The sequence below is a fragment of the Galeopterus variegatus genome, unplaced genomic scaffold (assembly GCF_000696425.1).
Source record: "Galeopterus variegatus unplaced genomic scaffold, G_variegatus-3.0.2 Scaffold253, whole genome shotgun sequence".
Lineage (NCBI taxonomy): Eukaryota > Metazoa > Chordata > Mammalia > Dermoptera > Cynocephalidae > Galeopterus > Galeopterus variegatus.
The window spans coordinates 385,048-441,971 of record NW_007726364.1 but is presented as its reverse complement, the minus strand read 5'-3'; the positions used below and the strand labels follow the sequence as shown (position 1 = coordinate 441,971).

The window sequence follows — 56,924 nt, the reverse complement described above, 5'->3', positions numbered from 1 at the left end:
TGGCGGAGCCAGCGCGAGGTGCCCGCCGCCTACGCCGGCCCGGCCCCGCCCCCGCCGCGCGCCGACCGCTTCGCCTTCCGCCTGCCGGCGCCACCCATTGGGGGCGCCCTGCTCTTCGCCTTGCGCTACCGTGTGACGGGTCACGAGTTCTGGGACAACAACTGCGGCCGTGACTATGCTCTACGTGGGCCCGAGCATCCGGGCAGTGGCGGAGCCCCGGAGCCCCAGGGCTGGATCCACTTTATCTGAGACGAGTGTCTGCGGCCGACGGCGGAAAACAGCAAAGGCACCCGGGGCCGGGGGGCACCCGATGTGGCAGGGAGAAAGGGGAGATGCCAGGATTGGCGAGGCGCCGTCCAAGAGAGTCCTCTGCTGGAGGGCGAGCGCGGTGGGAGCACTCAAAGGGGCGTGGGGGTGGGCGGAATGTAGAAAGCTCTGCTGTGAGTGCAAAGAACCCGAGGCAGAGGAGAAAGGCTGGAAGGGGCGCCGAAGGGATTAGAAGAAGAGCCCAAGAATGGGGATGATGGTGGCGTTCTCCTCAGTGAGTGGACACTGGGAGAAAGGCCCGTCAGGCCTAGGCAGTCGAAGGTTAAGGAACGTCTTCGGGATTGAGGAGGTATTTTTATAGCCCACCCCAGTTGAAGTCATTTGGATTGCTGGCTCTTTCCCTTTTCTTAACCCGCCATTGCCGTCTCAGGTCCCCCAGTCCTGCCCATCCTAGCTTTAACTCAACCGTAATTGCCTTGCTTAATCCCAGGAACTTGGCCATTGCTCCCTGGTCCCTAGCATTATGACAGGATTTCCTTGTCACCTCTGACAGTTCCTGGCTTCAGTGGCCACGGACTGGCTTGGGAGTGAGGACAGGTAGCAGTCAGATTCTTCCTCCAGCCTCCAGGCAGCCTGCGATGACAATGAAGGCAAAAGCAACTCCAAGCCTGTCCTTGTGGCCAAATAATGAGGTGTCTAAGGGATTGGTACACTCAGGGGCTTCCAGAAAAATGCCAGCCTCACCTTTCTGGGGTGCCTTCCATTAACCTCTGAGCACTTTATGGACTGTGTTTGTCAAGGGACAGTGAATCATGAGAATAACTATTCTAATTTACTCTTTATGCCTCAGAAGAAAAGGAAGTCACTAGCTGTATAACTTTGGGCATGTTACTTCACCTCTTTGGGCCACTGTTTCCTCCGTGGGAAACTGGATTTGAGTTAGATGATCTCTTAAGGCTCCTTCTTGTTTGACATTTTATGATTTGTGCATGGCAGAGTAGATTAGAAGCTACATTCTCCAACCTAGTGCTGTAGTTCAGAATGCACAGCACCCTAAGCATCTGACTGGGGCTGAGGATGGATCCTCTAGCTTTTGGCACAGATGTTCCAGAGCCCAGGAAGCATCCCACAACTAGCCTGTAGCCTCAGGGTATTCTAGAGCCTCTTCCAAACCACAGCTCATCCTCTGCCCATTGCTTTTTGCTCTTGCCCCCACAGACTTCCAGCCTGCATACTCTGAGACAACTTTGGGGAGGTGCATCTCTGTTGGGGAAAATGATGCTTGGAAGTCCCAAAGATGAAAGGAGACAGTTTGGGGGCTCTCTTGAGGATAAAAGATTATGGGTATAAGGAATGGAAAACATACCAAATCAAGAATCAAAGCAACTTGGAAAAAAAAATTTTTTTTTCTTTCCATGTCCCTGTCCCACCTCATCACTTTTTTTTTTTATCATATAGGGTATTTACCTTCATTTTCTCTATTTCCATTTGCCTCTCTCTTCATCTTTGTTGATTTCTGCTATTCCTTCTCCCTCTAGAAGGGGTGGAGAACCTACTTCCTTTTCTCCAAGACCATGGTTGATCCACCTTCCTCCCTCAGGCTCCTGGACAGTCTTCTAGAAGGGAGAAGAGATGAAAGAAGCAGTTCCTGATGCTACAGATAAACAAGGAGCTCCCAGGTAACTAGCTTCCCATGCCCTTTTCTGTTATGATTTCTCAAAGAAAAATTTCTGGATCCCCATCTTCCTTATCACTAAGTGAAGGGAGTGGAGTGTGCACATGTGCCCACGCATGCATTCAGAATAGATTATGGGGCTTGTTACCATGCCCCTCCTGTCCACACCCTTAATCCTTTGAATAAGGACAGCTGAAAGAGAGGAACCCCAGGTTGTTCCTCAAGCAAATGCCCAATTAAACATCATCCTTATGTTGTGAAGAAAACAGAAAGAATTTCATGCGTCTTGTGGATCACCTTCAGGTCAGAGTTCCAGCAAAGTGAAGAGAGAAACTGTACTGGAAGCCACCAAGCAATGCACTGTTTAGTCATCAGTGAGGAGCCCAGAGGAGGATAATAGGGAGACTGGGTGGGGGCCGTTGTGTAACAATCTCTTACCTAATATGTATGCATTATTGTTGTTATGTGTATTAACAATAGTAATAGTTCACATTTACTTAACACTTATCTGCTAAAATGTGTTTTGCATGCATGCTCAAAACAACCCTATGAGTTGAGCATTATCGTTATCCCTGTTTTAGAGATGAGGAAATGGGCTCAGAGAAGCTCAGTAATTTGTTCAAGATCACACAGCTAGTAAATAGCAAAGTTAGGATTGTGAACCCAGGAAATCACCAGAGCCCCTGTGCATAATCATGATGTTACATTTTTTTCTTTTAAAAACAAAATAAAAAACCTTGCTATATATCAGCTCTTATTAGGAAAAGACCTGTTTCTGATTGTGCTCTGCCTTCCCATCCTCCCAGTCTCCTGAACTGACTTAGAAGGTAAAGCACCAAGGGCCCCAAGCTTCATCTGCTCCTCCTAGGAGCTTGCTGCTGTGTTCTGTGCCAATGTCCCAGCTCTGCAGGATCAGCAAGTGACCACCCCATCTGCCTGCTAGAGAACTTGGGCTCCTATTTAAACTCTAGCCTTTCCATTGGTATTCTCTCCTGGCCCTAGTCAACCCTCCACATCTGTTGGTGTGTCCCTTCCCTCCTCTTCCCCCCAGTAGCCCTGAACTGCCAAACTCCCTAATGTCTCCACTAGAAGGGTCCCTGACTAGGACAACTACTGGATGGTCTGTGCTCAGACCTTTTCTTGGGAACCCTGGTATTACTGAGCGAGTAAATGTAAATTTGGGGCAGGGGACCAAGGATAATCCTGTTCCCTGAACTCTTTCTCTGTAAGAAGTACCAAGGCTCACCCACACCCCGTTCCCAGCTTTAGAGAACAAGTGAGTCTTCTGGTTCTTCCCATATTGAGCTGCCCCAGGGCCTGGGGGTAAGCTGATTGTTTCCTCCATTCTTGCCCCAAGGCTGGACCTGGGCTGAGCTTCCTTCTTGAACACACAAATAACGGGTTTCTCCCTCTTTGAACCTGAACTTATACAAGTATTAGTGCCACCAAGCCTTGTAAAATAGGGAAGAAACTAATATTTCTTGAATGGCTTCTGTTTGCCTGGTCCTTTTGAGATTCTCTGCAGGGTTTCCCTGGCCTGTTGGGTTTGGTGTGCACTCCCCTTCCAGCACATGAACACTGAGATTCTCCCTACCATCTGCAAATCAACCAAGATTAGGCAGTATGTCCTTTCCTTCCTGCACTACTCTTTCCAGAACTTTCATCCATATTTCTTCCAGCCCCAGTAAGCAAAGCAGAGTACACCTAGATAGAGCTGCAACCACTGGTTCCTTCCAGATGGTTCAGTCTGATCTGGCATGGGAAACACTAGGAGTTCAGCAGAATCTTCAGGGGTCCTGTTATGTGTTATGCATTAGGTATTGTGGTGGAGACTTTCCTCTACAGGCTGATGACTGTATGAACAGGAGCAATAAAATGTCAGCCACGGACTAGGAAGTGCTGTAAGAGAATATGCTGCCATGGTCAGGGGCTTGGGTCCTTGAGGCAACCCAGCAGGAACACTGTTGCCCTTTCCTCTTATCCAGACCTCAGAGGTCTTCCTATACCTTCCTATCCCATAGCCTTCCTTTAGTTCCTTTGTTTCTGTTTATGAATATAATTAATTATTTCTCTTCATGATAAGCCCTAACTTCTCAACTTTCCAATGTAACTCCCACATTTCCTTGCTTCTAACCTCTGTGTTTTTCTGGAGCTCCTCTCGATCCTTGCAGTTTGCAGGTCATAGAATCAGAGACCTGAAAGGGCTTGTCTTTAGAGGTCTTTGGGTCCAGACTCCTCCACACATAACACAGGTCCAGAGATGCAAAGTGACTCCAGCAGGGTCAGAGAATTTGTTAGTGCAGCTCAAGATGGGGCTTAATCCCCACCATCCTGATCACATCCCTTTCCCAGGCAAAGAAACAGGTCTCTCTATACAAGTAGACCCATGATTTTTCACGGCAAGGGATAACATCAGAAATGTTTCATTTTCTGCTACTAGTTTCCATTTCCTTCTCATCCAGGCATAAAGGAAAACAGAAGGGACTGATAGTTTTCTCTGTGTCCGCAGCCTTGACCTTTGTTTGGGTGATGTTGCTAAAGAGCAGTGACATTGCTAAAAAGACGAATAATCCACCTATAGAATAGCAAACCACTGTTCTCACCAGGCCCTCCCAGAGCCTCCCCAAACCATTCATGGTGCAGCCCTGTGCACTGGGCCCCCAAACCCACTAGTACTGTGCCTCACTTCGAATTCTTCATGCAGCTGTATTCCCTTCTAGATATAAAACCTCATATTTGAAATAAAGTTGAAATATGAAAAGAATATCACAAGATATCTAGAAGTATTCTTTGCTTTGGGTTGAGGGTGGCAAGAGACCCAGAGGCAAGATTCTCTCCTTGACCCCCCATTTCTTGGTCATCTCACTTTTTAGTCCTGTTCCCTTACTGCTGGAATCCTCCGGCTATGCAAGAGTTGGATGGGAAGGAGATGAGTTGAGCAGCTCTGGTATAAGACACCACAACATGATCCTGCCGCCATTTTTGGTAGTGGGAAAGTTACCAGGGCACTGCACTTGCTGCTGGTGCAGTTAAAGGGCACAGCTTGAGAAAAGCCCTGTGTTTCTTCTTGGGTGGGAGACTCTTCTTAAGGTGGCCACCTGACCTACATTCTGCTCCTTGAACACTGAAGGGAAAAGCAAATGCCTTTCCTTATCAAGGGTAACCCTAAAGCAAAGGATGAGATATATGATATAGAGGAAAAGCTAGGACCTCTGTCTAATCCAGAATGGAGTGATAGCAATAATAAAGGGAAAGAGTCTTTGAAAAAGATCAGGTTCTAGGGCTAGTTGGTTAACTCAGTTGGTTAGAGCACGGTTATAACACCAAGATCAAGGTTTGGATCCCCATACCGGCCAGTTGCCAAAAGAAAAAGATCAAGTTCTAAAAGGTTTGACTCCCACATCACCTGAATAATGAAAGAATCCAATTACCTGGAAAGTAATGAAACAACGTTCCTGATAGGGAAGCCCTATCCTGAGAATAATCAGATGCCTACTCATTACATCATAATGGCCAAGGTATGATGTCACTACAGAGCACCCACTCTTCGGTATGTGTTGTAAGTGAAGCCAGATATACTGAAGGGTAGAATCAGCATGAGGAGCAGACCCTCAAAGAGAGGTAAGTGGGGGCTTTCCAGGAGTTCTCCTCATGGCTTATTGCTTGAGGTCTCTGTGGCCCTAGCCTCTTTCCAGACTTTTCACATCTTAGTTTTGTCTTAACTTTCTTCTGTAAATACCTTCAATACTTTTACTATCCCAAATCCTTGATACTTGCAGTTCTGACTAGTCACCTCTCCAGCTCCCTCCAGCTCTGATATTTCTTAGGAGACAGGGCACAGAATGCTAGAACAGCGTTCCCCTCAATGGGGCAGAAACTCACCGTATCCATTTGGTTAGACCTAGGAGTAGATCCAGGTTTTTGGGTGCCTGAAGCATACAACTTTTGGAGCCCCTTTTAAGAAAAATACAAAATTACAAATACAGGGCTGTCAATTGGTTAGAGCATGGCCTTGTAACATCAAGGTTAAGGGTTTGGTTCCCCTCACCAGCCAGCTGCCAAAAAACACAAAATTACAAAATTAGGCAAAAGTGAATATTTTTTATTTTTATTTATTATTTATATTTTTTGCTTTTGTTGTGTATGTTTGTTTATTTTTTTGTTACTGAAGGTTGGGAGCAGCCCAGACGCCTCTCCAGACACTAAAGGTTAAACTCAGATTAGCAGTTAAAGACCTAAGAAATTGCTCAGCTGTAGGAAAATTCAGTACTTCGTGCGGGGAGGGGGGAGGGTAGCAAACGCGGGCATGAGCCAGAGCCCCCGGGGTGCGCAAGAGGAGGCAACGCTGAGAAACTGCTCCCGAAGGAAGGCCAGAAGGAAGGCCAGGCTGAGAGTTTAGCAGCTCATCCTAATGTGGGTAAAGCATGACCTGGGGTGTCAAGGGGTGGGGGTGGGGAGACACATTTACATGAGCACTTATCTGGGTCGTGTAATACATTTACACCAGAACACTCCCAAGAACGGGTCCCTTGTGTGAACATGGCTGAGAAATTTGAGGCAGCCAAGAGATGCCTTCGAAGCAGTTTCAGAGACTGGGAATTCCAAAGTCCAGGGAACACATTTGGTGAAGGCTTTGGTGGTTGTGACAATGATGGCAGGGTATCACATTATGAAATGGCAGAGCAGAGACAAAAGTGAATATTTTTTAGAATGAGAAAAGATACCAACAAATTACAGTTTTTAAAAAGCTGATGAAAAATTCCTGACAAACTATGTTTTTTTCCTACAGTATTTTTGGCTGCATGTTCTTTGATAGCCTTTTCACATCATGATTACATAATATTTTCTGTAAAGAGTAAGAAAGATGATCTAGCATGATTGACCAGTTTTTATTCTCTATAATTTAGAAAAATTTCACCTTCACACCTAGTAAGTGGTGATATCACATACATTTTTAAGATTTTTGTCAAACTTGGAAAAACCTCTCAAATTTCTTTCATATATGTAGTAGAAGATTTTGGGGTGTTTCAAATTTACAATGATTAATGTCATATACCATTTGAACTGACGATGTTAGGGATATTTCCTGAAGTTACGTACTGTATATTAGTTTGCTAGGACTGCCTTAAAATAGCACAGACTGGGTGGCTTAAAGAACATACATTTATTTTCCCAGTTCTGTAGGCTAGAAGTCCAAGATCAAGGTGTCAGCAGAATTGATTCCATTCTGCGGCTTCTGTCCTTGGCTTGTACATAGCCCTCTTCATATGTCTTTACCTGGTCTTTCCTCTGTGTGTACGCATGTCTGTGTCCAGTCATATTGTATTAGAATCCACCCTAAAGACCTCATTTTATCTTAATTTCCTCTTTAAAGACATTATTTCCAAATACAGTTACATTTTGAGGTATTGGGGGGGTGAGGACTTAACGTGAATTTTGGTGGGACACAGTTTAGTCCGTAACACTACATTAATATCTACATGGGGATAATATAATTACAGATGTAACTGCAAATTACATAAGTACACTTACTAAACCCAAGCTAAATGTATCCCCAACTCAACTTCTTCAGCCAATTCCAAAGTGTTCATGGTCTCTCTATTGCCACGTGACAAAAGGGAAAACGTGATGGAGGGGAGGTCAGAAAGGAAACAGACATCAATCTTAATCAATTACAGTTTAAATATTTTTTCCCAAAGTTTTACAAAAATCTGCGACCACGTTAAAATGTTGCTGGGGCTTCTCCAGGGCCTTGCAAGACTTCTGTGCAAGCGAGGGCCCTGAAACTTCAGATTCTTTAGCTGTAGGGTAAATGTACCTGTAGTAGTCCTGTGACTATCTGAGCCACGCAAAGGGAGCGAACATTCTCACCAAAGATAGAGCATTAACATCTCTACGTTGAGGATGACATTAGTCCCCATTTTTCAGCACTAGTCCCTGGAAAAGCTGGGAAGGTTATTGTCCTGCTAAAGGTGGGGCACTCCTTTCTATTGTCAGCCTGGAGCTCTTCCTCTCCTCCACTTCCCCACCCAAGTCCACTCCATCGTCTAAAGACATAATATGGGGTGAAACCGTATAGGTGGAGGAGGCTTCATTTGCACTCTGGAATTGGGACAGGGAAGTTTCCTCTCCCTTCCTTGGATTTCCCCCCTCTCTTAAATCTGTCTTTGAGTCTACCCCCTACTCCTGACCCTTAGGAGAGTCTTTCTGAGACAAGAAATGTGACTGAGTGGTTCACCTTTTATAATTCCAAGCCCATGATCAGTGATGCCCAGAATGACTCACTAAACGCTCCATAGTCAAATGCTTACTTCTCATTAACAGTTCCTGCCTGGTTTTCCAGCCAAACAAGCATCAATTCTTCCAAGTCAATCCAGTCTCATTAGCTGTTTGGATTATGAGGGAATGATTTCTGTTCTGGTAACTGAGGGCTGCTGCTGTCTAAAATATTTCACCTTTCCCCTCCTCCATTACATACAAACCAATGAGGCATTGTAATAATAGTCATGATTTAGAGAAGGTTTGTGCTCAAACCTTGTGGGATCAGAAATTTGTAACCTTAAAGATAAGTATATATGTCTTTTTTTGTATACCTCTGTGAGGTTTTCGCCAGATATTAGTTTGAAGGTTGTGGGACTGGCTCTTAGGAGTTGAGATTGTTACTAAATGTAATGGGGGAGGCGTGGCAGTGGCAAATACACAGCCAGCGACAGAAAGTAGGACTCAGCCCTGAAGAAAAGACTTTTTTTTTTTTTTTTTGCGACTGGTTAGTATGGGGATCTAAAGCCGTGACTTTGGTGTTATAAGGCTGCACTCTAACCAACTGAGCTAACTGGCCAGCCTAAAGTAGGGATATTTATGATGTCTGGAAACCCTGAAAGATCTCTAGACCTTAGAGTGGAGCAATAAAGAATGAAAAGTGGAGTTATGGTGGTTGGTTTCCTGGACTATATAAGGAGAGGGGAGCCATGAGGTACAAGACAGGGCAAAGTCTGAAACTGTTTTATAAATTATAGTAGCTATGTAAGCTATTAATTAATATTAATATTAATTAATATTATTAGGCAAGAAGAGACTTTTTCAAAGACCAACACGAGAAGAGTCACTTTAGAAAGTATTGTTCCCAAGTTTTAGTCAGAAGATGGGAAATCCTAAGTATACACATTTTGGCCCAGACCTTCGTACTGTGTGGGATACTGCTTTGGTGGGAAGCCCCATTTTATTGTCATCCCTTTCTTGACAGCGAAAACCAAGGTCCCCAAATACGACGCAGAGCTCCAGATCCTCTTTACTAGGGCAGGGAGGGGAGCCTAAGGGTCTGGCAGGTCCCAACAAGGTGAACGCTTCAGCACTTAGTCTTTGGGAACACCTGTCTGGTGCCAATTTGACCCGCGAAGAGGCTCCTACGATCCCGTCGACCGGGTGGCAAGTTCTCGAGCTCTGCATCTCGATAGCAAGTTCCCGGTTGCCTTAGGCGCTTCGTTACAGCTGACGCTGCGGGCGGCGGTTGGGCTGTCGGCGGGGGAAGGCGCGGCTCGTGTGTAAGGCTGGGGAGGGGAGGCTGATAAGGTCTTCCTGGTGGGTTTCCCTCAGGAGGAAAGAGATGGAGAGTTACTGGCGGTCCAGACGCTTCAGCAAAGTGCTCTGTCTCTTCCTGGGGAATTTCGGGACCCCGTGTGCTCCAGAGGCCGGGCGCCGATAGTTCGAGAGGGGGAAGGTACCATTCACGGCACCCTGGCCTCGGGGGACATCTTCTCGGTCCCACGCAGCCAATAGCTGACCCCGTCTGAGGCCCACGCAGCCAATAGCCGACTTCAGCCAGACTCACGCAGCCAATGGCTGGCCCCGTGCGTTCCGCCGGTGCCCGCCTGCCTGCGTCCACCAATCAGGACTCGGGCCACCTTGGCACGGCCCCTGGGCACCGCCCCGCCTCCAACTCGCTGGGGCAGGGCTGCGCTAGCCCGGCGCGCTCTCTGGGGCGGGGGGAGCAGTGCTGGTCCCGGCCCCCCGCGCGGGTGGGCTCGGAACAGGCCGCACCGGCAGCAACCCCACTCCCACCCGGAGGCCCCCTGCCCTCTCTCCCCCTTGCCCCCCGGCCCATGGTGCGAGGCTGGGAGCCGCCGCCCGGGCCGGACTGCGGTGAGTGATCCCCAGCCCCCTGGACTTCCCTTCCCAGCCTGTGGACGATCTCCGACCTCTGGAGCCCCATCCCCGCGCTGGGGGGAGGAGAATTCTAGGTTCGAAGTGTCCCGGTTCCCTCTCCTTTCTCCTCCGGACTTTTCGGTTCCCTGTTGTAAATGGGGGAGGGTGAGTGGCTGTGTAGGGAGGAGAGGAAGGCTGGGTTGGGACACCCTTGGCGAGGGGAGGATTGAGATTCGCCTGCCTCCTGGGGTTCATCCCCCTAAGTGCAGCAACTTTTTGTTCTCTGACCCAGTTCGGAGTCTTCTAGACTGCCTGTGAAACTGGGGGATAGGAGAAACATTTCCTACCCAGGCCTTCCCCCATCCCCATGACTACCTCCCGACGACCTCAACACACGTACAGAACCTGGCCTTACTTCTGAAGCGGTGGCCTTTGGGAACGAAAGTTTTAAAAGAAACCGACCCTTCTGACTCCCATACCCAGCCATACTCAGAAAACCAACCAGGAAACTGAGAACCTGAGTCCTCAGAGGTTCCTGGTGTTGCGTCCTAATCTAAGACTTCTAAACTGAAAGAAGACTCAAGCTGAGACCTGTCCGGTAATGTGGGCCGAGATCAGATCTTTTTTTATCATGTGAACTTCCTTCTCACCCTGTATTAGGAGCCCTTTTAAATTATGATTAGGACAGGTAGACGGCACTAATTGAAAATGCCAAAGTTGAGAATTTTAAAAATAATGCGTATATATCTTAAACATGATAATTAAAAGTACATTAATTTCACCAGTCTTTTGGTGTAGTGCTGAGACTTTTTGTGTGTAAATCTGTTGATTGTGGAGTTCCCAATTGTCTTTCTGGAATTAACTACACGAGGGAGTCTCAAAAGTGGCTGCACCTTGAGAACTTTTTATTTTTTATTTTTTTAAAAGATGACCGGTAAGAGGATCTTAACCCTTGGCTTGGTGTTGTCTGCACCACACTCAGCCAGTGAGCAAACCGGCCATCCCTATATAGGATCCGAACCCGTGGCCTTGGTGTTATTAGCACCGCACTCTACCGAGTGAGCCACAGGCCGGCCTGAGAACTTTTTAAAACTAGGGATGCCTGGGCCCCAGTCCAGACTAATTAAATCAAAATGGCGAGGAAGGTGGCCTGGTTTTTAAGTTTCCCAGGTAATTCTAGTGTGCATTCTGGATGAAAGCCACTCAAACACTTTCATCATCGATGATTTCTAGTTTTGATTTCTTTAAAGTGAGAATTTAGACACTTAGAAGCAATCTGAGTACAGGTTTTTTTTTTGAGATTTTTAGTTCCACCCCCAATCTTTTACAGTTGCTTTGCCAACTCCCAACTCAATTTTTAAAATGTATATTCTTCTTTGTATTATGTCTCCCAAAGCATGAGTTAATTTTTATAGGCACAATTTTTAATGTAGTAATTTTTCATAAGTTTATGTGACGTTTAATTACATTATACAGATGCAGAAAAACATAAACATATTTATGGACATAAACAGCTTTGGAATCACACAAAACTGCCCCCCCCCCCCACATAACAACTGAATAAAGCAGATGATCTTGGCACACTAGAGAGCAGTCTAACCTCTAGTATCCAGTGCACTGTGGGTATTGGTCATATAATCCAGTAGGTCAGTTAAGCCAGGCTCCTGGCCCAGTTGAGCACCTCTTCCCCCTTCCACACTCTCCACCTAATATGAATACCCTTTCTCTTCTAGGCTTATTCAAATTCTTTTGAGTCTTCCATCCACTTTTTCTGTTCATTCACATCAAGGTGTTCATCCTTAAGTGACTACCACCACTGCCTTTATTAAGTTGGGAGAACGTAAGGCAGAGGTTCTTAACCTGGCTTCTTGGCAGTCATTGAACCCCCTGAGTTCACTGTGTAAGTGTGAATATTTATTTTGGTAGAAGTAGTAGTCATAACTTTCTGAGGGTCCGTAATTTTTATCTGATTCTCAAAGAGGTTTATGATCCAAAAAGTTAAGAAGCATGTAAGTGGAATATCACTAGAAGTCCTTAAGGACCTTAAAACTGTATCACCAAAACACATTTCAGGCAGTACTTCAGATCTCTGAATAAAGATTTAGGAAATTCAACAGGATCAAATCTAGTCTCCCACTTTAACTGTCTCCTACTTTAATTATAAGCCCAGCTTCAAGCCCAAAGATCTAATCTTTTTCTTAGGACTAGGTGAACACTGAAGTTTAAGGTAGTTCATTCTTCTCTGCCATCTGCCCAGAGATCCAGAAAGCCCAAGGGGATAGGAGGGTGTTATACTCAACTATATTTTCTTATTTTTTTTTTCTTTTTGGTGGCTGGCCGATCTGTGGATTCAAACCATTGACATTGGTGTTATAACACCACACTTAACCAACCGCCTGAGCTAACTGTCCAGCCCTGACTATATTTGCTATTAGTGACTTTAACAGTAGGTAAGGGGGGGGGGGGAGTAGAAGTAGGGCGTATCTGGCATATTTAATAAGGATACACATTTAGTGATTATTCAGAATAGATTCTTTATACCACCACCACCACCTCCACCCTAGGAGTACTTATTTCTCCAGCTTTGATTCCCTTCTTTTTCTACTTACTCCAAAATGTTGACATAAGAACATAAGACATTGTAGTGTCTTCATTATGGTTTTGATTTCTATAGGGTCTGGCCTAATTGTTATAATTCTCATGAGCCACTCTCTGTTTGTAGTTTCTTCTTAGTTCAAAGCCAGATTCTTCCAGGATGTACCAGCTATATAGCTGTGTCTTGATTTAAGCCACCGTTTTGTTTCAGGAAGACTTCCATAACCTGTGATTTATGTAAGTGAAAACAGGATGTATATAGTACACTAAATATGTTATTTGCATTACTGCATGTTATAGTGAACTATCAAGCTGATGCTATGAGAATCTGAGGGCTGGCCCATGGCTCACTTGGGAGAGTGTGGTGCTGATGCTATGAGAATCTGAAGGATATCAAACCACATGAATGAAAGCAGAATCCTTCCTTGTGGGCATATGTTTGCCTGCCTCACATTCCCATCTGGCAGTCTTCATCCTTACACTGGACTACTTTATTCCTTATGCTACATTTTCCTCATATCTAAAGTGCTATTGTGTCTTTACAGAACAGGATACAAATGAGGTTAAGTGGATGTCAAGTGTTTCCATCAATAAAGTATTCTCCAGCTTGGATTTGGTGGTGTTCCTGGTGGGCCACAATTTCTAAATGGTGGTTTAGCACCTGGCCATGCAAACACTGCTTCACAGGCTACTCAGCTGTGTCTGGGATGAACATGGGAGGGGAAAGTAGAGCTACCACATTGGCAATTCACATGGCAACCAAAAAGGATCCAAATTATGGATGCAATTCTCCTAAAGCAGTGGTTTTCGTACTTTGTTAAAGCAGCAAAATCCGTTCTGAAATTGTATCCAAACCCCAAAATATAAAAAAGTATAAAATCATAGATACCCTGGTTTCCTCTACTGCTAGCTAGAGTTAGGGCTCTGCAAAAACAGGTTGAAAACAGTGATTTTAAGTGATTCAGTCTTTGCACCAGTTCCCACATTGTCTAGGAGGAGCATTACCTTATATCAGTCAGAATCACCCAGTGAAGCTGAAGTAATGATTTCAAAACTGCTTTTTATTGAGCCTTTACTTTATTCCAGGCATAATGTCAAGTGCATTTTTTCTTGCCAGGTAGGTGCTTTTTTTTTGATGGGAAACTAACACTTAGAGAGGTTAAATAACTTGCCCAAGAGCAAGCAACATTCTAGAATGTGGCAGAGCTGCAATTAATCTCAAATCTGCCTCACCCACAGACTTCCATCTCTGATAGCTGCTTTATGTCCTGCCTGTGCATAACGCCTAACATAACTATGCATACATAACAGTAGGTGCTTTGTAAAAATATGAACTGTACATACACTCAGCACTGTCTCCATTTTTTATACATGAGGAAACTGAGGCTTATAGAAGTTCAGTAACTTTTGCCCAAGATCACGTAGCTGGTAAGTGGCAGAACTGGGATTTGAACTCCCAGGTTGGCCTTACTAATCCATATTTCTACCCACCATGCCATACTGCCTCTTCAAGCTGTATTGCTCTTAAGATCATCTGCATGGCCTTCAGTTTGTTAGATTTGCTTGTTAAAAGGAAATGGTGACGTGCATTAAAATGCTTCTGAATTTTTAAAATCATGTAAAATCCCTGATATTACATTGCTCTGACTTAATGGACTTGAGATTTCTTTTTTTTTTTTTCTTTTAAAAAGATGACCGGTAAGGGGATCTCAACCTTTGGCTTGGTGTTGTTGGCACCATGCTCAGCCAGTGAGCCAACCGGCCATCCCTATGTAGGATCCAAACCCGTGGCCTTGGTGTTATCAGCACCGCACTCTCCCGAGTGAGCCACGGGCTGGCCCTGAGATTTATTTCCTTAATTTATCATATAGCATTTTCATAGGAATCCTGTCCTATCCTTAACAGATCAGAATATTTATTAACACAGATGCGATTCCCATAAGAGTCAAGGGTGACAGATGTGTTAAAGGGTCTCTAATGTCCACACAGGGAGCTGAGTTAAAATTGTCAACAGAATATTCTGGGAAATGAATTGAGCAGGTATTTGAGGAATGAAGCACAGTCAGGGGCTATCTCTACAGGCCCCCCACACTTCTAACCCCAGGACCAGTGGTGCTGCTGGGTAGCTTGCCGGAGCTGGTTACCATTTATAATGAGCCAGTTCACCTGGTCTTGAGGAGAAAGCTGGACTGAAAAGATAAGAGCAGGAGGCCTTCCACTGTGTGGAGGGGGCTATTAATGTCTGAGGGAGCTCTCTGGGCTCCCTGGAGAGAGGCTGAGCTGTTGGAAGAGAGACAAAGGCTGGGGGAGGGGATAACCTTTGTTCTAAGGCTGACTTGGAGGAGGAAATGGTTCCTCTCTCCACTTTCACATGATCCAAACCCAGGGGGAGAGAGCCTCATTTATCCCAGATCACTGACCTATATCTCTCAACCTACCGAGAGATGGAAAAAATAAAGATATCAGGTTTGGGCTTAGGGCTTGAAGATACTGTCATTTACCTCCCCCCAACACTCTGCCACCAAGAAGGGAAAGAAAAAAAGAAGGCTGGGCAGAGGACAGTGGTGTCCTACCTTCCACATTCATCAGTTGTATTTCCAACCTATCTCCATATTCTAGACGAAATATAAATTGTTAGGAGCTAAACAGTAACAGTTCTGAGATAACTGCTCCTCTTGTTTTTGTGGTTGAGTCTTCATTTTGTGACTCTTTAATAAGCTTAGAGAGAGAGAGTTGGGGGATAGCTTCCAAAAGCAAGCTTGAATTGGAAAGACAAAGGCTATATAAGGAAGAGTTTTCCTACTGTTTTTTTTTTTTTTTTTGGAGAGGGGGGACAGCTGGTCGATAAGGGGATCCAAACCCTTGACTTTGGTGGTGCTTTAACCAACTGAGCTAATGAGCAGCCCAAGCCTTCCTTCTTTATCTCCAAAGACAGATTTTTGTCCTAGTGACAACGTTCACTAGTCATATAATTTGATGCAATTTAATTTCTGTGGACTTTATTCTTTTCAGAAATTATAGGCTCTGATGACTTCATAAAGTTATGAAAATTAAATGAGAAACTGTTGAAGCACTTTGAAAGCAATACAAGATACAAATAGAAAGTTGTTTTATTGTCCAACAGTTTGATAGAAATTGAGCAATGTTCCACAAAAGGAGCTCCAGTGATTGAACTGTTTCTTTTCTTATTACAGCTGTTTCTGAAGGGCACAAATCAGAAAGCACCATGCCTCCTAATAAAGAGGCCAGCAGTCTTAATAGCTCACCAGCGGGGCTCATCTGCCTCCCTCCAATCTCTGAGGAGCTACAGCTTGTGTGGACCCAAGCAGCCCAGACCAGTGAGCTAGATGGCAATGAGCACCTGCTACAAACCTTCAGCTACTTTCCCTATCCCAGCCTAGCAGACATTGCCCTTCTCTGCCTCCGTTATGGGCTGCAGATGGAGAAAGTAAAGACTTGGTTCATGGCCCAGCGCCTCCGCTGTGGCATTAGCTGGTCATCTGAAGAAATAGAAGAGACTCGAGCCCGAGTGGTCTACCATCGGGACCAACTCCATTTCAAATCCCTTCTCTCTTTTACTCATCATGCAGGGCGGCCCCCAGAGGAGGTGCCTCCTTCTCCAATGCCACCTCCAGAACAAGTTGGTCTTGGAATAGGTCCTCTGTCTCCTAACGAGCCCACTCAGATGAAAGGATTGAAGGTAGAACCTGAGGAGTCCTCTCAGTTACCACCACTGCCACCAAGTCACCAGAAAGCAAAAGAGCCCCTGATGACACCTCGCAGTGGAGCATTCTCCCACCAATCAGATTTTTGGCAAGATCTTCAAAGCAGTAGCCTCCCTAAGGAGCAGGCAGGAAGTGGTCTCAACCAGTCACATGACATAGGCACAGCTTCCTGGAACCATTCTGCAGCTGTCCACCAGCCACGTGCTCGGGATAAGCCCCCACCAGTCTCATTACTAGCCAGTAGTTGTAAGGAGGAGTCAGCATCTAGTATGACTCCTTCGTCTTCCTCTACCTCTTCTTCCTCTTCCCAGGTACTGGCTAATGGAGCTACTGCCACCTCTAAACACCCCCAGCCACTGGGCCATAACCCACAGTCACTGTCACCCAGTGAACAGGCACTACCCACACATGTGGAGCCAGCCAGGCCCCATGGGCTACGGCATAACTCAGCATCAGGCAGGGTTGGCCCCATGGAGTACCTTTCCTCAGATACGCAACGCCAGCGAAAGACCAAGCGCAAAACCAAAGAGCAGCTGGCTATCCTCAAATCCTTTTTTTTACAGTGCCAATGGGCACGGCGTGAGGATTACCATAAATTAGAACAGATCACTGGTTTACCTCGGCCTGAGATCATTCAGTGGTTTGGTGACACACGCTATGCCTTGAAGCACGGGCAACTAAAATGGTTTCGGGACAATGCAGTACCTGGTGCCCCTAGTTTCCAGGACCCAGCAATTCCCACACCACCACCACCATCAACCCGCTCCTTGAATGAATGGGCTGAGATACAATCTCTGCCAAACCCCCCACCCCCACCAGATATACAACCCTTGGAGAGGTACTGGGCAACCCACCAACAGCTACGGGAAACTGATATCCCTCAACTGAGTAAGGCTTCAAGGCTTAGCACCCAGCAGGTACTGCACTGGTTTGACTCTCGATTACCTGAGCCAGCTGAAGTAGTAGTTTGTCTAGATGAAGAAGAGGAAGAGGAGGAGGAAGAACTGCCAGAAGATGAGGAAGAAGAGGAGGAGGAGGAAGATGATGATGATGATGATGATGTGATCATACAGGACTGAGTGGGGGGCTATGGTAGGGGAGGTCTGTTTCTAAAAGATAAACCAACTTAGTAACTTTAAACAAAAAAACCCATTTTTAAAATTACCTTGTGACAAAGAACTAAAAAGCTTTGTATTCTTCAGGGTGGGTGACGAGGGGATGTAGTGAGGGTGGACCAGGGAAGATGACCATAGGACATGAAGGTTGGGATCAGACTGACAGAAATCCAGGTCCCTCACTTCAATGTAGAGAGTGCTAAGGATCTGGGCAAACTAAGGGCTGAGAAACAGCTCTTGCTCTCCTCATGTCTACTGTTCTTTTCCCTTAGTGTACTATAGAGGTGCCAGATGTTGGCACCACATCTATAGGAAGACTGGGAAGGAGTAGTAAAGAATTCTGATTCAACTGATGATTCCAGTGCATCCCCAATCCCACCGTTTTCCCTGGAATATAAGGCAGCCTTGCACCCCTTCTTTTCTCTCTGAGCATGAGTCTGAGTATAATGCAGCTAAGACTCTGTATGTCCCAGTTTTGTCACAAATACTTCCTCGTACCAGGTTGATTTTATGTGTTTCACCTGCATCATTATTGAATGACAGGTAGCAGAATGTTTTCATTTCTGATACTGGGACCACTTTGCTGTGTACCATTTTATCTCTTTCCAAAATCCCCACTCTGTTCACTATCTGTCTCAGGGTAAATTTTCCCCACAGAGCTAGAGAAAAAGTTTAATAATTGGGTGGAGAACAATTTAGACTGGATATTTATTGGAGGTGGGATTTAGGGGAGACATTAAAATAGGATTATGTTACAGAGAGATGGAGGAGAGGAAATGGTTTCTTCTGATCAAAGCACAGTGGAGGCAGGTGCCAGGTTTGGTTTTACAAACCTGATACTACCTCCTGTCCAGCCTGACAGAGACTGATTTTCTATCTTTTTGGTGTTGGTTCAATTTGTGTTCAGAAAAGAGACTTTTCCCTCTCTATACGATCTGTCTTGGTCTTTAATTGAATTAAATATTGATGTTTTAGAATGGTTTTCATCAGTTGGGATCAAATATACAGCAAATAGATATCAATGGGTTAACCATCTAAAAGAGTGGAAGTCCCAAATTGCTAGAATAATAATAAAAAGGCCAAAAATAAAATCATTTCTCTCTTCTCCACTTTGCCACTTCTATGGTTTAGGGATTAATAGAGCCAAATCCATTAACATTCTGATTAAGTATACTTTTTATTATTTGTTGAAGGGGCAGGACTTATTGAAGTAAATTTAAGAAGAACAAAAACTTTATAAGGCAGTAGGTCAGCATCTATCACCAGGCAGATTGTTTCCCAGCCATAATGATAATGATTAAAATTTCTTAGGCTTCATCAGTGACAGATAAAACAATATCTGTGGTAACTCCACTTGCTACAGCACAGGCTCCTGCCCAAAAGAAAAGGTGTCTAGAAATGCCTTTAAAAATAAACACATAAAATAAACTCATAGTACTAGAAAGGGTAGTGGGATTCTAGTTCAGATATAAGATCATTCTCAGGACCTAATTTAATTCTGGCAGATGTCTGCTACGTTTATATTCTTCCACTATTTTTGCTTAAAGGCCTGCCTGCGAGTGGCCCACCCATTTAATTCCTTATTTCTACCACTTAGTAGCCAAAGTAGAATAAACGTTTGAGTGATCTCAGTGGTAGTGTTCTTTGCCCATTCCAACATTCTATATCTTGTTATAGCAGTAGAGTTCCAATAGCAATAAAAGGGCAGTTCTCTTTATTAATCTATGTACTTTACTAAGCTCAAAATCTATGTTCTCCAACGGTTATTTTGACAGAAAGGAAAATCAACATATTTAATAGTAACTAGGCATAAAGTAAACAATAGGCAAGTTGAAAAAGTGTAATAAATTAGGACAAGGAACAAGTGCTTGTTGACACTGGCAGTGGGACAATATATCCAAAGCTAAAAAATGAAATCCACAAATGAAACATAGCCGACGAGTATATTATCTCCCTCTTCCCTACCTCCAATTATGATGCCAAGAATTATTTATACAACTTTTGTTTTAAGTTGTAGGAAATGAGGGGAACTACATATGACTTCTAGGAGAGAGATAAATATCTTCCAGAAGCACTAGCCTTATATAAGACCTCACCACTTTCCTGGGAGGTAATAAAGGGTGTATAGGGTAAAGACAGACAGAATAAAGGACAGTGAAACCAGGAAAAAAAGCAGAAGTGGCCCTAGTGGGTACTGGATGCTACAGTCCATCCTTCAGCAATATGTATAAATCAGACCTTGAAGATGGGTCTATCTGGGAGTGGTCCAGGTGTCTCTCCCCCTGGCTAATCCCGTCTGCCTCTGTTGGTAGAGCGTCTGCAGCAGAGAACAGGAGGTAGATATGGGTGTTTATTCCAAAAGGGCAAGTAAAGCCCTCTCGAGCCATTATATGTTTATCAGGACAGAAACCACCACTATTGCTTCCCCATAGTTTTCTCCATTGCATAAGTAATTTTTCTAAACTAAAATTTGATACATCTAGTGTGACAAAGGCTTTGCTGCTACTCTGGAACATTTCAGTGATTTATAGTGATAATAAGGTTGGATATTTGAAAATCAAACTATTTTGGAAGGTCTAGAACACATGACAACCATGCCCAGAGAGAGTTATCAGGGAGGCAGAATTCTTATGCCTCTGGGTAGGTGGCAATTTCTTCAATAACTATTTCTGAAAACATTTTTAATAGAAATTTTCAAAAAATACAAAGAATATTATAATGAACTTATGTATCCATCACTCAACTTCAACAAATAACTCATGGCCAATCTTTTATTTCTACTCTCCCACTGTCCCTCTCTACTAATTAATACTAAGACAAAACCTAGACATCATTTAACTTCCCACCCATAAATATTTTAGTATGTATCTATAAATGATAAAGTATATTTTTAAAAACATAACCACAATATTATACCTAAAAAAAAAACAGTATTAACAATTCCTTAATATCAATGTTCAATAGATATTCAATTTTCCTCAACTGTCTCTCTTTTTTTTTTTTTAAAGCTTTTTTCAATCAAGATCCAATTAGGGGCCATATATTTGCAGATCGTTTATAAGTCTCTTAAGTCTTTTTTCACATGTGAGTTAATCTTTCCATTTGTGAGGATCTTAAGAGGGGATATTATTTCCCTAGTGTTGTCTCTTAAGGCTTAGATGCTATTTTCTTGCTGATAAAAATAAAGGGCATTTTGAAATATGGGAGCAACATATATACCCACTTTAGTATGTCCTTGGGGTTGCCAGGAGCTTAGAGTAGAAAAAAGGCCTAAATATCCTCAAAACCCAAGCCATAAAAGTGTTAACTTAAAAGGCAAAACCGGACTTTTCATTTAATAGAGCTCCTTACGAACCTATCCTCATTACCATGCCCTTTCCTCTTGTTCCTTGGATCAGTATCAGTTCCATAAATTTACAGAACATTATTCTAGCTATCTCTGAAGAAGTAAACATGGTTTTTCCTAGTTCAAGCAGTGCTTCCACCCAAAAGATAAATTCCATTGAAAATACTTTTTTTGTGGGACTACTGGGAATATCAATGTGTCCACACTTACTTCACCCTGGCCAAGACCTCTCAGTTTAAAGCCTTTGACTACCATGTACCTTAATTTTAAAACCCCAAACCAGGAAGCTAATCTGACAGTAGGATAGAATCTTTGAAATTGAGACCATCCTGGAAAATTGTGAACATATGATTACCACAGTTGAAACCCATGTCATTCTCCACTGGTTACATTCTACCACCCTAACATGAGACCAGAATGGCACATTTAGCATGTAGGCCTAACCATGTGGGTTTTATGCACAGACGAGTTAGACTAGCCAGGCCTCACCTGGAGGACTGGTAGCTGGAAACCAGGAAGACTCTCTAGACTGGTTCTGCTCTCCCACTGACCTGAAAGATAGAATAGGATGGTGAAAGATGACTTGCTTGAGCAGTTTCTCAGCAGTGTTACTTGTGGGGCAGTATAACTAGGTAGTTTTTAACAAAAGGAACACTACTAAGAAGGGAAAAGACTATTAGCTAAGCAGTTTAAGAGGAGGGTTATAAAGTTCATTCTTTTCCCGTGAGGATGGAGTGCTGATAGGGCTGAGATTTGAGTCTAACTATGAGTGGAAAGATATAGAGGAAGTATAAAGACTGAGTGAGCTATGGAAGATGGCAACCCCTTATCAAGAGGATGGGTAGCAAAGGTACCTTTACTAAAAAAACATGGGGAGCAGGAAGGATATTGTTTTTATAATCTTCAGAACTGAGCTCCCAGCATGTTCTACACAGGGATCTCAAAAAAAAAAAAAAAAAAAGCTAGTTTAATCCTACAGGTTGAACTTCTGGCTAAATGGTAGGACCAACTGGTGCAACAGGATGAGTGTTATTCAGGTAAAATCCAGAGTTTCCTTTCACTGTGAAGGAAATGGGATGACTTAATACTGAGGAGGCAAACTAGAGACAGTTCTCTTTGGGGAGCAAATACCAACTTCTTGTCACTTTAAAAATCTTCATTTTAGTATATGTATCAATGCAATGGTTGAAGCTACACTCCTTTGGGAAAGTTATTTAACTTACCAGAATTGTTGGGGGTGAGGACTCTTGTGTGGCCTGAATCCCCATTTAGGGATGGTCTGAAAGAAAAAATCCCCTGTCCAGATGAGGCAGATGAAGGTCTAAGGAGGGAAATAAAAGCATAAGCAGAGGAAAGGAAAAGATAAAAAGCATACGTAAAGGAAGGGTCTATACATTTAGGCCAGAGAGGAAAAAAATCCCCTGCTTGCAAGTGAGAATAAAATTAAATAATTTGGATGTATATTAAACACAGTGCTATTCAACCTTCTCTTTTGTTTACAAGGCAGATACAAACTTCAGTGGTACAGGCCAGTGGAGAAGTAACCCCAGGGCTGCTGGCAGAGTATCAGTGTGAACAGATCCCAAGAGAAAGGAAAGAGTGTTACTCACCTATAAGATAGGCTGTGAGTTGAAGCTGGTGAAGGGGTTTCTGGAAAGCATAAAAATGAGCCTGTGAGATAATCCATAAACTGGAGAAGAGATTCAGGTATACTGGGGGCCAGAGTAAAGCAAATGGGGATCAAAGACTTTTAGTGTATGTTAGACTTGGGAACTAATGGCAAGTGAAAAAGCTCACAAATCTCTCATAGCAATGTCTCATAAAGGTGTTTTCCTCTCCCTTTCATTAGTCTGTGAGCCAGGATCCACCATTGTCTTGATATGCTCTAATGTAATTGTCTTGGCTTCCCCTCTAAAATGGAGATTACCAGAAAGAATAGCTAAGGACAAAGATAATTAAACTGGCTAGGAGGGACACCAGCAAAAATGGTGGAGCAAAGACCTCCAAAAATTCTCTCTTTCATAAAAACAATGAGAAAAATGGCAAAAATGGTCAGAATCAACTTTTTTACAACTCAGAATTAACAAAGTGCTAGCAGCAATTTGGAGAAGGTTTATTTAAGAAAAATAGTTGAGTGTTTGTAAAAACAAAACAACAAGATTTGTGGCATTTTAACTTGCCCTATTCCCATTTCTCCTCCAGCTCCATGATAGCCTTAAAAACCAACAGGTCACAATAATGGTGAAAATCAATAGTCTGGCAGTCACTGGAAGGGATGTGAGAGGGCTGGAGCCCTTCCAAAGCCTCATTCACAGAGAACTGTCATTATTTGACCTATCTAGTGGTTCCCTGGAAGACCTATCTTGCAAGGCTGTCTTTATTTGACTTGACTCGGAACTCAAGTTCACCAGGACTTGGAGCTCAGAGTTCATCAAGTGTGGAAAAACCTTTCCACAGGAGTGTTTGTTGAAAACATTCAGAGGCACTTGTTTTAGCTGCCTGAGGAGATGAATATCACTTGGGTAGAATAATGGGCTAACAAAAAAACATAAAAGGAAAAGCTGGGGAATGAGATGTATGTGGAGGCTTTGAAAAGTTCTAACCCATTCCTGGGAATCTAGAAGGTCATAAGCATGCTCAAGACTGTACTCAGGAAAGACCTGAGAAGGTCCTACCTAAGCTCTCATACTGGGCTGACCTTGAAGCCATACTAGCAGGAAGTGAAGGCTAAGACACAGTTGTCAATTGGCTGTCAAAAATCTCAAATCAATCATCTAACCTTCCACCTTAGGTGAGTGTTGAAAGTGTGCTGCAACACACACACACAGAGTCCCTCAGCAAAGACTGAGAGACTCTTTGGTTCCAGGCATTTAAGGAAACCTTTGTCCAGTCATTAGCTGACCACTAGGCTAATAAAGTAGAAACTTCGTTGGTTCCTCGCCACCGGGGACCAACAACACAGGGCAGGAAGGGACCCCGGACCAGCCGGCGGTAACCTCTTGTGGGGCAGGCCCGATCCCCTCTGTGCTTTGGCCCCGGGGACAAAGAACCTATTGGATAAGAGCTCCCCCGCCCCTGGTACCTTATAAAAACCCCTGCTTGCTGTAATAAACAGAGTACCGGCTTTGACCGCTCTCCTGGCTCGGTGTTCTTTCTTTGTCCCCGGGGCCAAAGCACAGAGGGGATCGGGCCTGCCCCACAAGAGGTTACCGCCGGCTGGTCCGGGGTCCCTTCCTGCCCTGTGTTGTTGGTCCCCGGTGGCGAGGAACCTATTGGATAAGAGCTCCCCCGCCCCTGGTACCTTATAAAAACCCCTGCTTGCTGTAATAAACAGAGTACCGGCTTTGACCGCTCTCCTGGCTCGGTGTTCTTTCTTTGTCCCCGGGGCCAAAGCACAGAGGGGATCGGGCCTGCCCCACAAGAGGTTACCGCCGGCTGGTCCGGGGTCCCTTCCTGCCCTGTGTTGTTGGTCCCCGGTGGCGAGGAAATGGCTGAGGTACTTTCCCAAAATGGCTGGCGGCCCGGGCGTAGCCCAACAAAACTTCAGGGGCCACACATGACAAAGAATACAGACATTACAGAATTAGTTCAAAAAAGTCACTAAACAACAATTACAACAAACAGCAACAACAACAACAACTCTGGGGAGGAAGAAGAATCTGATTCCTACAGTTGCTGTGTTATATCATTTAAATGTCTAGTTTTCAACAAAAAATTATACTATATGCAAAGAAATAAGAAATTATGGCCTGTATGAAGAAAAAAGTCTTAATAGAAACTGTTCCTAAGAAAGCCCAGGCATTGGACTTTCTTTCTAAACAAAGACTTTAAATCAGCTATTTAAAATACATTCAAAGAAGTAAAGGAAACCATGTCTAAAGCACTAAAGGGAAGGATGGTATCTCAACACATAAAGAAGTCTAAAAAAGAAAAATTATATCAAAAAGGACCAAATATAAATTCTAGGGTTGAAAAGCGTAATAACTCAAATGAAAACTTCACTAGAGGGGCTCATTAGCAGATATGAGCACTCAGAAGAAAGAATAAGGAAATTTGAATGTAAGTAAATTGAGATTATTTTGAGGATGAGAAAGAAAAAAAGAATTAAGAAAAATGAACAAAGCCTCAGAGATCTTGATGGGACATTCTCAAGAATACCAATATATGTGTAGTTGAAGTTCCAGAGGAGAGAAAAGAGGCACAGGGGCAGAAAGAATACTTGAAGAAATAATGGCTAAAAACTTCCCAAATTAGATGGAAAACATTAATCTACATAACCAAGAAGCTCAACAAACTCCACGTGATACACCCAAAGAGAACTACACCTAGACACATAATAAACTGTTGAAAGACAAAGAAAAGAATCTTTTTTTTTTTTTTTTGGTGGCTGGCCGGTACAGGGATTGAACCCCTGACCTTGGGGAAAGAAAAAATCTTGAAAGCTGCAAAAGAGAAGCCACTCATTACATACAAGTGATCTCAGTAAGAATAGCATTGACTTCTCACCAGAAAACATGGAGGCCAGAGCAGAGTGAGATAACATATTTAAAGTGCCAAAAGACAGACTATCAACCAAAAATTCTATATTCAACAAAACTATCTTTCAAAAATGAAGGAGAAATCAAGACATTCCCAGATAAACAAAAACAGAGAATTTGTCACTTTTAAACGTTCCTTAGAAGAAAAACTGCAAGGATTTAGTAGTATTAAATAGGTAGTAATATTACTTACAAGAGAAGTCTTCCAGGCTGAAATGAAAGGACACTAGACAATAATTCAAATCTACATGAAGAAATAATAAAGAGCAAAAGTAAAGGTAATTACATAGGTAAAGATAAAAGTCAGTATAAATATATTTTTGTTTGTAACCTTTTTCCTCCTATCTGATTTAAAAGACAACTGCATAAAACAATAATTACAAGTTTGTGTTGATGAGCACACAATTTATAAAGATGTAATTTGTATACTTGGAACTACATAAGAGCAAAATTTTGTATACTACTAAAGTTAAGTTTGGTATTAGTCTGAACTACATTGTTATAAATTAAGATGTTAATTGTAATCACTAAGAAAATAACTAGAAAAAATAGTAAAAGAAACAACAAGAGAACTAAAATGGTACACTAGAAAATATCTAACACAAAAGAAGGCAGTAATGGAAGAACTGAGGAACAGAAAAGATGTAAAACATAGCAAAATGGCAGAAGTCCTCATCAGCAAGTACATTAAATGTAAATGGATTAAACTCTCCGATTAAAAGTCAGAAATGCAGAAATGGATTAAAAAAAAACAGGCCCAACTCTACGCTATCTACAAGAGACTCACTTTAGATTCAAAGATGCAGATAGGTTGAAAGAAGGATAGAAGATATTCCATGCAAACAATAAACAACAGAGAGCTGGAGTGGCTATACTAATACCAGACAAAACATACTGTGAGACAAAATTGGAGACTTTAATAGCCCACTTTCAATAATGGACAGAACACCTGGACAGAAGATCACCGAGGAAACAGAGGCATACCAATTGAATAACACTATATACCAACTAAACTTAACAGACTCTATAGAATACTCCAAATACTCCACCTAACAATAGGATATACATTCTTCCCAAATGCCCATGGAACATTTTCCAGGATAGACCATATGTTAGGCCATAGATTTAAAATAATTTAAATCACTGATTTAAATAAATATGTGTCTAACCACAATGAAATCAATAACAAAATCAATAACAGGAGGAAATTTGGAAAATTCACAAATATGTGAACATTAGGGCTAGCCCGTGGCTCACTTGGGAGAGTGTGGTGCTGATAACACCAAGGCCACAGGTTCGGATCCCTGTATAGTGATGGCCAGTTAGGAGAGTGTAGTGATGACAACACCAAGTCAAGGGTTAAGATCCCCTTACCGGTCATCTTTTAAAAAAAAAACAAAAAAAAAAAACCCCCAAAACAAATATGTGAACATTAAACAACACACTGCTAAATAACCAGTGGGTCAAAGAGAAAAATCACAAGGGACATTAAAATATACTTTGAGATAAATGAAAACAAAAACACAACACACCAAACTTTATAGGATTCAGTAAAATGAGTGTCAGAGTGAAATTTGACAATAAACATATATATTAAAAAACAAAATCTCAAAATCAATCATGTAAACTTCCACCTTAGGAAACCAGAGAAAGAAAAAACTAAACCCAAAACAGCCAGAAGGAAGGAAATAAGATTAAATGAGAAATAAATGAAATAGAGAATAGAAAAATAGAGAAAATCAACAAAACCAAAAGTAGGTTCTTGACCAAGAAAAAAGAGAGGAATGACTTAGATTACTAAAATTAGGAATGAAGGAAAGAAATTACTACCAACCAGAAAGGAATAAACTGGCTAGAACATCTACATTTTTCAAAGGGGAGAATGTGGAAGAATTGGAGGGAAACTGGTGAATTTAAAAAATGAAAGAGATTTGGGAATTTCATATTTGTCTTCTTGGGAAAGAAAGGGAAATCCTCTCTGATAGGTACTCTCTAAGGACTGGCTAATACCCTTGAAAATAGGAACGATAATAATTGTTTAAGGGCATATAGACAATAAATTAAGTGGACAGAACCAAAGTATTTCTTCACTGTAATATTTTTATGTTTAATACACAATGAAAAAACCAGACACACTTCAGGCTAACAATTGGCATCTTGTCAACCTTCGTTCCATTCATTCATTCATTCATTCATTCATTTAATGTTTTACTCCAAAGTTTTATTGCAAAAAAAATTAAAGTAAAGTAAAGTAAAATATACATTAAAAAAAAGAAATATAAAATATATATAAACCTTCTTTTTAGACCTAACTTATACTGCCATCTTGTGGCAATTTTTTTTGTTGTTGTTGTCATTTTCCGTGTCCAGCAACGGATTGCAACCCTCAGTGTTGCCCCCGTACCGGACCGGCAACGGGATCACAACCCTCGGTGTTGCCCCCGCGCCTCGCTCAGCCAGTGAGCGGGAACCGGTCTGTATGTGGGATCCGAACCCTCGGCGGGAGCGCAGCCGCACTTCCCAAGCTGCGCACTAGCGCAGTGCGCCACTGGGCCAGCCCTTGTGGCAATTTTCAAAATCCAAGTCAATTATTTTACTCAAAAGTTATCCTCCATCTCCTCAGAGGTTTTCAATGACTTTCTATTGCTCAAATTTTTATTTTCCCCTTATCAGTTTGAGAACAAAAATATCATTATTTGAAAACTTGTAATATATGTCTGGATACCTGGAGTCACTGTCTGGAAAGAAGACAAAGTGAAATGACACTATATTATGCATAGGAAACCAGAAATTTGCTTGTTTCTGCACAGAATATGTTGATTTCTAACACCTTTTCTTCCCTTCTCACCAGTATAATAGTCTCTGGGAGTGCTCCTTCCCTGCAGGCCTCTGCCTCCCTATGGACAAATAAGAAACCTCAATTAATACATATATGCCGCTTCTCTGGCTTCCCTATTCCCTGCTATTTCTCTATTTACACATTCAAGCATGTATGAGGGTACTTCAAAAAGTCAGTAGACAGAATTAAAACATAATACAAATCTTTCCATGGACTTTTTGAAGTACCCTTGTAATGTTCTCTCAGCATGGGCATACTAGTCTAAGAAGGATCCATACTTTACTACTTCCAAAATGAATACGATGAACAGTTAATTCAGTCCTTGAACTCTTCCACTATTTCCACCCCTATTTATTCTCTGTGTCAGCTTCTAACATCAGATTTCCATTGCCAAAAGAAAATAGGGTCTGGCATAGCATTAGATAACTGATGCCAAAGCCAATATAAATTTAAGATTCTTGACTTAAATCTCTGCTTTCACTTAGCATTAGAAACCAACAATTTGGAAAGAAGGTGAATATTACTTACTTGTCCCGAGCTACCAAAGCCAGCCACTCTGTAAGGGATAGACTCCCCTGAGGAGGACCGACTGTATAAGGTAAGATAAAAGAGAAAAAGAAAACACAAAACCTGGTGTTAAACTTTTATATAGACCGAAAGTCTTTTCAGTCCCAATCTGAGCCACAATTTAGGTATTTATTTCCTCTTCCACCTTTTGCTAACATTTTTAATGTTGACTGTGTAGGCTTTCTACTTACCTGACTACTTGGCTGCTATGCTGGGAACTGGGTCGTGGAGTTACTGAAAGGGAATAAAGTGCAGAATGAAAATTTGCCAGCAATAGTGTGCCCTACCTTGCCTAGCCAGTCCGTTGCAAGTGGTTATATGGTTGCATGTTTTCATATCATACATAAGATTAGAACAATCACATTATGGTCTTTGAGAGGAGATGATCTCCTATATGGGGAAAGGATATTTATTCATCTCACACAGATATTTGGGCAAAAAATGTCTTCTACCTGACTGTGATGGAGAAGTAATGCCCACTGGTCGAGGTGTGGTCAACCTGCAAGGGAAAAAAAAAGAAAAAAGAAAGAGGCAGCTCTAATCTCACTAAGCAGAAGTTATGTTACATTTTACAGGATCAATCAGATCATTGTTTATAGAAATAATAGCTTCCTCTCTGACCACAAATTGCTTACTCTCATGTATTACAGGGTATCACCCCAAAATATGGAAGCAAAGTTTCCATATGAGATTCCTTTGCTCTACAACTCCCTAAGTAAAACCTTCTCCTCTTCTCTATTGCCCATAATAGAAGTTTAAGTACTCCTTTCCTCCTTCCCTCAGTGCCTTACAAAGTACTCTCAACCTTACATCTGTCCATCCATTCCTACATCCCTCCATCCTCTCCTCCATCCATCCGACAAGCATTTATTTAGTGTCTCTATGTCCTGAGACTGAGATTACAAAGATAACTAGAATACACAACCTTACATCTGTCCATCCATTCCTACATCCCTCCATCCTCTCCTCCATCCATCCAACAAGCATTTATTTAGTGTCTCTATGTCCTGAGACTGAGATTACAAAGATAACTAGAATACAGTTCCTATTTTTGAGGGGCTCACAGGCTAGTGGGAGAGACCAAAAAATAATAATCAGAACAACATTTAAGCATTATAATGGGTGTATCAGAAGTATAGAAGTACAAAAGAACACTAGACTATAACTTCTATGAGTGCAGAGGCCATGTCCTTTTTAATCCACCAATGCAGGGCCAATATTAAAAATATTTAACAGTTGGCAGAGCATAAACATCACCAACTAGAAAGGACTGTTGTACACCCAGCACCTAACATAGTACCTGATAAAGAGTAGGTACTTAATGAATATTTATTTAATGAACTAAAAGAACATCTAACTCTGTCTAGCGCAGTCTTCCCAGAGGAAATGTGAGTTGAATTCTAAAGGATGAGTAGGGGCCAGCCCGGTGGCGCACTGGAGAGTGTGCCGCTTGGGAGTGTGGAGGCGCTCCCGCTGAGGGTTCGGATCCCATGTGGAGACTGGTTCCTGCTCACTGGCTGAGCGCAGTGTGGGCGCAACACCGAGGGTTGCGATCCCGTTGCCGGTCCCCAGTACGGGCGCGACACTGAGGGTTGCGATCCCGATACTGGTCAGTAAGCAAGACAAAAAAAAAAAAAAGGAAAAAAACTGTGCCCTTACTCCAAAATTTGAGTCATCTCAGGATCTTTTTGTATTGACTGCTTATCCTAATCATGGGTCACATTTTCCTGCTTCCTTGCATATGTACTAATTTTTTATTACTGTATGCTGAATGTTGTGGATGATATATTGTAGATAGTCTGGATTATATTGTCTCCCTTTCAGAAGCATAGTGTTTTGCTCTGGCCAGCAGCTACACAACTGGCGTAGGATTTCATAAGATGACAGTCAAGGGTGAGCATTATAATCAAGATTTCATTTCTCACTTCAGCACTTTTCAGTGAGTAACTCTTTCTCAGAGAAGTGAAAGATAAATTCATCAATCATTTTTAACGTCTATGAGCCCACATAGCCAGGAGTCAAGAAAGAACAGAAATTTTTAGTGGGGGGGAGGGTGCAGGGGCTAGTATGGGAGCTGATAAAACTGACCTGCTTCCTTGGTACCGACTTGGAGATTCCTGTAGATGAAAAAATGGGAATGAAGAAAGCTGCAGATCGAGGGTCTCTAATCAATGGACCTGTCTGACTAGTTAGATAACTAAACTGCAATGCCCCCTAGCTGTAGTTGCTAAGATTTCTAGCAGGAGAAAAAATAGCAGCAGTGTTTCCTCCGAAATGATTAGCTGTGAAGGAGTAAAATTCTAGTTCCTCTTCATAAGAGCACATCTGGAATTGTGTAGACTAATATATGTGGGGAAATATGGAGACTCCATTGGGAGAGAAAGGAAAATGACACGATTACAATGTGCTGGAATAGTTACAAGAGTGGGATCAATAGGAAAATAAATACACAGAACCTTCTTAGAAAGATAGAAATGTCTAGGAAATAGAGTGTGAGGGAGATGAAGGGTCCTGAGGTGTCTTGGGTCTCTTGAAGAGAAATTTTAAGTTGCAACAGATGTCTTTTCTATTAGAGAGCTTTCCAACTGGTATGTCATGATTCACTGTTCAAGAATGGGTTACAAGTATGCTAAATATTGAGCCTCTCAGACCTCCACGGTCTTCTGTGGCCTTGTTCATTTACTACAGTGTGCTTGTTGTACAAATATTATCAGTTTCTATGTGTGCCATGATGTGAAAAGGATTAGGAAACACTATTCTATAGTGAGCAAGAATGATGGGAAAAGTAGGAGAGAAAATAATACTAATGAAAATCTATTTCATTTACCTTTAGGATGGCTAGAAATCTCTTCAGTTCTTCATTTTCCTTCCTTAAGATTGACAGCTCTCTAGGCGAAAGATGAAGACAATCAGCTCCAGCAGGTCAGTAGGATAAAAAGAAATGATTATTATTATTGTTATTATCAACATCTACTTAATGCTTACTGAGAGATACAATGTATCTCTACCAGAGATCTGGTGATTCAGGGAGACAATGGCAGTGTTTTGGTGGTGAGAAAAAATGAGATGGACAAAACTAAGCAGTCATTTGCTATGATTTCAGGGGAGTTTGCATTGAATTCCATTCTCTATCCACACATAGCCATGGCCTGCTAATATCTAAAAATGTCCATTAAAGATTCCATCTTTTAGCTTACGATTTCCAAAATATGCCCTCCCAGAGGTAACATTTTAAATGTTATCTCTCATTTTTATCAGTGTGAACCAGCTATATCTGATTTCTCTGAAGAAGCAGTTTGGTTTTTGTTTGGTTTTTGGCAGATAGCCGGTTTAGGGATCCAAACCCTTGACTTTAGTGTTATAATACCATGCTCGAACCAACTGAGCTAACCGGCCAGCCCTGACGAAGCAGTTTTTGATAGAGGGAAGTAGAAGAGGAAAGCTATGAAGTGAGGAGGGCCCCTGGAGGGAAGAAAGAGAAAAACAGAGATTGAGGTGACCAAAAATTCTGATTTTCCCAAACATTAGCACACATGGAGCAATTTCAGGTTTTGCCAACCACAAGGAAACAGGAATAGTTTCCCTGAAAGAAAAAAAAGCTATCTGGGATTTGATTTGTCACTTACTTGTCCTGGCTGGCCACTGTTTGCTGAGCCTCCTGCATGGCTGCTTCTAACTTTGTAATTCTATGCTTATAAAAGGCGATGAGGAGATCTGTTTGTTTCTTCTGGAAACTCCACACCTACTAGGGAATAATAGGCCTTTGACATATACTCCCATAACTCTTCTCCCTCACTTCCGGAAACAAAGGGAAATCCATCAACTCATATTTTATTACTGCTCATTTTCTTCTGGAACATCTGGCCCAATTCATGTTGCCCTAGAACTAGAGAGTTCAGCTTCAGAGAGCCGAAGCTTTTCATTTTCAGGACACTGGTTTTCTATTTTTTTTTTTTCCTTTGGCACTAGCTTGTATAGGGATCCAAACCCTTGACCTTGATGTTATAACACTGTTAATGAGAATATTATGACATAGCAGAATGGCCCTTTAAAAATATCATCTTTCATCCTGAGCAAGATGAGTGATAACCAAAAAACCATCTCTCAAGCTTAGAACTGGTTCCAACTTGTCCACTATTAGTTTGAATACATCTTCCACATTCCTAGCTATTACAAAGCACTGGTAAACAATCTGCATTCCCTATGACACTTACAGGCTGCTTATACTGCTACAGTAACGGGTGAAGAGGCACAGAAGGAGACCACTTATTCCCGAATTTTATTTCTTGGCATAGACACATAATTTTATCTTTTGCCTCACTTTACCACTTGCTATACTGATGGGCCTATCATGGATTGCTGAGTTGGATTAAAAGTTAATATTTAGAAAGTGTTTTCGCTTTGTCAGGTTCTACTTTTGAGTACACAGCAGTTTTTATGTCTCATGTGCTTCCTCCATGCTCAGGCTAGAAACCTTTTGTCTAGGGTCCATCCCTAGATGGTGGTACTCATCTTGTAAACTTTTTGTTCTCACCTAATTTGCAAAGTGCTTTTGCAACCTTACAACAGAATTGTACTTAAGCGTTTATATAGTCTCTAGCCTCTTTCCTTTCTACTTAAAGGCAAACTAAACTAGTTCTAGACAGGTAAGACTTACTGTAGTTATTTTATTTCCCACCCCCCCAAAAAAGCTGATGTTTGTTTTTTTTTTTAACCAAAAACACCTTTGTTTTAATCTTCAAAGAAGAAATTATTTTCTTCTTTTTCCAATATAATCATAATTAACTTAGAAAAATGGGCATACCTCTTCAAAGCATTTCCCTTTAACGGGAAACTTAGTTTTACAGGGTCTAAAACATTAAAAGGTAAAAAAAAAATTTCTATTTTGTTGCCATTATAAGACAAAACAGAATCTAGCATAAGTCAAAGAATCCCGTTCACATTTCAGGTCCTGCTCCTCCAGGAACCAGCATTGTTTTATTATTTCCACTTAGCAAAATCTGATCTAATTTAGTAATCTTTCTTCCTTCAGGTGTGATTTCAAAAGTCATCAAATCCTACAAGTGTACCAACAATTTCCTTATCACTCTTCATCACAATGTGAATTCTTGACCCTCTACATTTGTCCACAAGCTCTAGTGGCAGCAGCTGTGACAGGCTGGTAGTAGTGTTAGCTGCCATGGCTATGCCAGAAGTGGCTCCAAAAAGCTGCTGTTTTTAATAAAAGTAAAACATGTTTATTTTAGAAAAAAAATTTTTTATTTTTTGTCTTTTCCGTGGCCGGTAAGGGGATTGCAACCCTCGGCTTGGTGTCACCCGTACCGCGCTCAGCCAGTGAGCGCACTGGCCAGTCCCATATAGGATCCCAACCCGCGGGGGGGCCGGCCCTATTTTAGAAAATTTGAACAGTGCAGAAGCAGAAAAAAAAAAGTGACTCAGAATTCTGGGAGTTACCTAAAATGGTGAGGGAGGAAGTTGCAAAGCAATAATTACTATAAATAGATATAATCAGGAGCCAAGACAGTATCCCAAACATCCTAATCCTATCCTTGGGTTCAGTCTGAACTGAAATCAAGTTACTGTCAAGCCAACATCAATAAAACCCAAGTTCTACCCTAAACTGGTTCTCCTCCCTTTGAGATCACCAAGGGTCATATGTGCACAGAGAACAGACCCCACTGTAGAACTTCAGGGAGCCAGACTGAACTACTAGAGGGCCTTTTGCCTGGGCCTAAGCAAACCAACTTTGCCTACTTACCCAAAAAATTGAAACCCAAATCTCGTATCTGACCAATCCAACAAGAAATACCAATCCAGAAAACATCCACCAGCAAGAAGTACAGAGGACAACAAGTGATTTTTGCCTGACACTAATGTACAAATGTTATTTCATATACATCCACTGAAAAAGATTCTAAAACCTAACTCAGTAATGCATCTCCGTATTTTAAAAAAATCCCAGTAGTTAGCAATCATTCAAATCTCTTAGCCTCATGAGAATATTGGCCTTTTTTTTTCCCCAAGGAAGGATAAATTTTGCTCACTTGCTTTTTTTTTAAAGGTGTGATTATTTTAATACAATAACACAGAGCAGATAATAATAAAAATAGTTCTGTTGATAACACTAAACACTGTCTGCATAATGCAAGTGTTAAATATTCTTTATTTTATTGGAACACTATATGGGACTATCTACTTCTAGACCCAGATTCTTTTCCTTTATCTCAACACCAGGACTAGGTAAGGATATCATGGTCTTCATGCTCTGGATTCCTAATCATTTTAGAATTGATAATGTGTCAAAAACAATAAATTTATTTTAAAGATTTTAATTGGATTTTATTCACAATTCTGTAATCAGGCAACTTCTCATTCTAAAAAACAGAATGAATGCTCTCATGAACTGAGCAGAGGAGGTTGGCTTTATAGGCAGAAAAGGGAGGAAGAAAGCAGGAACAGAGAACAAAAAGCGGATTGGTCATTTCAAAGTTACTTTTCTTGTAAAGGTTAAGGCAGAAGAGACTTCCTTCTCATGCTGGCTAAAACTGGCCTCTTTAGGAATTTGGCTATTATCTCTCTCAGACAACCAACTAGTTTTGACTTTGTGGAGTGGAACCTCAACATGAGTAACTCCATTTTGGTTTGGTCTGTTAAGCCTAGTGCAGGAGTTCAGTCCAAACCAATGAACTCCTATAAATTTTATTTAACACACATGGAATGTAATTTTTATTATATTTACTGAAGGGAGTATTTTAAAACTTCAGTTCTGAGTTAGGTCCAGTAAGAGATTGAGAAGAGTAAAGAAGAAACTGCAAGATACTGAGAAAGGTAAAGTAATGGAAGCGAAGGGGAAGCTCAGTAGGTTTACTATGATAAGACACATTCTGGTCCAATGTGGGTTAGTAAAAAAAAGGTTTTTTTTTTTTTTTTTCCTTTTTGTCTTTTTTCGTGACCAGCAACGGATTGCAACCCTCAGTGTCGCGCCCGTACCGGACCGGGACAGGCCACGGGATCGCAACCCTCGGTGTTGCTCCCGCCCCTCGCTCAGCCAGTGAGCAGCCGGTCTGCATGTGGGATCCAAACCCTCGGCGGGAGCGCCACCGCGCTTCCCAAGCGGCGCACTGTAGCAGTGCACCACCGGGCTGGCCCAAAAGGTTTTTGTTTTTAAAAATAATTTGTGCTTTGGAAAAGAATACTAGCTTGATTTTCTTATTTAATTTTTTTGTACTAAAGAATGGCTTTCCTAATTCTTATTTTTAATATTATCAGTGCCATGCTCTACTGAGTGAACTAACTGGCCAGCCCCTAATTCTTATTTTGAAGTCAGAGTTTTTATTTAGTGGAAGATTTATTTTCCCATGCAATTTTAATGTTTTGAACATTTGCAAAAAGTTGCTAAGTTTTGGAAGTTTACTTTAAAGATACTGGTAAATTCACTCTCTCCCTTTGACATTCAAAACCTATTAATTTGAGGCCGGCCCGTGGCTCACTCGGTAGAGTGCAGTGCTGATAACACCAAGGCCACGGGTTCGGATCCTACATAGGGATGGCCGGTTTGCTCACTGGCTGAGCATGGTGCTGACAACACCAGGCCAACGGTTGAGATCCCCTTACCAGTCATCTTTAAAAAAAAAACAAAAACAACCTATTAATTTGCCTAATAAATCTTTTGTGAAACTGACTCCCTCATTCCCAATATCTATAGGTCTTAGTATTTTTTTCTTGGTTGGCTGAATGGTATGGGGATCCGAACCCTTGACCTTGATACTATCAGCACCACACTCTACCACGTTAGCTAACAGGCCAGCCCCCAGGTTGTAGTATTTTTTAACTATATCTCAGGGTAATCATTTGGTTAATAAAAGGAAATTTCTCTTTAGAAGTATTCCAACTAAAAAATGAGAAATGACAGAATTAGAATATCTACATTTTGCAAATTCTAATGGATTGATGGATCTTTGCAAAGTTCGTCAAAGGCTACCATTGTACAAAATGAGAGACAGAGACCATTACATACCTTTCAGTGGAATACACTACTGCTGTAGAGTAGTCTTGCCCCACCATCCCCAAAATCAAATGATGGTGATTAAGCCAAAATCTACCTATCAATTTACAGGAAGCAGATGATTCCGTGGGTTCAATGATCAAAATCCACACTGTGAACAACTCTACAGGACAAAAGGCTATTTTCCTCAACAATAATAAAAAAAGAAATGAAAGGAAACACAAGTTTAAAAGAAACTTAGACATAAAAACCAACTAAAATGTATAGACTTTTTGAAACCCAATTCAAACAAACTTTTTAAATAATTATAAGAAAACTGGGGAGCTGTGAATGCTGACTTATTATTTGATAATATTGGGGAATTATTGTTATTTTAGCATGACATGATTATATTTAAGAAAAGAGTCCCTATCTTTTATAGATACACTCTGAAATATTTACAAATTGAAATTCGAAATAATCTGGGTGAGGTGGCAGGAAGTATAGATGAAGAAAAATTGGCCATCAGCTGATAATTGTTGAAGTGGGGTGATGAATACATGGACATTCACTATACAAAGGTACTTCAAAAAGTTCATGGAAAAATAGAATTAAAAGATAATGTGAATCTTTCCATGAACTTTTTGAAGACCCTTCATATTATATATGTCACTATACTATTTTCTCTACATTCATTCATTTATTCATTCATTCATTCATTCATTCATTTAGTGACTTAAGTTCTGGCTGGTATAGGGAACCAAACCCTTGACCTTGATGTTAACAGGGCTGTGCTCTAGCCAACTGAGCTCCCCGGCCAGCCCACTCTCTCTACTTTTAGATATTTGAAATTATCTGTGATAAAAGTTTAAAAAACTATTTTCTTAAAATTGGTTGATTTTGAGGGGTCTTTTTGGACAACACGTGGCATAAGAAATATATGTTTGGTCTTTGTTCCTGGTTCCTAGCATAGAGCTCCTAAAACCCTTAGAATTTCCTGAGTGCTAGTATATTCCTAACAGGCTGCTTTCAACTATACCTGAGTTTGTGTTAATAAGGTGAGTCATGTTGGGTTCTAGATAGCTTCAGGAGGGGGCTGGTTGCCAGAGGAACCAACCACTGATTAGAGGGCTGAAACTTTCAGCGCCTACCCTTTTCTTTCCCTCCCACATCCAGGGACGGGAGAGGTGCTGGAGATTCAGTTCAATAACTAATGGCCAATTATTCAATCAATCATGCCTACATCATGGAACCTTCATAAAACCCCCTAAACAAGAGGGTTCAGAGAGCTTCCAGGCTGGTGAACACATCAAGATGCTGAGAGGGTGGTATGCCTGGAGATGGCACAGAAGCTCTGTGCCCCTTTCCCCACACCTTGCCCCATGCATCTCTTCCATTTGGCTGTTCCTGAATCATAATCCTTTATAAAAAACTGGTAATAGTAAGTAAAGTGCTTTCCTGAATTCTGTGAGTCGTTCTAGCAAACTGTCAAAGCTCAGGGGTGGTGTCAAGGGAACTCCTGAATTTGTAGTCAGCTAAGCTGAAATGTTGGTAGCCTAGGTATCCCATATGTGACATGTGACATGGGGGCAGTCTTGTGGGACTGATCCCTTAACCTACGGGATCTGACATTAACTCCAGGAATGTCAGAATTGAATCGAATTGCTGGATACATTGGTATCAGAGAACTAGTTAGTATCAGAAAACACCTCACACAGGGGCAGAGAAGATAATATATAGTGCAAATATTATTCATCCATTCATTTAACAAATCTTTACTGAATGCTTTATGCCAGGCACAAGAACTGGAAATGCTACGATGAATAGTGTGGGTTGTTGTCCTCTTGTAGCTCATCACAGTATAGTAGAAGAGACCTTCTGACATGTGAACCAATAAACAAAACATAGTGTGATATGCAGAACAGAAGTATGCATAAAATATATAAATAATGGTTAACAGGTAACTATTAATTCAGTCTTTAGAGTATAGAAATCATAGAGGTATGAAACCATAAAAGTATGGTCTTAAAAGAACTCCAAAGAACTAAATCTGCCTAAAAGATTAGGTAATAAATAACCTGCATAATAACTTGTTTTGGTCCATGAGATGTGTTTGAGATTGGAGAGGTTAGGAAAAACCAGATTATTAAGCAAACAATGTGTCACTCTGAGGAGTCTGAAACTTAGGTGATGGGAAGCCACCAAAGGGTTTTGAAAAGGCAGTTATATGTTCAGATTTGTAATTGAAATAGATTAATGTGGTGGCTCAGTGAGAACAGAGTTGAGCAAAAAAAAAAAAAAACTAAAAATGCTTCCTTATCAAGAACAATTGGAGGACTGTTAATAAGATGTCAGAGGTACCCACTCTGGATGAGAGCCACACAGCCCACAAGGGGAGGAGTTGTGTTTTGGGTTGCACAGTTTGTGATCAAAGCATCATTACCTCTCCCACTGGCCTCAGGTTCCTCAGCCTCCTCCTCAATAGTAACGAAGAATTCAACTATACTATTTCAGAATTCCTAAATACTGACAGATTAGCTTTTTCTTTTCAGGTTAAATAATCTCAAACTAGGTAAAACTTTTCTTCAAAGGCACCATTGATTATCTCAGTTGTTCAAATGTTTAATTTAAGTGGGGGATGGAGAAGCTCTAGTGTAATGATGAGGTCAGGTCTTGACCGGATTTTGTTACAGCAGTACATATGATAATCATTTATGTATGTGTTAGCAAAAACATTTCAAAAGTCTTTTAAAAACCATTAAGTGGACCAGGGATCAGCAAACTACTGACCATGGCCAGCCGTCTGTTTTCGTAAATAAAGTTTAATTGGACCATAACTATACCTATTTGTTTACATACTGTCTATGGCTGCTTCCATGCTACAACTGCAGAGATGAGTAGCTGCGATACAGATTGTATGATGTGCATAGCCTAAAATATTTACTGGCCTGCTATGGTCTGACTGTTTGTGTCCCCCACCCCTCAATTCATATGTTGAAAGCCAATCTCAAACTTAATAGTATTAAGAGGTGGGGCCTTTAGAAGGTGATTAGTGCCCTTATAACAGAGGCTTGTGGGAGCCTGTTTTCTCCTTCTGCCACACAAGGATGCAGCAAGAAGGCACCAGCCTGGAAGCAGAGAGAAAGCCCTTACCAGACACTGAATCTGCCAATGCCTTGATCTTGGACTTCTAGCCTCCAAAACTGTAATAAATAAACTTCTCTTGTTTATAAATTACCCAGTCTAAGGTGTTTTGTTATAGCAGCCCAAATGCACTAATACAGCTGCTAAGAATGTAAAATGGTATAGCCTGGCAGTTCCTCAAAAAGTTGTTAAACATAGTTACCATTTGACCCAGCAATTCCACTCCTAGGTATATACCCAAGAGAAATGAAAAGTAAACGTATGTCCATGCAAAAACTTGTACATGAATGTTCCATAGCAGTACTATTCATAATAGCCAAAAAATGGAAACAACCCAAATGCCTGTCAACTGACAAATGGATAAATAAAATGTATATCCATCTATATAATGAAATATTATTTGGCCATAAAAAGGAATGAAGTATTAATGAAGTCCTAATACATGCTACAACATAGATGAATCTTGAAAACATTAAGCTTAGTGAAAGCACCCAGTCACAAAAGACCACACACTGCATGATTCCATATTTATGAAATGTTCTGAATAGGAAAACCAATAGGGACAGAAAGTAAATTAGTGATTGCCTATAGTTGGGGAGTGTGGGGAGCATTTGGAAAGTGCCTGCTAATGATAATGAGTACAGTGTTTCTTTTTAGGGTGATGACAATGTTCTAAAATTAGATAGCAGTGATTTCACAATTCTGTGAATACATTAAAAATCACTGAATTGCAAATACTAAAAGGATGAATTTTATGCTATGTAAAGAATATTTCAACAAAGCTGTTATTAAAAAAATAGATGGAGTATTTATACTTCCCTTTCAAAACAAAAAAAATACAAACTTCATTTTATTTATATGGACTTTATTTTTCTGTGTATTTGTGATCTTTTATAACCTTCTATGAGTTTTCCTCATTATTCTTTAAACTAACAAAGTATTTTACAGCTTTCAGAATGCTTTCATAAACATTATCTCATTGGATCTTTATAAGAAGTAGGATGACTATTTTATTTCATATTACATGTGAGGGAATATGACTGTTTCAAAGAAATGAGATCACAAGCTAGCAGGCAGATTTGGTCTTTAGATTTCTATTTCAGTTGTTTTCCCATTATTACCACTTTACCATATTTCATATACATTAAAGGAAAACCTCAATAGGGAAGATTATTCTAGTCATTCTTTCAAAAAGTACTTATTGAATCCTTCTATGTTCCTGGTACCATGTTAGGAGCCATTATATATGATGAATAAGACTGATTTGTTCCTGCCTTCACAAGAGGATGCAGACAAGTAAACAGAAAATTATAATACAATACAGTGTAATATACTGTATATGTTTATCCATGTGTATGTTTGAGGACAAGAATGTTCCACAGAGATGGAAAAGCATGTACAAAAGCCTAAAGACAACAATGAAAATAATTTACATAAATAATTAAAATAGATTCAGTCTGTCTATATTATAGTTTGGGGGTTGAGTGAGGATAAGAGGTAATGACTGAAGAGATAAGCAAGGACCAAAGCATGTCTAACCTTATGGGCCATGTTAGGCGGATGGACTTTATCCTCAGAGCAAAGGTTGTATTAAATGGTTTTAAACAGGGAAATAACATGATCATACTTATATTTAGAATGATTCTTCTGGCTTCAATATGGAGAACTGATAGGAAAATAAAGACTGGAGGCCAACTGATCTGTTAGGAAGCTACCATGGTAATCTAGACGGGAAACCATGGTGGCAAGGAGGTTGGAGACAAATTGGATAGATTCAAGATTTTTCAGAGAGACAGAACTAACATCATTTAATAACCGACTGGAAAAGCAAAGAGAAGAAATCAAGAATAACTCCTAGATTTTTAGTTTGGTCATTATTTGCCATGATAGAAACAGAAAGAACACCCCATTTTCCTCTCGGGGTGTGTGTGTGTGTGTGTGCGCGCGCACGCGCGTGTGTGTGTGTGTGTGTGTGCCACGCGTGTGTGGAGGGGGAGGAAACAACAGAGTGAAAGGATGTTAAGAATAACAAGTTCAGTTTAGGACATGTAGAATTAGTGGGGACATCAAGTTGGCAAATAGATATACGGCTCTCAAGTATGAGAGAGAGCTCATTCATTCAGCAAAGATTTGAGTGCCTCTTTTGTATCAAAACTGTGATCATTGTAAAGGATATAACAATGAACAAAATAAAGTTGGTCCCTGCTTTATGGAGGTTACAGTTTATAAAGCATACAATTAACAACAACAAAAATGCAAATTACATAGGTATTATTAAGGAAACAAAAAGGTTGCTATGACAGAGAATTAAAAGGAGACTTAATTTAGATATAGTGGTCAGAGAAGACTCCTCTGAAGTCACATTTAAGCTGAGATCTTTACTGGAAATAATAGAGTTGGAAGTCATCCACACATCAGTGCTAACTGAAGCCATGGGAGTGGATGAGATTATCTGTGGAGAGTATAAAAGGTAAGGAAAGTATCTAGGATAGAACTCTAAGAAATATAACTATTTAAGAGATGGACAAAGAAGGCTGGCTGGTTAACTCAGTTGGTTAGTGAGGTGTTATAACACCAAGGTCAAGGATTCAGATCCCCATACCAGCCAGATGCCAAAAAAAAAAAAAAAAAGAGAGAGAGAGAGAGATGGACAAAGGAAGAGGAACCCACAAAGGAAACAGACATTGGTATAGTACCCAAAGAAAGACTGTTTCAAGGAGGAGAGAGCAGACCTCAAATGCTACTGAGAGATCAAAAATCAATATTCATTGGATTTGATAACGAGGACGCCATTGAAGTACTTATCAGCAAGAGCAGTTTAGTGAGACAGCCTGAAGTCAGACTCCAGAGGGTGGTGGAGAGGCTTGGGAGGTGAAGATGTAGACTGAGTGTTGACAAACACCCATCAATGCACTCCAATGAAGTTTTCCTTTTCAAGTCTCTACACAACATGCTCTTGTAAGGGTCACCAACAATCTTCATGTTGCCAAATCCAGTTGACCTTGCTTTGCCCTCATATTACCTCATCACTCAACAATATTTAAACCAGCATATTTCTTCCTTCTAGAAACATTTTCATTTCTTGGCTTCTGTGACATAACACTCTGTTTTTACCTCTCTGATTTCTGCTGTTTGTTAACTTCTCTTCCTCTCCCTAATTGCTAGATATTGAAGGGACTCTTTCTAGGTGATCTCATTTAGTCCCAAGGTTTTAAATACTTTCTGTATCTGGATGAGTTCCATACCTATATCTCTAATCTTGGCCTATGCCCTGAGCTCCAGGATGGTAAATCTATCTGTCTTTATAACTTCTCCACTTGGATTTCTAACAAGCCTCTAAAACCTAATGTGTCCAAAGTATATTTTCCCTCAAAACAGTCTTCTCAATCTTGGTAAAAGTACCTGAATGATCAAGCCTCTCTCTAACCTTACCTTATACTCTCCCTCTTAACCAGGCTTAATGTGCATTCATTCATTTAACGAACATTTCTTATGTACCTTATTTGTGTCAGATACCTAGTTAGATACTGTGTGATGAAAAGATGATATCTGCCTTTGAAAAGCTCACAGTTCAGTGAGAGAAAAATTAAAATAAAACGCTTTTTCAGAGTTAAATATTTTGCAGAGTGAAAAACAACATGGAATAATAGAGTACAAAGGACAGAGCAAAACTCTGCCTACAGGAATCATGGAAGGCTTTTACCAAAGAAGGACAATTATTGGCATGCATTTGAAAGATGGCTAGTTGTACGTAACAGTGTGGTATATGACTTAGGAATAGAAAAAAGCTAACAGGTCCATATGGGGTTCTTCAATCCCTTATAAAAATTATCTAGAAGTGAGTAAAGAATTCAAAACAGGCAACTTGATCAGCTATTGGCACAGTCTGCAGTAGAAAAATGCCCTTGTCAGGTCATTATATAGAGATTGGGGATGGGTAAAACACAAATGGATATTTAGAGTGACATTCCATTCATTCATTTAACAATGTTTTCAGTGCCTACTACATATTAAGAACTATTCAAGGAGAACAATAAATAAAACTGACCAAATCTCTGTCTTCATGGAGCTTATATTCTAGTGCAGGATTCATACAATAAACAAAAATATAATGTTAGAGATAAGTGCTATGATGAAAAATAAAGCATAGACAAAAAAAAAAAAACTAAAAGAAAAATAAAGCAGGATAAGGAGCAGAGAATGTTGAAGCTACTATTTGAGATATGAGTCAGTAAAGGTCTGACTGAGGAAGAAAGTTTTGAGTAGAAGCCTGAATGAAGCAATCTAGATATTACTTGGATCAGTTATTCAACTTCACAGATTGGGAAAACACATTTTCAGACTTTGCTGACTTCACCAAACTGGCCCTTCACTAAAGTGATGATTAACTGACCGTTTCCATTTATTTTATCTTGACTATTTGACCATGTGTAATTGGTCCCATGATTAGGCAGGTTAGAATTCAAGCTACATACAATTTCTCTGTTGATCATTAACTAACCCTGGGCTTAGTTATTAACCAAAAGTCTGCCCTTTCTCTTGTTATGTGACCTTGTTTTCTTATCTCCTTGAGGTTCAGCTGAATTTTATCTCCTCATTATGTTAAACATAGTATCTCAAATATGATGGTACACCCAAGTAGCTAAGACAGAATGCAGCCGAAACCTTAATTCCCCTCACTCTCTGTCCAGAATTAGAATTGAGGGACAAGACACCAAAGAAAAATTAAATCTATCTTCAACCAAAAAATGGCTAAGGATCATCTTCATGATTAGTGAAGGGGTACCCTCATAAGAATAAGTACCCCTCATAAGAATAAGAAGTAAGAGTATAAGAAGGGAACAGTGATAAAGTCTCAAGAAACATGCCAAGATATGAATCCCTTGAGGCTATAAAATAATCCCAGTGGATAAATGGAGAGTGGAAGGAAAAAAAAAAAAAGTTTTTACAAATTGGGAACTCTCTTAAATGATTGTTGCTATGAACTGATTGAATTGTGTCCCCCAAATTTCATATATTAAAAGTTTAATTCCCACTGTAACTGTTGAGGGTAGGGAATCCTATTACAGTAATTGATAGGTGGGGCCTTGAGGAGGTGATTAGATTGTAGGACCATGTCATAGTGAGTGGATTAATAATGGTGGTAAGGGGTGTGATTCAGAAGGCTTTAAAAGGAGAACACACAGTCTCTCTTTGTTCTGCCATTTTCTGCCATGTGAGACTCCCAGGTCACTGTCACCACCACTAAGACCCTCACCAGATGTGTTCCCTGGACTTTGGACTTCTGGCCTCAGAAACTGTAAGCAATAAGTTCCATTTTCTTACAAATCACCCAGTTCCAAGTATTTTGTTATAAGCAACAGAAATGGACTAATAAAGTTGTCCTGCCTTCTCGCTACATTCTTCTACATTTTTATTGCTCCTGACCAAATAATTGGTATGCCAACAAATGGTACATCAGAAAAAGACAAGCATTTTCTAAAATTCAGGTAATCAGTTGTAAACTCTAAGTGAAGAGTTAAATATTACTAGAAAGGTTATTGAAAAATGAGAATGGGGAGCCAGAACCTAGGTCTATAAGCAAAAAGTTGAGTTAAACTGCCAAATCCACTGTTTGCAGGGTCAGATCTATATACTCAAGCAATTTTTAGAAGATGCATTCATCCGCAGAGAAAGATGATAAAGCTCCCTAGAATAGCCTTTAGTCTTAGAAGTTACTTTGTAGAACTAGGAAGCACAAATCAAGATGTTAACTACACGGTGGTTTTTATAGCCTACCACAGATTCTGGGTCAGTAAATAGTTAACTGGTTGAGATTTATACTATCAAAGAAGAAAGCAAAGAGAACAGTCAATTTCTCTCCATTGTGTACAAATGCAGTCTAAAGGCAACCTTTGATAAAGGAATAAGGTGCAATTAGAATTTGCCTGGAGATTCATATTTTCTTCACTTTTGTTTCTCATACCTGAGAGATGTGACTAAAATACTGCAACGCTGTCTCCACAGGGCTTTTGAAGAACATCTTCTCCTGAGGTTTCAGCTATCAAGAGAGTAAGACACTCAGTGAGGAAATCCACAATGGAATGAAATAAAATACTGATAAATATGGTAAAGGATGTACCACCCTTTCTAAATTGCCTGGTATTTCCACTGTGTGTAAATAAGAGGGAGATCACCACTGCTCTAGGAGATGTATATCCTGTCTCCAGATTCTCCTTACCTTGTGCTTCTATAACAGCAGTCATGAATAATTCTTCTATGTTGTTTATCCCTTTTTACAATTGCCATCTGTTTCTTTGTTTTTTTATTTTTCTTTTTTCTTCAAATTCACCATCTGTACTTTGTGTATACTTCCTACAGGCCAGGAATGGATGAAATGGTTTGTGACAGGGGGAGGAAAACTTACATTATCAGAAAGAGCCAGATGCTTGCAGGCAGTTCCACAAACAGCACATTTTTCTGGGAGGAAAAGGGAAAAAAATATTTTGTTCTCAAGGGCATGAGGTAAGATTTTCCTTAAGTAAATGGTAACAGTCAAATAGGCTAGCAAGAGCAGAAAAGAGTTCTTACTGAATTTAGAATATCATTGTACTGTAAAAGGACATCAACTTAAGCTCTATTTTCTAAATCAGTATTTCCAAACTAGTATATTGAAGTATAAGTAAGGCTTTCACCCTGTACCCATCTCCCTCTCTTTTTTTAAATTTCCAATTTTCTTCTCTGGTACATAAGAGACAACTCTAACCCCCCAGCAGGAGTACTGGAGTACATTTAAACGAGTACTGGGAAGAACACAAGAATACCAGTGACTTCAAGTTACTCTTTTTTAATCTTATCTACCTCACAGCAAGCATCCATTGGGTACCACAAAAAATTCCCCAGTTAATCTTCTGGTCATTTTGCTAATATTTCTGGATCTTGCTTTGAAGCTTTCCTCCTCTTATTCTCCCATTAATCCAATCTGAAAGTTGCAAAAATATTAAAATTCCTAATCTGTCATTGTAAAGTTAAATTTTAGTAGTGGTGCTGGTTACTGATTAAAATAAATGTCATATCGGGAGAAAACGTCACATGGCATACGCTTCACAGAGACAAATTACTTGAAAGTGAGCTGCTGTTACCATAGTAAACAGCTTTGTTACATTAGCAGGTAACTTTAAAAAGGGTCAGAAGATTTGTATACAGAAAAAAGCTTCTCTGTAGGCTACCTAATCTGACTGTTCTTTCTTTGGGGAAAGAACAGCCTGCCCTCCATATTGTTGCCAGAGTGAGCTAGCAAGCGCTAAACATTCTTCTATTTAAGAAAAAAGCAAAACAAACTTCCACAGCTCTCCATCACCTGCAGGGTAAAGTTCAGGTTCTTTAGCCTGGTGTATAGAGCCATCTGGCCACTGACTACTTCTCTAGCTTCGTCTCTCACCATTTGTTTCCTTACTCTGTACACTCTACCAATCCCAACTATGCATAGTCCACTGCAATATGGTTTTATGACGTAATGTTTTTATGCGTGCTGTTCTCAAACTACAATGATCTTCCCTGCCTTATCCACTTGGCAAACTCCAGTTTATTATTCAAAACGCTACTGAAGCAGCACCTCTTCTGTGAAGTCTTCCCTTATGAAAGCATCCTACCTGAAGTCCCTCTTGTGGCCATTTACATATCTTGTTTTTAGCATTTAAAATATCTTGTATTTTGGGGGCTGGCTGGTTAGCTCAGTTGGGTAGAACGCCACCTTGTAACACCAAGGTCAAGGGTTTAGATCCCTGTACCAGCCAGCCACCAAAAAAAGACACACAAAAAATTAAAATATCTTGTATTTTAGCATTAAAAAAACAAAAACAAAAACAAAAAACGAGCCTTCAATTCAAGTATCCCTTATAAGATTTAACAGCTGTAAGAACTTGGTCAAATTTCTTATCCTTTCTAAGCCAAATGGTTATTTGTAAAATGGTTCTACTCATTACCACCTGGGTTTGTTGTGAGGAGTACATAAAATCGGTACGGATAAAAATGTTTTTTAAACTGCAAAGGCATCGTTATCATTTCTACGCAAATTGATTTCACTGGCTAGACCACTTTTCCCTTTAGAAATGGCTCTGGCTATCAAACTTGCCCTCATTCCTATCCATTTATTCTTATTCTTTCTCTTTTCCCTGAGTAATCTGATCCCTTGCGGCTTTGCCTGCCACAGACTTCAAAACACTGACGAGTACTTTTGATGCTTAAGCAATAGATTTGCTAAATCATTTAGCACCATTCTTTATGAATGAATTCCTCCAGTTTCCAAAATCAGCAGTTTCCTACAGTATCCACATCACCATTGGCCTACTAAGTCATTTTCATCCTAAGCCACACAGGGACATGGCTAACCATTATGTTTAGGTTAAATAAATATATTTGCCTGAATCTGAAGACAGTTAAGTCACTCACCCCGAGTCACACACTTTTTACAGAAAATATGGCCACAGCTGGTGACAAAGAAAGGGGACCCATCTTTTCGGAAACACTGGTTGCAGTGAAACCAATCCATTCTGGAGCAGATAAAGAGAAAGAGTAAAACAATCTGGGGCATAATATAATTATAGCTGTTCCAAAATCTACATAACAATGTTTGCTTAGCTTCTGATAGCTTATTGGGACGTGGGCATATCGTTGTGTATTTTCAAATTGGTTGTTAGGAAGTACATATACCTACAAAATAAAAAAAAGCAGACTGCAGACTGTTGTATCATTTTTTAATTCACCCATCTGCGCACTGATATACCATTTTTTTAAAATTAAAAAATATATATACATTTAGAAAAGTAATAGGAACACAGTGGTGAGTTTTTTAGAGTGGTGAAGTTATGAATATTTGTGTGTGTGTTGCCTTTATACTTTTTTTGTTTTCCAAGTTTTCTGGACTAATTCATATACCAATTTGTAATTAGAAAAAACAATCTTAGAAAACCAAAAATGAAAAATGAAACCATCCAGTTCTTTCTTAACGGTCTACTGTGAGACAGAGTGGAGCCAAGAGGAGGTAGTGGACCAGACATAAAAGATCACACATGAGTCACTTGGGACACATTTTATCTAAGGGAAACAGGAATGATGAATGACAGTATGGTCTCAGCTTGTACACTTTCTCTTCTACTCTACAGAAACCCAAAATCATAGATCCGGAAGAAGGCTTGAAAATCATTTAATGTTTTTTCCAATCCCACCATTTTTCAAAAGATGTACCTGGTGTTCACTGAAATTAAATGACTTGTCCAAAATTCCATCCCTAGTTAGCGGTAGCTTTAGGATTAGAACCCAGGTCTCCCGATTCCCTGTGGAAAGTTCTTGCTTCCACATTAAATAGTCTTTGTGTTAGATATGGTAACCATACATCCCCTATTTTCTGCCAAAACCAATTTCATATAATTTTTTAAATATATAACTAAGTAAATGTGACCGTAGAATTTTTTTTTTTTTTTTTTTTGGAAGCTGGCCAGTATGGGGATCCGAACCCTGTAAGATTTTTAAATGAAGATATTGACATATCAAAAACACAGAACTGCTCCGAACCGGCCAGCCACCAAAAAACAAAACAAAAAACTGAACTGAGCTATAATTAGTTCACACGTTTGATGAAATCATATGTTTAATTTAATGAATATGCTATTTAAGAATATAATATTCATTAGTTTGATTTCCTTTAAAATTACATTGAGAAAATAATCAAGGTAGAAGGTAATTTTCCCCCATTAACATCTTTTTCTTTAAAAAATATATTTTTAGGTTATTTATGGAAGAGAGTTGCTAAATGAATGAAGGCTAGTTTGCACCACACTTTAACATTTTTGTTACATAAAGCAAGATTTACAATCAAAACTTACTGAATAAACAATTCAACGCAAAGGTATACCGCAGTGCCATTAACTTCAGATTTCTATTTGTTGCTCATGATACACTAATTTCTACCAGGAAGAACTACTGAAACGGCCCCACTCTATGTTCCTGGTTGTTTAAAGACAGTAACAACCATTTAATCACATAGGGTGGCCAGATGAACCCCATATAAGAAAGGCAGTTAGCGGGGTGAGTAGGACGACCCCCCTGAGGGCAAAACTCGCCTGGTTTCCAGGGGTGCTGGGGACTCAGCAGTCTCAGATTTTCCAGGAGTTCATTTTCTAGCTACCTTCTGTATTCGCTTGGCAGCTGTGATCCCAGAAGGCCTCAGATCTCACCTAAATCATCCAGCTCTCCTCACGAAGAGCTGGAAATGGCGGGAAAACAAATAGTGGGCCGGACACCCGGGAGAGGCAAGAGGTTGGGCTAGGCCGCGGAAGCAAGTATGACGCGTGGGTGGGGCCTGGGCGCTCTGCTAAAATAGTGGGCGGGGCCTCGGGGCGTGCATGAGGCGTGGGCGGGGCCGGGAGGTGTGCTAAGAGCGTGGGCGGGGCCCGCACAGGATTTCTGGGGAGCGTGGAGGGGTCTTTGCGGTGGCATACGAGAGGTAAAGGATTCTCTTTTTAGTAGCCCAGGAAAATTCTCCTCATTTAAAGATTGGGGATCAATGAGGACTATGATCTAATCCCATACATGTTACTATGGAAACAAAAAGGTGAAAATAAACCTAATAATGTTCCAATAATCGATGAGAACACACCAGGAAATATGGTGGCAAAGTAGATGGAAACTTTAAATAACCTAATATTTTAAAATGAAATGAAAATAATGAATGCTTTGAAAGAACAACATTAATAAGGAACAGAAAATCTAAAAGATGATGTGGATAGAGAACAGTTGAATGTTGAAAGACAGCTAGCAAATCCCAGGGGGAAAAAAATTTAACTTTTTTTTTTCTTCAGAAATAAAAACTGAGAAAAAAAGCATAGTTAAAGAAATAGAGGCTGAAAGAAGAAAGGCTTACAAAAAAAAAGAAATAACGATAAAAGATTTCAAGAGAAAGTGGTATCGAAAACAAAGAGATTTTTATACACACATTTGTCCCCCAAAGAAAACTAAAGCAGTTTATCAGAACAGATATATAACAAAATTTTGAAAAAATTTTCATGAAATAAGAAAGACTTGCGGCTGCGAGTTAGCTCAGTTGGCTAGAGCACGGTGCTGATAACACCAAGGTCAAGAGTTTGGATACCCATACTGGTCAGTGCCAAAAAAAGAAAAAAAATAGACTTGAGTCTGACATATTGAAAGGGCATACCATGTATAAGAAAAAATTGACCCAGAGCAGTAAAAACCAAGACATTTTCTAGGGAAACTATTGGACTTTAAAGATAAAGAAAAATCCCTTTGAGCATCTAGACAAAAAGTACTAGTCACTTATAAGAAAATGAAAATGAGATTGGCATCAGACTTCTCCTCAGCAGCAGTTTATGCTAGAAAGCATAAAACAACATTTTTAGGATTTTTAAGGAGAGAAAATAGGATGTAAGAATTTTACATCCCCTCATGTTGTATTCAGGTATAAAGGCCACTGACAAAAAAATGGGAACATGAGCTCTTCCTGAAGAATGCACTAGAGTAGTGGTGCTCAAATTTTTGGTCCCAGAACTCCTTTACATTTTAAAAATTGTTGAAACCCCTCCCAAAGAGTTTTTGTTTATGTGGATTGTATCTATCAATATTTACCATATTAGCAACTAAAACTAAGAAATTTTAAAATAATTATTTATTAATTCACTTAAAAACAGTAATAAACTCATTAAATGTTAACATTAATAACCTATGGAAAATATATTTTCCAAAACAAAAACAACTTAGTGAGAAGAGTGACATTGTTTTTACATTTTTGTAATCTCTTACTGTCTAGCATAATGGGAAGCAGGTGGAGTAGCATGTTTGTTTCTGCATTAAGTCTGTTGCAATATGATGTTTTGGTTGAAGGGCATGAGAAGGTCTGGACTCACCCAAATACATAGTTGGAAAAAAGAGTAGTATTTTAATAGCCTTTTCAGATAATTGTGAACATTTTTCTTTGATATTATGCCAAAACTCAGGAAGTAGGAGTTTGTTAAAAGCTAGTTGCAAAATGGGATCTGAAACCATATTAATAATATTTTTATACTATGTTATATTAAACCCTATTGATCTGTCTTGCACTTTCTTTTTCTTTTTTGGCAGCTGGCCAGTACAGAGGTCCTAACCCTTGACCTTGATGCCTTGGTGTGGTGTTATAGCACCACGTTCTAAGTAAGCTAATCAGACAGCCCTCTCTTGCTCTTTAAATGGATCTTTTACCTATGCATGATTTTGTAACATCGTACATTTAGACCAAACTGGTCACTGGAAAATATTGGTTCACTGAGTTATGCACATTGACATATTTCATTATACAATATTAAATATTGAGACACTTCATTATATAATATTTAAAAAATCACTTTTGTTAATATTACTACATAGCTCCATCAGGTAAGACTTTGAGTACTGGGAAGCTGTCAAGCTCACAGTTGCAGATATAAGTTTTCCAAAATTTTTTTTTTTATGTTACTGGTAAGGGAATCATAACCCTTGGCTTGGTGTCGCCCGCACCATACTCAGCCAGTAAGTGCACCGGCCATCCCTATATAGGATCCAAACCCGTAGCGGGAGTGCCACTGCGCTCCCAGCGCCACACTCTCCCGAGTGAGCCACAGGGTCGGCCCGTTTTTTTTCTTGTTTTTTTTTTTTTAAGTTTTCCAAAATTTTAATTTTCATCTGAAGGCTTGTATTTTATCATTAGCAACGAATACTGGCACTTGTTTTCCTTGAAGTGACAAGCTCATTTTGTTTATTTTTGAGAAAATGTCTACCAAATACCAAATCCGAATAGCCATAGTTTGTGTATTAATCCAATAACACATTTAAAAATTACTCATTATGACCAAATGATGTTCATTACAGTAATGAAAGATGGCTCAATTTGTTTTGTGTGTGTGTGTGTGTGTGTGTGTGTGTGTGTTGGCAGCTGGCCAGTAAGGGGATCTGAACCCTTGACCTTGATGTTATCAGCACCACACTCTCCCAAGTGAGCCACTGGCCAGTCTAAGGATGGGTCAATATTAGGAAATCCTTTAATGTAATTTATTATAATAAATATTTCTAAGGAGAAATATCATAAGATCATCTCCACAGTCGCCAATAAGGCATTTGTCATAATTCACACCCATTTCTGATTTAAAAACTGAATAAAGTGGGAATCAATAGATATTTCCTTAACATGATTAGAAGAGGAGTGTGCATGTGTGTGTATATGAAACAGGTAGCATTTGTTGTTGTTGTTGTTGGCTGGCCAGAATGGGGATCTGAACCTGTGACCTTAGTGTTACCAGAACCACACTCTCCTAAGTGAGCTAACTGGCCAGCCTGTGTTTTTCTTTTTGTGTTTTCTTCTTTTGTTTATTTTTCTTAGCCTGTGTTTTGCAATGAAGAAATGCTGGAAGCATTCTTGCTAAAGTCAGGAACAAGACAAGAATGCCACTACCACTTAACATGGCATTGGAACATTAATTAATTAATTAATTTTTATTTTTTAAATTGAAACAGTTGATTGTACATATCTGTGGGGTACAGAGTTGAATATTAATACCTGTGTGCAATATAGAGCATTAATTTTAAAGGATGAGATAGATATATTGACTGGTGACTTCATCAAGATGGAGGAATACATGGTCCCCAGCATCACTCTCCCCCACAACTGATCAATGTACAACCATTAAAATGCAAAGACAGCCAACCAAGTATCACTGGAGCATTGGGGAAGAGAAGGAGAGACCCATGGAGTTCATGATGGTGGGAAAAGCTGTGGCAAGAGGGAGAAAGTACTACTCCGACTGTTTCAAGTCCCTGGTGTTTCAGGGCTTCCTGGTGAGGGATGGGAAGAAGTTGCAGCATACAGAGCAGGAGCCAGCAAAAGCTATAGCTGAGCCCTTTGCATGAAGTTGCTTGGAATCTGCAAGGGAGAAGAGAGTCTCAGAGCACACCATACCAGCCCCCAGGCCAGCAAGACCACTGACAGGGTTCCCATGGATTTATATCAGAGCACGGGGCTGCAGTCACCCAAAGGCTGGTGAGTTATCACAGGCACCCAAGCACTGCCCGCCCCAGAGGAAGTGTTTGGAGTGGTGGTGGGGAGGCTGGCCCACTGGGGGAACATTAGAGCGTAGTGTGGCCAGCTGATCTGCCTTCCAATTGGCACAGACCCACTCAGTGGATACTGGTAGCCACAGAACTGCAGGAGACAGCTTGCTGAAAGACTCAATTCCCTGGACCAGAATTTCCATACAGCCCAGGTGTATCTGACCTCACAAGCCCTGGAAGTGATTAAAAAGCCAACAATTAAAATCTGATCTGCCCCAAAAGCCTTCACCAGAGAATCAGCAGCAAAGAAGCAATCTAGCTTAACCACAGGGCTTCAGTGCTGGTCCCCATGAGAAGTTCCCCCAACTTTGGAATTAACCAAAGGATAACAAACTAGTTCCGGTAGGGTTTAAGTGGTGGTAGAAGCTAAAAACCCAATACAGAACTGAAAAAAAAAAGCAAAAACAAAAAGAAACCCACAGACCAGAGACAAAGGTCTGATATCAACCAGTAAAGGTCTACCACCACCAAAGAACACCTATAAAGCCTAGAAGAGAAGGGCCGCCCGTGGCCCACTTGGGAGGGTATGATGCTGATAACACCAAGCCATATGTTCAGATCCCTATGTAGGGATGGCTGGTTAGCTCACTTCAGTGAGCATGGTGCTCACACCACCAAGTCAAGGGATAAGATCCCCTTACTGGTCATCTTTAAAAAAAAAAAAAAACCTGGAAGGGGTAGCAGTCTCCTCAAATGTCTAGCCATCAACATAAAGACACAAAGATCTCGGGCCGGCCCGGTGGCGCACTGCTACAGTGCGCCACTTGGGAGCGCGCTGGCGCTCCCGCCGAGGGTTCGGATCCCACATACAGACCGGTTCCCACTCACTGGCTGAGCGAGGTGCGGGTGCGACACCGAGGGTCACGATCCCGTTGCCGGTCCCGGTCCGGTACGGGCGCAACACTAAGGGTTGCGATCCGTTGCCGGACACGAAAAAAGACAAAAAGGAAAAAAAAAAAAAGACACAAAGATCTGAAAAGAACAAAGAAATATGACACCATTAAAGGAAACAAACAAAACACCAGCAGTAGATCCAGAAGAACAGCAGATTTATGAAATGTCTGACGAAAATTCAGAATAACCCTCTTAAGAATGTTCAGGAAGTCACAAGAAAATAGAGAGAAAATTAAATGATATCTAGAAAACAGTCCAGGAGCAGAATGAGAAACTTGACAAAGAATTTGAATCAATTAAAAAGAAAAAACAAATAGTAATTCTAGAAATAAAGAATACATTATCTGAACAGAAAAACTCCATAGAAAGCTCCAACAGCAGACTTAATCAAACTAAGGAAAGACTCAGTGAGCTTGAAGATAAAACATATGAAAATATCAAATCAAAGGAGCAAAAAGAGAAAAGAATAAGAAAAAAGGAAACAAACACAGCAACTATGAGAATTCCTCAAGCAAAATAACCTCTGTATAATTGGCAAATATATATGAAGAAAATTTTAAAACATTACCAAAAGAGGCAAAAGTCAAACAAATGGAAACACATGCCTTGCTCTTAGATAGGAAGACTCAACATTATAATGATGTCAATTCTGCCTAAGTTAATTTATAAATTTAACATGATCCCAGTAAAAAACACTGACATGTTGCCTTTCTGGAACTAAACAAATCAGTTACAAAGTTCGTATGAAAACCAACCAACCAAACAAACAAACAAGAATATCCAAGAAACTTTTAAAATCTTTTAGTGCCATGTGGGGTATACAGGAAGCTAGCCCCACCCAATATTGAAATACATGAAAGTCTCTGTAATTTAAGAAGTGTGGTATTGGTGCGTGAATAAACATACAGATCAATGAAACAAAATCAGAAATAGAACCAAGAACATTTGAATTTTCAGACATAAAAAGAAATGAGAAAGATCTTTATACATCAACATGAAACAATTTTCAGAATTTATTGTCAAGTAAAAAGAAAAGACATAGAAGATTACATAATATGTAATCCTTTGTTTAAGAAAGGGGGGGATAGGGCCGGCCCGGTGGCGCACTGGAGAGTGCGCCGCTTGGGAGCAAGGCAGCGCTCCCGCCGAGGGTTCGGATCCCATGTGGAGACCGGTTCCCGCTCACTGGCTGAGCTTATCAATTTGTTCTTTTATGGAGCATGCTCTTGGTGTCATAGTTAAGAAAACTTTGCTTAAGGTCACAAGGATTTTCTCTCATGTTTTCTTCTAGATATTTTATTCAAAAATTCTAGAAATCTAGATTTGTTATTTTGGATTTACATTTAGGTATATGATTCATTTTGAGTTAATTTTCTATATGATGTGAGGTATGGATTAAAGTGTGTGTGTTGCATAAGGGTATCCAATTGTTCCAGCACCATTTGTAGAAAAAATGATCTATTCTCAACTAGATTGTCTTTGTCAAGAATTAGTTGTGCATAGAAAACAATTCCATTTACAAAAGCATCAAAAAGAACAAAATATTTAGGAATAAATTTAACCAAGGCGAGGTATGAGACTTGTACATGGAAAACTGTTTAATATCGTTATACAGATTCAAAGCAATATACAGATTCAATGTACTCCCTATCAAAATTCCAAATGTTTTTTTGACAGAAATTGAAAAACCCATTCTAAAATTCATACAGAAATTCAAGGAAAACAGAATAGCCAAAATAATTTCAAAAAAGAAGAACAAGGGCTGTCTGGTTAGCTCAGTTGGTTAGAGCATGGTGCTGATAACACCAAGGTCCATGGTTCGATCCCTGTACCAGCCAGCTGCCAAAAAAAAGAAAAAAAAAGAAGAACAAAGTTGGAGGACTCATATTTTCCAATTTCAAAACTTACTACAGGGCCGGCCCGGTGGCGCACTGCTACAGTGCGCCGCTTGGGAGCGTGGTGGCGCTCCCGCCGAGGGTTC

The 56,924-nt window shown here is 40.5% G+C and overlaps 3 protein-coding genes, 1 non-coding gene and 1 pseudogene across 6 annotated transcripts in view; 3 read left to right on the top strand and 2 right to left on the bottom strand.

Moving 5' to 3' along the window:
* PPP1R3E (protein phosphatase 1, regulatory subunit 3E) overlaps window positions 1–2,407 on the top strand; it is a 3,569-nt gene extending 1,162 nt beyond the window's left edge. The window contains exons 3-5 of one of the 2 annotated variants that reach the window (XM_008566576.1): window positions 1–388; window positions 1,806–1,946; window positions 2,205–2,407. The exon at window positions 1–388 is cut by the window's left edge and continues 43 nt beyond it. In XM_008566576.1, the coding sequence (XP_008564798.1) occupies window positions 1–249 (249 nt within the window). In that variant the 3' untranslated portion in view covers window positions 250–388; window positions 1,806–1,946; window positions 2,205–2,407. The other variant, XR_550085.1, reaches the window with a different exon arrangement.
* Window positions 2,408–9,937: 7,530 nt separating this feature from the next.
* Window positions 9,938–18,624, top strand: HOMEZ (homeobox and leucine zipper encoding). 2 transcript variants are annotated; one of them, XM_008566573.1, is made up of 2 exons: window positions 9,938–10,081; window positions 15,874–18,624. In XM_008566573.1, the coding sequence occupies exons 1-2, from the start codon at window positions 10,042–10,044 to the stop codon at window positions 17,481–17,483; spliced, it is 1,650 nt and encodes a 549-aa protein (XP_008564795.1). In that variant the 5' UTR covers window positions 9,938–10,041; the 3' UTR covers window positions 17,484–18,624. The 2 variants fall into 2 exon arrangements, with proteins under 2 accessions (XP_008564795.1, XP_008564796.1); XM_008566574.1 differs by lacking the exon at window positions 9,938–10,081 and adding an exon at window positions 10,470–10,682.
* Window positions 18,625–18,746: 122 nt separating this feature from the next.
* Window positions 18,747–48,467, bottom strand: RNF212B (ring finger protein 212B). The gene is made up of 15 exons (XM_008566575.1): window positions 48,368–48,467; window positions 46,344–46,396; window positions 45,903–45,977; window positions 32,436–32,551; window positions 31,637–31,697; window positions 30,898–30,926; window positions 29,262–29,308; window positions 29,001–29,043; window positions 28,771–28,831; window positions 28,252–28,300; window positions 22,476–22,515; window positions 22,089–22,186; window positions 21,355–21,416; window positions 19,758–19,836; window positions 18,747–18,891 (listed from the first exon to the last, which is right to left on the bottom strand). Exons 1-14 carry the CDS (start codon window positions 48,465–48,467, stop codon window positions 19,771–19,773), a joined length of 900 nt encoding a protein of 299 aa, XP_008564797.1. The 3' UTR covers window positions 18,747–18,891; window positions 19,758–19,770.
* On the bottom strand, window positions 33,747–33,990 carry LOC103585572 (annotated as a pseudogene).
* Window positions 48,468–56,707: 8,240 nt separating the features above from the next.
* On the top strand, window positions 56,708–56,781 carry TRNAI-GAU. Its single transcript has one exon. It is a non-coding gene; the product is annotated as a tRNA-Ile (tRNA).
* Window positions 56,782–56,924: the final 143 nt, after the last annotated feature.

Excerpts from the sequence above, each read along its gene's own strand:
- RNF212B (XM_008566575.1), bottom strand. The coding sequence starts at position 48,467 with ATGGATTGGTTTCACTGCAACCAGTGTTTCCGAAAAGATGGGTCCCCT. Across the intron at positions 28,301-28,770 it reads GCTTTGGTAGCTCGGGACAA|GGAGGCAGAGGCCTGCAGGG; the intron begins GTAAGTAATATT and ends ATTTGTCCATAG. Across the intron at positions 22,187-22,475 it reads ACTCACAGCCTATCTTATAG|ACCTTCATCTGCCTCATCTG; the intron begins GTGAGTAACACT and ends TTCCCTCCTTAG.
- HOMEZ (XM_008566573.1), top strand. The coding sequence starts at position 10,042 with ATGGTGCGAGGCTGGGAGCCGCCGCCCGGGCCGGACTGCG. Across the intron at positions 10,082-15,873 it reads GCCGCCCGGGCCGGACTGCG|CTGTTTCTGAAGGGCACAAA; the intron begins GTGAGTGATCCC and ends TTCTTATTACAG.